General features: G+C 42.7%; 4 protein-coding genes across 8 annotated transcripts; all 4 read left to right on the top strand.

Moving 5' to 3' along the window:
- Nucleotides 1-15983: 15983 nt before the first annotated feature.
- Nucleotides 15984-17388, top strand: LOC135555857 (3-mercaptopyruvate sulfurtransferase-like). The gene is made up of 2 exons (XM_064988631.1): nt 15984-16614; nt 16829-17388. Exons 1-2 carry the CDS (start codon nt 16026-16028, stop codon nt 17128-17130), a joined length of 891 nt encoding a protein of 296 aa, XP_064844703.1. The 5' UTR covers nt 15984-16025; the 3' UTR covers nt 17131-17388.
- An 11604-nt stretch (nt 17389-28992) lies between these two features.
- Nucleotides 28993-33586, top strand: LOC135555856 (SUMO-conjugating enzyme UBC9-like). The gene is made up of 7 exons (XM_064988630.1): nt 28993-29099; nt 30862-30947; nt 31048-31131; nt 31356-31428; nt 32153-32262; nt 32516-32595; nt 32791-33586. The coding sequence occupies exons 2-7, from the start codon at nt 30882-30884 to the stop codon at nt 32852-32854; spliced, it is 477 nt and encodes a 158-aa protein (XP_064844702.1). The 5' UTR covers nt 28993-29099; nt 30862-30881; the 3' UTR covers nt 32855-33586.
- A 543-nt stretch (nt 33587-34129) lies between these two features.
- LOC135555059 (ciliary microtubule inner protein 4) lies at nt 34130-36001 on the top strand. The gene is made up of 5 exons (XM_064987428.1): nt 34130-34196; nt 34711-34766; nt 34905-35037; nt 35208-35318; nt 35597-36001. Exons 2-5 carry the CDS (start codon nt 34719-34721, stop codon nt 35674-35676), a joined length of 372 nt encoding a protein of 123 aa, XP_064843500.1. The 5' UTR covers nt 34130-34196; nt 34711-34718; the 3' UTR covers nt 35677-36001.
- A 10774-nt stretch (nt 36002-46775) lies between these two features.
- On the top strand, nt 46776-52263 carry il2rb (interleukin 2 receptor, beta). 5 transcript variants are annotated; one of them, XM_064988626.1, is made up of 10 exons: nt 46776-47009; nt 48101-48182; nt 48341-48458; nt 48582-48666; nt 48912-49005; nt 49305-49441; nt 49741-49918; nt 50113-50257; nt 50531-50603; nt 51215-52263. In XM_064988626.1, exons 2-10 carry the CDS (start codon nt 48113-48115, stop codon nt 51908-51910), a joined length of 1596 nt encoding a protein of 531 aa, XP_064844698.1. In that variant the 5' UTR covers nt 46776-47009; nt 48101-48112; the 3' UTR covers nt 51911-52263. The 5 variants fall into 5 exon arrangements, with proteins under 5 accessions (XP_064844698.1, XP_064844699.1, XP_064844697.1 ...); XM_064988627.1 differs by having other exon boundaries at nt 46776-47023; XM_064988625.1 differs by having other exon boundaries at nt 46776-47023; nt 48097-48182.
- The last annotated feature ends 11537 nt before the right edge of the window (nt 52264-63800 follow it).

Here is a 63800-nt window from a genome sequence, read left to right as displayed (position 1 = left end):
AGAGAGAGAGAGAAGGAGAGAATTAAAGAACACACACTTAGATTCACACAGGACACCGAATTGGACAGGAGAAGTACTCCTGATATAACAAACTGACCCCAGCCCCCCGACACATAAACTACTGCAGCATAAATACTGGAGGCTGAGACAGGAGGGGTCAGGAGACACTATGGCCCCATCCGAGGACACCCCCGGACAGGGCCAAACAGGAAGGATATAACCCCAACCACTTTGCCAAAGCACAGCCCCCACACCACAAGAGGGATATCTTCAACCACAAACTTACCATCCTGAGACAAAGCTGAGTATAGCCCACAAATATCTCCACCATGGCACAACCCAAGGGGGGGGCGCCAACCCAGACAGGATGACCACATCAGTGAATCAACCCACTCAGGTGACACACCCCTTCCAGGGACGGCATGAGAGAGCCCCAGTAAGCCAGTGACTCAGCCCCTGTAATAGGGTTTGAGGCAGAGAATCCCAGTGGAAAGAGGACCGGCCAGGCAGAGACAGCATGGGCAGTTCGTTGCTCCAGAGCCTTTCCGTTCACCTTCCCACTCCTGGGCCAGACTACACTCAATCATATGACCCACTGAAGAGATGAGTCTTCAGTAAAGACTTAAAGGTTGAGACCGAGTTTGCGTCTCTGACATGGGTAGGCAGACCATTCCATAAAAATGGAGCTCTATAGGAGAAAGCCCTGCCTCCAGCTGTTTGCTTAGAAATTCTAGGGACAATTAGGAGGCCTGCGTCTTGTGACCGTAGCGTACGTGTAGGTATGTACGGCAGGACCAAATCAGAGAGATAGGTAGGAGCAAGCCCATGTAATGCTTTGTAGGTTAGCAGTAAAATCTTGAAATCAGCCCTTGCTTTGACAGGAAGCCAGTGTAGGGAGGCTAGCACTGGAGTAATATGATCAAATTTTTGGGTTCTCGTCAGGATTCTAGCAGCCGTATTTAGCACTAACTGAAGTTTATTTAGTGCTTTATCCGGGTAGCCGGAAAGTAGAGCATTGCAGTAGTCTAACCTAGAAGTGACAAAAGCATGGATTAATTTTTCTGCATCATTTTTGGACAGAAAGTTTCTGATTTTTGCAATATTACGTAGATGGAAAAAAACTGTGCTTGAAATGGTCTTGATATGTTCTTCAAAAGAGAGATCAGGGTCCAGAGAAACGCCGAGATCCTTCACAGTTTTATTTGAGATGACTGTACAACCATTAAGATTAATTGTCAGATTCAACAGAAGATCTCTTTGTTTCTTGGGACCTAGAACAAGCATCTCTGTTTTGTCTGAGTTTAAAAGTAGAAAGTTTGCAGCCATCCACTTCCTTATGTCTGAAACACATGCGTTTCATTGAAATGTACAGCTGTGTGTCATCTGCATAGCAGTGACAGTTAACATTATGTTTTCGAATAACATCCCCAAGAGGTAAAATATATAGTGAAAACAATAGTGGTCCTAAAACGGAACCTTGAGGAACACCGAAATTTACAGTTGATTTGTCAGAGGACAAACCATTCACAGAGACAAACCGATATCTTTCCGACAGATAAGATCTAAACCAGGCCAGAACTTGTCCGTGTAGACCAATTTGGGTTTCCAATCTCTTCAAAAGAATGTGGTGATCGATGGTATCAAAAGCAGCACTAAGGTCTAGGAGCACGAGGACAGATGCAGAGCCTCGGTCCGATGCCATTAAAATGTCATTTACCACCTTCACAAGTGCCGTCTCTGTGCTATGATGGGGTCTAAAACCAGACGGAAGCATTTTGTATACATTGTTTGTCTTCAGGAAGGCAGTGAGTTGCTGCGCAACAGCCTTTTCTAAACATTTTGAGAGGAATGAAAGATTCGATATAGGCCGATAGTTTTTTATATTTTCTGGGTCAAGGTTTGGCTTTTTCAAGAGAGGCTTTATTACTGCCACTTTTAGTGAGTTTGGTACACATCCGGTGGATAGAGAGCCGTTTATTATGTTCAACATAGTAGGGCCAAGCACAGGAAGCAGCTCTTTCAGTAGTTTAGTTGGAATAGGGTCCAGTATGCAGCTTGAAGGTTTAGAGGCCATGATTATTTTCATCATTGTGTCAAGAGATATAGTACTAAAAACACTTGAGCGTCTCTCTTGATCCTAGGTCCTGGCAGAGTTGTGCAGACTCAGGACAACTGAGCTTTGAAGGAATACGCAGATTTAAGGAGGAGTCTGTAATTTGCTTTCTAATAATCATAATTTTTTCCTCAAAGAAGTTCATGAATTTATCACTGCTAAAGTGAAAGTCATCCTCTCTTGGGGAATGCTGCTTTTTAGTTAGTTTTGCGACAGTATCAAAAAGGAATTCCGGATTGTTCTTATTTTCCTCAATTAAGTTAGAAAAATAGGATGATCGAGCAGCAGTAAGGGCTCTTCGGTACTGCACGGTACTGTCTTTCCAAGCTTGTCGGAAGACTTCCAGTTTGGTGTGGCGCCATTTCCGTTCCAATTTTCTGGAAGCTTGCTTCAGAACTCGGGTATTTTCTGTGTACCAGGGAGCTAGTTTCTTATGAGAAATGTTTTTAGTTTTTAGGGGTGCAACTGCATCTAGGGTATTGCGCAAGGTTAAATTGAGTTCCTCAGTTAGGTGGTTAACTGATTTTTGTCCTCTGGCGTCATTGGATAGACAGAGGGAATCTGGAAGAACATCAAGGAATCTTTGTGTTGTCTGTGAATTTATAGCACGACTTTTGATGTTCCTTGGTTGGGGTCTGAGCAGATTATTTGTTGCAATTGCAAACGTAATAAAATGGTGGTCCGATAGTCCAGGATTATGAGGAAAAACATTAAGATCCACAACATTTATTCCATGGGACAAAACTAGGTCCAGCGTATGACTGTGACAGTGAGTGGGTCCAGAGACATGTTGGACAAAACCCACTGAGTCGATGATGGCTCCGAAAGCCTTTTGGAGTGGGTCTGTGGACTTTTCCATGTGAATATTAAAGTCACCAAAGATTAGAATATTATCTGCTATGACTACAAGGTCCGATAGGAATTCAGGGAACTCAGTGAGGAACGCTGTATATGGCCCAGGAGGCCGGTAAACAGTAGATATAAAAAGTGATTGAGTAGGCTGCATAGATTTCATGACTAGAAGCTCAAAAGATGAAAACGTCATTATTTTTTTTGTAAATTGAAATTTGCTATCGTAAATGTTAGCAACACCCCCGCCTTTGCGGGATGCACGGGGGATATGGTCACTAGTGTAGCCAGGAGGTGAGACCTCATTTAACACAGTAAATTCATCAGGCTTAAGCCATGTTTCAGTCAGGCCAATCACATCAAGATTATGATCAGTGATTAGTTCATTGACTATAATTGCCTTTGAAGTAAGGGATCTAACATTAAGTAGCCCTATTTTGAGATGTGAGGTGTCATGATCTCTTTCAATAATGACAGGAATGGAGGTAGTCTTTATCCTAGTGAGATTGCTAAGGCGAACACCGCCATGTTTAGTTTTGCCCAACCTAGGTCGAGGCACAGACACGGTCTCAATGGCGATAGCTGAGCTGACTACACTGACTGTGCTAGTGGCAGACTCCACTATGCTGGCAGGCTGGCTAACAGCCTGCTGCCTGGCCTACACCCTATTTCATTGTGGAGCTAGAGGAGTTAGAGCCCTGTCTATGTTGGTAGATAAGATGAGAACACCCCTCCAGCTTGGATGGAGTCCGTCACTCCTCAGCAGGTCAGGCTTGGTCCTGTTTGTGGGTGAGTCCCAGAAAGAGGGCCAATTATCTACAAATTCTATCTTTTGGGAGGGGCAGAAAACAGTGTTCAACCAGCGATTGAGTTGTGACACTCTGCTGTAGAGCTCATCACTCCCCCTAACTGGGAGGGGGCCAGAGACAATTACTCGATGCCGACATCTTTCTAGCTGATTTACACGTAGAAGCTATGTTGCGCTTGGTGATCTCTGACTGTTTCATCCTAACATCGTTGGTGCCGACGTGGATAACAATATCTCTATACTCTCTACACTCACCAGTTTTAGCTTCAGCCAGCACCATCTTCAGATTAGCCTTAACGTTGGTAGCCCTGCCCCCCGGTAAACGGTGTATGAGCGCTGGATGATTCATTTTAAGTCTAATACTGCGGGTAATGGAGTCGCCAATGACTAGAGTTTTCAATTTGTCAGAGCTAATGGTGGGAAGCTTCGGCGTCTCAGACCCCGTAACGGGAGGAGTAAAGACCAGAGAAGACTCGGCCTCTGACTCCGGCTCGCTGCTTAATGGGGAAAACCGGTTGAAAGTTTCTGTCGGCTGAATGAGCGACACCGGTTGAGCTGTCCTACAGCATTTCCTTCCAGAAACCGTGAGAAAGTTGTCCGGCTGCGGGGACTGTGCCAGGGGATTTATACTACTATCTGCACTTACTGGTGGCACAGACGCTGTTTCATCCTTTCCTACACTGAAATTACCCTTGCCTAACGATTGCGTCTGAAGCTGGGCTTGTAGCACAGCTATCCTCGCCGTAAGGCGAGTACAGCGACTGCAATTAGAAGGCATCATGTTAATGTTACTACTTAGCTTCGGCTGTTGGAGGTCCTGACGAATCGTGTCCAGATAAAGCGTCCGGAGTGAAAAAGTTGGGGGGGGGGGATATATATATATATATATAAACAGTAATTAAAAAGTAAAAACCGTAAAGTTGTCAGGTAGCAAAATAGGTTGGCAACAAAACGCACAGCACAGCAACTCGAAAACAAGTCTGCAAGTTGTGACCGGAAATGACTTTTGAAAGACTGTGTGCAGGTTTGTGGACTTTATGAACCTAAACACTGAGATAACATTTAAGTTAATTGATAATCAAAGGGTCAGTCGAGGTAAAGGCCTCGAAATTCAGCAAATCACTAAATTCCTCAAGTTGTCAAATAAACAGAAGTTTATCAAATAGCCTAGAATTTAACAAATAGAGGCAGGCCAGGGATCAGGTTTGTCATTAATCTCAATTGCCCAGACGCTGAGCTACGCACAAGACAAGCATTGAGCATGTAATCAGAGCCCCGTGACAAAGCACACATTCCCACAGCTGAGGCCATCTCCCACAGGGCAGGCAGCACAACATCGCCTCTGTGCAGAGTTTGACCCAGGCAGGATTCAGATGGGCACACGGAAACACACAGAGAGAACTGGGTACAGTGTTACCTCTCTCTCACAAGGTCACATCGGATGATGTCATGATCCTTCTCCATGGCACATATCCATTGCTGAACACATTCCAGGTCTAACTACATACTGTACAGTTGAACCATAGTTGTAATATGGTATCAATAAGAGCAAACTGATTTATACAACACCCTTTTGGAGTTTGATTACTTGTTACTGTACTCCCCACTGATAGATTTACACTAGAGAGATTTTACAAAGATTCTTACGTCAAAGATGTGAATAATATTTATTGGTCTGATGTGTGTAATGAGGAACACCCGGACGCTGCACTTGAAACATTTATGAAACTGCTTCTTCCAGTTACTGATAGGCATGCACCCATCAAGAAACGGAATGTTAGAACTGCCAAATCCCCATGGATAGATGACAAATTGAAAAACTGTATGGGTGAGAGGGATGGGCAAAGGGAATTAGTGTTCCGTTCTGATCTTAGTTCTTTTGTTATGTCTTTATTTCAGTATGGTCAGGGCGTGAGTTGGGTGGGTTGTCTATGTTAGAAATAGCAAATCATAGAAAAACTGTGTTTGGCCTGGTATGGTTCTCAATCAGAGGCAGCTGTCAATCGACCCTGATTGAGAACCATATTTAGGTAGCCTGTTTTCTATTTTGTTTGGTGGGTGTTTATTTTCTGTTTTCTGTGCCTATGTGTTCCACACGGAATTGTTTCGGTTTTCGTTTCGGTCTTTCTATCTGTTATTTTATATTTTCGTGTTCAGTGATTTTGTTCATTAAAACATGATGAACACATACCACGGTGCATATTGGGCCGATCTCTCATACTCCTCGTCAGAGGAGGACGAATCCCATTACAAATAGCAAATAAGTCTGACAAGGCAGCAGACTGGCAAACATACAGTAAATTGAGAAATCACGTAACTAAACAAAAATAAACTAGACTATGGAAGAAAGATTAATGATATATAAAAGAATGATAGTAAAAACCTCTGGAGTACTTCAAATTAAATTATAGACAAAAAGCAAACTTTGCTCCATCCGTCATTGAGGCAGATGGCTTGTTCATAACAAAACCCTTTGATATTGCCAACCACTTCAATAACTTTTTTTGTTGACAAGATTAGCAAACTTAGGTATGATGTGCAAACTACAAATGCTGAAAGGAAGGGTACCAAAGAAATGTCTGCAGCATTGAAGGTCACAGTGGCCACCATCATTCTTAAATGGAAGAAGTTTGGAACTACCAAGACTCTTCCTAGAGCTGGCCGCCCAGCAATCGGGGGAGAAGGGCCTTCGTCGGAGAGATGACCAAGAACACAATGGATACTCTGATAGAGTTCTAGAGTTGCTCTGTGAAGATGGGAGAATCTTTATGGTAGAGTGGCCAAGTAGAAGGCACTCCTCAGTAAAAGGAACATGATAGCCCCCTTGGAGTTTGCAAACAAGGCACCTAAAAGGACTCAGACCATGAGAAGCAAGATGCTCTGGTCTTATGAAACTAAGATTTAACTCTTTGGCCTGAATGCCAAGTGTCAGATCTTGAGGAAACCTGGTATCATCCCTACGGTGAAGCATGGTGATGGCAGCATCATGCTGTGGGGATATTCGTCAGCAGCAGGGAATGGGAGACTGGTCAGGTTCGAGGGAAAGATGAACGGAACAAAATACAGAGAGATCCTTGATGAAAAACTTTTCCAGAGCGCTCAGGACCTAAGACTGGGGCAAAGGTTCACCTTCCAACTGGAAAACAACCCTAAGCACACAGCCAAGACAATGTAAGAGTGGCTTCGGGATAAGTCTTTGAATGTCCTTGAGAGGCCCAGCCAGAGCCCAGACTTGAACCCAATTGAACATCTCTTGAAAGACCTGATAATAGCTGTGCTGCAACACTCCCCATCCAACCTGACAGAGCTTAAGAGGTTCAGCAGAGAAGATTGGGAGAAACTCCCAAAATACAGGTGTGCCAAGCTTGTACTGTCATACCCAAAAAGACTCGAGGCTGTAATCGCTGCCAAAGGTGCTTCAACAAATTTCAGAGTAAAGGGTCTGAATGTGATTGTTCCATTTTTATAAATGTGCTAAAATAAAATGTTTTTTTTGCTTTGTCATTATGGGGTAGTGTGTGTAAATTGATGGGGGGGGGGGGGCAAAACAATGTAGATTTTTTTAGAATAAGGCTGTGACGTAACAAAATGTGGAAAAAGCCAACGGGTCTGAATACTTTCAGAATGCACTGTAGGTAAATTGCAGGGAAAATGTCAGTAACATGCATTTCAGTCTCTCTTGGCTCAAAGTTGAAGAGATATTGATTGCATCACTTTTAGTCTTTGTGCAAGGTATTGATGTGTTGAAGGTACCAAACTGTCTGTTCAAGCAGTTGGCACACAGTTCGGTCAGTCATCGGTACAATACAAGACATGCAACCAGAGGTCTCCTCAAAGTCCCCAGGTCCAGAACAGAGGCTGAGAAACACAGTATTAAATAGAGACATGACTACATGGAACTCTCTGTCACCCTAGGTAACTCAAGCTAGCAATAAAACCAGTTGAAAAAATTTTGATAAAAGAACACCTTCCTGCACAAAGGGGACTGTGAAGAGACCGTCCTTATATATATATATATATATATATAAAAAAGACGGTATATCGTAGTATGCCATGTTTCATGTGGACCCCAGGAAGAGTAGCTGATGCTTTTGCAGCGGCTAATGGGGATCCTAATAAATAACAAATTGTATGTATTACAATAGAATGATTTACATTATACATAGGGACTCCCTCTACGGGTGATTTGTTGGACATGCAGGGGTGGAAGTGAAGTTGCCTGCATAAAATGGGTCAGAAATAACACTAGACATGGAAAAATAACATTATGGCAATATTGCAAGAAATTTGCAGATTTTGATAAATAGCTGGAAATCATGATCTATACTTTTTGTGTGGAAAAAGTGGAACAACAGACTTGAAATCAAAATTGTACACGTTTACAGTTCTACAAATGACCTACAGAATGAAGTGCTAATGAAAGCCAATGAAGGCTCATACTGGCATCAGTGCATGCATCAAATTGAATAATAGTTCAGAGAAGGGTTGCCATGTTCCTAGTTTTCCTGTAAAATTAGGCAACTTTGAAAAGGATGTCGCTGGTGAAAATGTATTGGTCACTAGTTGCTGGGTTTTGGCCACCATGGCAATTTATTAAAAATATATATTTTACTGTGACCTGCTGCTGCTGACTATCAGGCAGTGAGGGAGCCTATTTCTGAATGAGTGAGTGTGGTGGGGAAAGAGCAGCAAGAGTGCACGTTGTGTAGGCTATTTAGATTATTATTATGGAGACACCTACTTCCAACCTCTTTTCCATAAAACATTAACGTGCTAAAACTGATGTGCATCAACAAATAATGATGACAACGCACAGGAAAACTACTTTAGGTGCTCTAGAGCACATTAGATAAATTCGCTCGGAGGTGGTTTAAACTGCATTCTTATGTCGACTTTGCTTATTGAAAACCATATCAATTGAAGGATTTTATGCCAGCTCAGCTCTTGGGTCTCGAGCGCTAAGTGGACATTTGAAATGGAAGTTATGGAACTGGGAAAAGTCCACAATGAAAGTGACAATGACACACTGCATCTATTAGTCATCAATTAGCCTATTCATTTACATGCCTATGTATGCTACTGTAGCCGACCATTTTATACATAAGTTAAATAGAAATATAATTACAATATCACTGGAATCACTGCAAATGTAGCCTATCTTGAGTTGGCAAACTGATTTAATCAATAGCCTATAACTTCAGTTTATTGTTGTTGTAGACTTGTGTTATTAGATCTTGTTCCAAGATGGCATAGGACGTGTGTTTTGTCAAATCAAATTTTATTTGTCACATACACATGGTTAACAGATGTTAATGCGAGTGTAGCGAAATGCTTGTGCTTCTAGTTCCGACAATGCAGTAATAACCAACAAGTAATCTAACTAACAATTCCAAAACTACTGTCTTTTACACACAAGTGTAAGGGGATAAAGAATACGTACATAAAGCTATATGAATGAGTGATGGTACAGAGCAGCATAGGCAAGATACAGTAGATGGTATCGAGTACAGTATATACATATGAGATGAGTATGTAAACAAAGTGGCATAGTTAAAGTGGCTAGTGATACATGTATTACATAAAGATGCAGTGGATGATATAGAGTACAGTATATACGTATACATATGAGATGAATAATGTAGGGTATGTAAACATTAAACATTATCTTGCCCCCGTTCCGTGTATATATCGTTTTCTAAGTATATATTTTAATCTCAATTTCCATCTACGGACTGAATATACTCTCCTGCAACCAGTTTCACCCAATGAGGTAAGGATCTGCTATTTTTATACTTTAACGGAACCGGAACCCCCTTCAGCAGCTTGCCAGCTAACTAGCTACTAGCTAGTAGTCAGTTAGACACTGCTAGCGGTACTCACCATTAACTCGGACATCAACCAGCCTCAACCCGGTCAATTCCTGCCAGTCTGCACAGCGCGATATCAACCCAGAGCATATTGGACTGTTTTTTTCTCCACCACAACTCCGGATTCCTACCACAAGCTCTGAACCTTTACACCAGATCATCACAGCTAGCTAGCTGCTATCCAAGTGGCTACTCCTGGCTAACGTCTCTGTCCCAAAGCAAGCACCAGTTAGCCTGGAGCTAGCCTCGAGCTAGGCCCGTCTCCCAGCTAGCCAAAGATGTCCACCAAACAATTACTTGGCTACAATACCTATTTTGCCAATTGGCCTGGACCCTTTCCTGCCGACACAGAGCCCCGCCAATCCATCACGACTGGTCTGCCGACGTAACCGTCCGAAGTGGTCTCAACAGGCTCTTCTGTTGCAACGTCGCCGGATTCCCATCTGCTAGCTGCTGTCTGAATCGCTGTGTCTCCAGCTCGCCTAGCATAGCAGCGACTACGAAATTGTCTCCCTGACTCATCTTTTGCTACTCATTGGACCCTATGATCACTTGGCTACACATGCCTCTCCCGAATGTTAATATGCCTTGTATATTGCCGTTTTGGTTAGTGTTTATTGTCTTATTTCACTGTAGAGCCCCTAGCCCTGCCCAAAATGCCTTAGATAGCCCTTTTGTTCCACCTTATGTGTACATTATGCCTTGAATCTATTCTTCTGTGGCCAGTAATCTGCTCCTTTAATTCTCTGTTCCAAATGCACTAGACGACCAGTTCTTATAGCCTTTAGCCGTACCTTTATCCTACTCCTCCTCTGTTCCTCTGGTGATGTAGAGGTTAACCCAGGCCCTACAGACCCCAGTACCACTCCCATTCCCCAGGCACTCTCATTTGTTGACTTCTGTAACAGTAAAAGCCTTGGTTTCATGCATGTTAACATTAGAAGCCTCCTCAATAAGTTTGTTTTATTCACTGCTTTAGGACACTCCAACCCTGATGTCCTAGCCATGTCTGAATCATGGCTTAGGAAGGCCACCAAAAATCCTGAAATTTCCATCCCTAACTATAACATCTTCCGACAAGATAGAACTGCCAAATGGGGCAGAGTTGTAATCTACTGCAGAGATAGCCTGCAGAGTTCTGTCATTACTATCCAGGTTGGTGCCCAAACAATTTGAGCTTCTACTTTTAAAAATCCACCTTTTCAGAAACAAGTCTCTCATAATTGCCGCTTGTTATAGAACGCCTTCAGCCTCCAGCTGTGTCCTGGACACCATATGTGAATTGATTGCCACCCCCAACTATCTTTAGAGTTCCTAATGTTAGGTGACCTAACTTGGGATATGCTTAACACCCTGGCCGTCCTACAATCTAAGATAGATGCTCTCAATCGCACACAAATTATTAAGGAACCTACCAGGTACAACCCTAAATCCGTAACCATGGGCACCCTCTTAGATATCATCCTGACCAACTTGCCCTCTAAATACACATCTGCTGTCTTCAACCAGGATACAGCAATCCCTGCCTCATTGCCTGCGTGCGGAATGGGTCCGCGGTCAAACGACCACCCCTCATCATTGTCAAACGCTCCCTAAAACACTTCAGCTAGCAGGCCTTTCTAATCGACCTGGTCCGGGTTTCCTGGAAGGATATTTACCTCATCTCGTCAGTAGAGGATGCCTGGTTGCTCTTTAAAAGTGCTTTCCTCGCCATCTTAAATAAGCATGCCCTATTCAAAAAATGTAGAACTAAGAAGAGATATAGCCTTTGGTTCACCGAAGACTCGACTGCCCTTAACCAGCACAAAAACATCCCGTGGCGTTCTGCATTAGCATCGAATAGCCCCCGCGATATGCCACTTTTCAGGGAAGTCAGGAACCATATACTCAGTCAGTTAGGAAAGCTAAGGCTAGCTTTTTCAAACAGAAATTTGCATCCTGTGGCACTAATTCCAAAAAGTTTTGGGACACTAATGTCCATGTAGAACAAGAGAACCTTCTCCCAGCTGCCCAATGCACTGAGGCTAGGAAACACTGTCACCACTGATAAATCTACGATAATTGATAATATCAATAAGCATTTTTCTACGGGCTGGCCTTGCTTTCCACCTGGCTACCCCTACCCCGGCCAACAGCTCAGCACCCCCTGCAGAAACTTGCCAAAGACCCCCTCCTGCTTTTCCTTCACCCAAATCCAGACAGCTGATGTTATGAAAGGGCTGAAATATCTGGATCCCTACAAATCAGCTGGGCTAGATAATCTGGACCCTCTCTTCCTAAAATTATCCGCCGAAACTGTTGCAACCCCTATTACTAGCCTGTTCCACCTCTCATATCGTCCGAGATCCCCAAAGATTGGAAAGCTGCCGTGGTCATCCCCCTTTTCAAAAGGGGGAGACACTCAAGACCCAAACTGTTATAGACCTATATCCATCCTGCCTTGCCTTCTAAAATCTTTGAAAGCCAAGTTACCAAACAGATCGCCGACCATTTTGAATCCCACCGTACCTTCTCCACTATGCAATCTGGTTTCCGAGCTAGTCATAGGTGCACCTCAGCCATGCTCAAGGTCCTGAACGATATCATAACCACCATCGATATAAGACAGTACTGTGCAGCCGTCTTCATCGACCTGGCCAAGGCTTTCAACTCTGTCAATCACCGCATTCTTATCGGCAGACTCAACAGCCATGGTTTCTCAAATGACTGCCTCACCTGGTTTACCAACTACTTCTCAGACAGAGTTCATTGTGTCAAATTGGAGGGTCTGTTGTCCGGACCTCTGGCAGTCTCTATGGGGGTGCCACAGGGTTCAATTCCCAGGCCGACTCTTTTCTCTCTCATATATATATATTTATATATCTCAATAATGTCGCTCTTGATGCTGGGGATTCTCTGATCCACCTCTACGCAGACGACACCATTCTGTATACATCTGGCACTTCTTTGGACACTGTTAACAAACCTCCAGACGAGCTTCAATGGCATTCAACACTCCTTCCGTGGCCTCCAACTGCTCTTAAATGCAAGCAAAACTAAATGTATGCTCTTCAACCGATTGCTGCCCACACACGCCCGTCCCACTAGCATCACTACTCTGGACGGTTCTGACTTAGTATATGTGGACAACTACAAATACCTAGGTGTCTGGTTAGACTGTAAACTCTCTTTCCAGACTCACATTAAGCATCTCCAATCCAAAATGAAATCTAGAATCGGCTTCCTATTTTGCAACAAAGCATCCTTCACTCATGCTGCCAAACATACCCTCGTAAAACTAACTATCCTACTGATCCTTGACTTCGGCGATGTCATTTATAAATTAGCCTCCAACACTCTTCTCAATAAACTGGATGTAGTCTATCACAGTGCTGTGACCACTGCGACCTGTATGCTCTCTTTGGCTGGCCCTCACTACTTATATGTTGCCAAACCCACTGGCTCCAAGTCATCTATAAGTCTTTGCTAGGTAAAGCCCCGCCTTATCTCAGCTCACTGGTCACCTTAGCAACACCCACCCGTAGCACATGCTCCAGCAGGTATATTTCACTGGTCATCCCCAAAGCCAACACTTACTTTGGCCGCCTTCCAGTTCTCTGCTACCAATGACTGGAAAGAACTGATTTTTTTTTATCACTGAAGCTGGTGTATTATATCTCCCTCACAAACTTTAAGCATCAGCTATCAGAGCAGCTTACCGATCACTGTACCTATACACAGCCAATCTGTAAATAGCACACCTCATCCCCATATTGTTATTTATCATCTTGCTCTTTTTCACCCCAGTATCTCTACTTGTGCGTCATCATCTGCACATCTATCACAAAAGTGTTAATGCTAAATTGTAGTTATTTCGCCTCTACGGCCTATTTATTGCCTTGCCTCCCTACTCTTCTACATTTGCACACACTGTACATAGATTTTTCTATTGTGTTATTGATTGTACGTTTGTTTATGTGTAACTCTGTGTTGTTGTTTTTGACGCACTGCTTTGCTTTATCTTGGCCAGGTCGCAGTTGTAAATGAGAACTTGTTCTCAACTGGCCTACCTGGTTAAATAAAGGTGAAATACAAAAAAAATGTTTAATTATTAATGTCCATGTTTAGTTCATGAAATTGGAAGTTATCAATTGTGATCATGGTCACATTTCTACCGCAATTGCCGATCAGCTGTTAGAATGCATTAGATTAGGCTACAGATTTTAAATAATAACAACAAAAAAATGGCTGTTGACAAGCATAGGCCTATTCAGTTCATATCCATATTATTAATATTTGATTCAGTTATTGAAATTACGATCCCATCCTCAGTAGCCTATAATTGGGCAACAGAAGCATTTCTCACCTTGAAATCACCTCACTATTCATGTTGAGTAAATTACTGTCAACTTGAATTAAGCAAGCTGCTAAATTGTTCATTTTACATCTTGCCTCTTTCATTTTATATCTGGCACATACAGCAGTCAAAACTTTGGACACACTTACTCATTCCAGGGGTTTTCCGAGTGGCGTGCCGTGGGCCTGGGCCTTCAGTGAGGTCCTACACAGTCACACCCGAATTAATCCACCTCTTATTACCATCATTATGATGCCATGGCTCTAGACACTATACATATACACACTATACACTATACATACTATAGACAGAAACGCAGTATAACCAGGCGTTGCGTCACCTTGAAATTGACATTTTTATTCAGAGAATTGCAGGGGAAGAGTACAATACCTTTTCATTGTGCAGCTCCCGTTGCCCTGCGCACTTGTTCGTTGAGCTGTAGATCCACTCGGGTGTCCCCAAAAGTTTTCAAAAGCAGCATTGCTTGTAAATGCCCAGCCTTACTTCGGTGTCTCGTTGCTGCCTTGGTTAGACAACTCAAGTTTGCTAAGCCAGTGTGGCTCCAAACACCAAATCGATCACTTGCAAATAATAGGCATTCCCAGCAGTACAGTTTGCAGTGCTTCTCGGAGCCTGTGAGCCATTGATAGCGCTCGTAGTTGGAACTTTGAAAGTGGCGAACGAACCCCTTTCCCGCCCGTGACTGGCTTTGTAGCGTCGGCGTCGGGCGACCTCTCCTGACAATGTCTAAGTTTTCTTGAAAGGTTTGTCTTGAGAATGGCGTTATAATTATATCCTCGACCAAATCGATATCTTCTCCTCCTTCCGCCATTGTGGGTTGAAAAAACAGCTTAGTAGTATTTAAATTAATTTGTTTATCAAATTCAGTTTCCTAGTTCTGAGGTTCTGCATAGACCTGCCCAAATAGGACATGCCTCTCAATATTGGTAATCCAATCAAAAGACGTGCACGCACTACACCTGCTAGCTGGCTCCTGTGTAACACTGGAGCCAGCCAGCAGGCGTACAATAGCCAACTCTAAAGCTGATTGGTTGACACAAAATTTTCATTTCCATTCACTTTAAGCTACAAGTGCCCACACTGTTGATTCTGAAGGCCTGAGGGCAGATTTTAGACCCCTGGCAACACATGATGGCTGAATATGATTGGATAAAATATCTAACATAAAGACCAGCCCTCGAAATCTCAACCTGAGGCTGGAAGCAGTGCAACCAAAAGGAAAGCTATGAAATGAGGAGTATAACTCTTACTCTGGGGAATAATTTAATACATATTTGTGGGAAAATATATTTAAAAAATATATATTCTGATGATGTTTAGGCCAGCAGAGAAGGCCTTGCTGGCCCTGACGGCCCACCACTGGGTTTTCCTTATTTTAAAAAATCTTTTCTACATTGTAGAATAATAGTGAAGACGTGTGCAAAGCTGTCATCAAGGCAAAGGGTGGCTACTTTGAAAAATCTCAATATAAAATATATTTTGATTTGTTTCACACTTTTTTGGTTACTCCATGATTCCATATGTGTTATTTTATAGTTTTGACGTCTTCACTTTTATTCTACAACCTAGAAAATAGTAAAATCTAGAAAAACCCTTGAATGAGTAGGTGTGTCCAAACTTTACAGTGGTAATGTATATGAAAATATACAAAGTTAGCATCGATAGCAAAACTTTTTACTGGTACTGTAATAATGGCACAATTGTCAGAAAGGTGTAAAAAGGCGAAATATATTTTCTCTTGCGACATATTCCAATTCTTTATTAGTCACATTATTTTGCAAGTATTATTATTTTGATGGAAAACCGAATTTTGCCTCTGAAGTTTTTAGAAGTTAAATCGATATTCCTTCTTCGCTCGATAACGTTGTGTGGGGAAATGAGTTTATTGGCTAAATGTGTCAACTCCCTTCTTCCTGGGACTACTTTTCAGGCCTTATGAGCGGGTTTTGAGACGTCAATAACAGGTTTTGAGTCGTCATTAGCCCGTATTTAATAGGACCTGGCAACCCTGAGTCCAAGATAAGGATAATAATGGCGGCGCAAACCCGGGCGCTTGTTTCAGCCAAATGGCTTGCAGATGCGATAAAAAGCAACCTTATTGGACCGAATCTTCGAATTCTGGATACGTCCTGGTATCTAGCGAAATTAAAACGCGATGCAAATGCGGAATTTAACCAACAGCACATACCTGGAACTTCGTTCTTTGATATTGACAAATGCTCTGACAAAACTTCCTCGATGGACCATATGCTCCCAACTGCAAACAACTTTGCAGAGTATGTGGGGGGTTTAGGTATAGGAAACGATACACATGTAGTAGTGTACGATACCAGTGATTTTGGGTCATACAGCGCACCCCGAGTGTGGTGGATGTTCCGATTATTTGGGCACAATTCTGTATCGGTCCTGGACGGGGGTATGAAGAATTGGCTGGCCGAAGGGCATCCGGTCACCGCAGAATACACCAAGCCAGAACGTGCGGACTTCAAGGCGACCGCCAATCATTCTTGGGTCAAGTCGTATGAAGATGTGCTGAAAAACATCGAGACGAAACAGGTGCAAGTGATTGACGCAAGATCCGCCGGCAGGTTCCGGGGAACCGAACCAGAACCAAGAGATGGTCAGTGGGAACATATGCTAAGATTTATTTTGGCCGTCTAGAATTGATTACATTTGATGTTATTATACATTTTTGCTAATATGATTTTTTTTAAATGTTAGGACATAATTTTGCCCAAATATTTAAAAAAAATAAAAAAAATCTCACCTTCCCTCTTTCTCTATCCCCCTCTCTTTATTGCTCTCCTTATAATTGTTTTTCCTCTCACACACAGACATTGAACCTGGCCACATTCCTGGTACTATCAACATGCCTTTTGCCAAGTTCATGGATGCCTCAGGCAAGGAGTTGGAGCTTGAAGTGCTGACAAAAATGTTCCAGGAGTCAGGGGTGGACTTGGATAAATCTTTCTGGGTAACCTGTGGGTCAGGGGTCACTGCATGCCACGTGGTTCTGGCTGCTCACCTGCTGGGACATTCAGGGTCAGTGTCTGTGTATGACGGGTCATGGTCTGAATGGTTCAAAAGGGCTGCCCCGGAGCATGTCATCTCTGAGGGCAAGGGGAAGCAAGTGTGATGTGGAGAGACGAATAGAGATGAGCATTAAGGAAAATACTGTTGAATGAGTTGCTGATTAAAAGCATGAAGGGGACACTATGAATCAGAAAGGAAGCTACAGATTGCACAAAATATGGAGGTTTTTACTGATTTTGACTGAAGATTTTTGCTGAGTTGGATGAATGTGTCATTGCGAAAGAGGTTACCGTTCAAGAGTCCATGAATACAGTATGCCTATGTTTATATTCAAGATGTCCAATAAAGGTGTTACAAACTATGCTATTTTAATCTATTAATAAAGATTAGAAGGATGGAATGTTTGAGGTATTCGGGTTAGAATTGGACTATTGTTGGTTGTATGCTCCTACTTAGGGGATTGCAGCCTGGCAACATTGTCTTGTAGATGTTGCCACTGCTAGACATTTTGTAAGGGACTTCTAAAATAATGAAACTTGCTCTTAATGCACCATGAAAATGTAATTTTCATGTAGTGGTAGTTGCCTTGGTGTGACCTTGTTAAGAGATGTAGACCCATGAAATGTCAAGGGGTTTTTCTAAGTGCAGTTCGGTTTTAGTATTAACAGAAGTTTCTGTCAGTTTGATTGCAGGATGTCACTTTGTTTAATTTGTACAATAAAAATATGCCATCTACTGTACAAATTAATCTGTATTGTATTTTTTTCAAAGTATAACCACTTTTACCATATATACAGTAGTCCTTTGTACAACTTTTACTTATTCAGGGTCAATTTTTAACGTTGGTTAGACAAGAAGTAAATGTGAAGACTTCAATGTCCAACGTGTCTACTTTTTTTACATAGATTGTCATCAATCTAGTATGTGTAGGTCTATATTTTTTTAATGGTAACAGCGTTTCAGGTTATACCACATTTTTCTATTCTTTAACTTATTTTGGTTAGGCATTTGATGTGAGATTTCATGTGTAATTGTCAGGGGCATGTTGTGACTTCTAATTCTTATTGTCCTCAGTTTGGGCTGGATCTTTGAACACTTTGTCTTTATGTGAATGTGACATCACTAAACCCTCACATCAGAAGAAAAAACAGACAACTGCCAAATTAATTCAAAACACAGTTGCTGCACTGTTTAAAATTAAGTGAATCAAAAATTAAATATAGGGTACATACACACACTACCGTTCAGAAGTTTGGGGTCACTTAGAAATGTCCTTGTTTTTTAAAAAGCACATTTGTTTTGTCCATTAAAATAACATCAATTTGATCAGAAGTACAGTGTAGACATTAATGTTGTAAATTACTATTGTAGTTGGACACGGCTGATTTTTAATGGAATATTTAAACTCAGCAAAAAAATAAACGTCCTCTCACTGTCAACTGCGTTTATTTTCAGCAAACTTAACATGTGTAAATATTTGTATGAACATAAGATCCAACAACTGAGACATAAACTGAACAAGTTCCACAGACGTGACTAACAGAAATGGAATAATGTGTCCCTGAACAAGGAGGGGGGGGTTGGGGGGAGTCAAAATCCAAAGTAACAGTCAGTATCTGGTGTGGCCACTAGCTGCATTAAGTACTGCAGTGCATCTCCTCCTCATGGACTGCACCAGATTTGCCAGTTCTTGCTGTGAGATGTTACCCCACTCTTCCACCAAAGAACCTGCAAGTTCCAGGACATTTCTGGGGGAATGACACTAGCCCTCACCCTCCAATCCAACAGGTCCCAGACGTGCTCAATGGGTTTGAGATCCGGGCTCTTCACTTGCCATGGCAGAACACTGACATTCCTGTCTTGCAGGAAAACACGCACAGAACGAGCAGTATGGCTGGTGGCAATGTCATGCTTGAGGGTCATGTCAGGATGAGCCTGCAGGAAGGGTAACACATGAGGGAGGAGGATGTCTTCCCACAGCATTGAGATTGCCTGCAATGACAACAAGCTCAGTCTGATGATCCTGTGACACACTGCCCCAGACCATGAAGGACCTTCCAAATCAATCCCGCTCCAGACTACAGGCCTCGTGTAACGCTCATTCCTTCGACGATAAACGCGAATCCGACCATCACCCCTAGTGAGACAAAACCGTAACTCGTCAGTGAAGAGCACTTTTTGCCAGTCCTGTCTGGTCCAGCGATGGTGGTTTTGTGCCCATAGGCGACATTGTTGTCCGTGATGTCTGGTGAGGACCTGCCTTACAATAGGCCTACAAGCCCTCAGTCCAGCCTCTCTCAGGCTATTGCGGACAGTCTGAGCACTGATGGAGGGATTGTGCGTTCCTGATGTAACTCGGGCAGTGGTTGTTGCCATCCTGTACCTATCCAGCAGGTGTGATGTTCGGATGTACTGAACCACCGGGGCCTCTCTCTCCTCTTTCTATTCTGGTTAGAGCCAGTTTGTGCTGTTCTGTAAAAGGGAGTCGTACACAGCGTTGTACGAGATCTTCAGTTTCTTGGCAATTTCTGGCATGGAATAACCTTCATTTATCAGAACAAGAATAGACTGACAAGTTTCAGAAGAAAGTCTTTGTTTCTGGCCATGAACTCAAGGCACACTTAACCAGCATAGCGACCACACCATAGTATTCTGCGGCGATACGCCATCCCATCTAGTTGGCACTTAGTGGGACTATCATTCGTTTTTCAATGGGACAATGACCCAACACACCTCCAGGCTGTGTAAGGGCTATTTGATCAAGAAGGAGAGTGATGGAGTGCTGTATCAGATGACCTGGCCTCCACAATCACCCGACCTCAACCCAATTGAGATGGTTTGGGATGAGTTGAACCACAGAGTGAAGTAAAAGCAACCAACAAGTGCTCAGCATATATGGGAACTCCTTCAAGACTGTTGGAAAAGCATTCCAGGTGAAGCTGGTTGAGAGAATGCCAAGAGTGTGCAAAGCTGTCGTCAAGGAAAGGGTGGCTACTTTGAAGAATCTAAAATATTAAATATATTTTGATTTGTTTAACACTTTTTTGGTTACTACATGATTCCATATGTGTTATTTCATAGTTTGTCTTTACCATTATTCTACAATGTAGAAAATAGTAAAAATCCTTGAATGAGTAGGTGTGTTCAAACTTTTGACTGGTACTGTACAAAGAAATGAAACAAAGTTCAGTTAGTTTGCAGTCTTTCCAGCTTCAGTTTGAAGAGATTGTGTTAGCTGTGTTGTTGGCTAGCTCCTCCGCTCTGAACAACAGTGTCCTGACGAGTGAGCACATTTTCAAGGAAGGGAAAAGTATGTTGCCAGCCAGTATGGCAATGGAACATTGAGAACAAATGACTGGGTCTCATCCATAGATACAGAACAAAAAGACTGAACAACTAGGTTGCGTCTCTAGCAACCGAGCCGATAGAACGAACGACCAAATCCTAAATTTGTGTCCGCACTACATCTCGTGGAAGGATGAAATAGTCTGAATAAATTCATCAAAAGAAATGTTTTAATGAAAATATGTCAATTATTATTTGAATATGTTGGTAACCCATTGTATTAAAGTGATAATGCCCTCGAAACCAGTGTTTGTAGGATATATTGCCATGGTTTGGCCGCCCTCGACTTTGTCTCGGGCCTAACAACACCCGTCCCAATATCTTCTCCAAACACCGGCTTCTCGGCCAGTATCACTTAAATAATGCAGAATACCCTATAAGCAAATCAGAAACCAGTAGTAAAAAATGCCATGGTATAAGTTGTTCTATTTCGCTTGAGGGACTATGGTAGTCATTCAGTGGGATATCCTTCCACCTGGCGGCAGAATGAGTAGAGATATGCTGCATGACCAAATGACTTGTTTCCATTAAGCCACAATGTTAGGCGATTAGGCCTGGCTCAAGGTCTGTGTTTCAATTCATCCCAAAGGTGTTCGATACGGTTGAGGTCAGGGCTCTGTGCAGGCCAGTCAAGTTCTTCCACACCGATCTCGACAAACCATTTCTGTATGGACCTCGCTTTGTGCACGGGGGTACTGTCATGGTGAAACAGGAAAGGGCCATCTCCAAACTGTTGGAGCACAGAATCATCTAGAATATCATTGTATGCTGTAGCATTAACATTTTCCTACAATGGTACTTAGGGTCCCACACCATGAAAAACTTCCCCAGACCATTATTGCTCCTCCACCAAACGTTACAGTTGTTACTATACATTTGCGCAGGTAGCGTTCTCATGTGATCCTCCAAACCCAGATTCGTCCGTCGGACTGCCCGATGGTGAAGCATCATTCTTCACTCCAAGAACACATTTCCACTGCTCCAGAGTCCAATGGCGGCGAGCTTGACATCACTCCTGTCGACACTTGGCATTGTGCATGGTGATCGTAGTCTTGTGTGTGGCTGCTCGGCCATGGAAACCTTATTTCATGAAGCTCTCGATGAACAGTTCTTCTGCTGACGTTGCTTCCAGAGGCAGTTTGCAACCGAGGAAAGACAATTTTTACACGCTATGCACTTCAGCATTCTGTGAGCTTGTGGCTGAGTCGTTGTTGCTCCTAAACATTTCCACTTGACAATAACAGCAGCTCTAGCAGGGAAGAAATTTTACGAACTGACTTTTTGGAAATGTAGCATCCTATGACGGTGCCACGTTGAAAGTCACTGAGCTCTTCAGTAAGGCCATTCTACTGCCAATTTTTGTCTATGGAGATTGCATGGCTGTGTGGTCAATTTTATACACCTGGCAGCATGGGTGTGGCTGAAATAGCCAAATCCACTCATTTGTAGTGGTGTCCACATACTTTTGTATAAACAGTGCATTCAGAAAGTATTCAGACCACTTCAATTTTCCCACATTCTGTAACGTTACAGCCTTATTCTAAAATTGATTCAATTGTTTTTTTGTGGTTTTTTTGTCATCTATCTACACACAATACCCCATAATGACAAAGCTCTGGAGCTCTGTCAGAGTGACCATCGGGTTCTTGGTCACCTCCCTGACCAAGGCCCTTCCCCCCCGATTGCTCAGTTTGGCCGGGCGGCCAGCTTTAGGAAGAGTCTTCCATTTAAGAATGATGACGGTCGCTGTGATCTTCAATACCCCAGGCATTTCTTCGGTACCCTTCCTTTCAGCATTTGTTGTTTGCATATCATACCTAGGTTTGTGTTATACAGATTATCTGGTCTATAAAACATATCTGTATTTCTGCTTCTGTCTAGACAGGGAGAAGATTATCCATGCCATACTACTGCGATACATGCAATGGTGGCTTGGCTTCAGATGATGCCCATTCTACCTGTATGATGTGCCTAGGTTTAGAGCATGCAATTCAGGCTGTGGATTCCCCTTTCAGCTGCATGTATTGTGCTACACTCGGCTCATGCCTTTGTGAAGCACGATTAGCTATAATGAATGAGACAAATGCTAGAGGCTCCGGAAGCGGCTTCAAGCATACACAACCCTCATCAGCGGTGGGCCCGCCGACCAAGCAGTCCAAGAAGGACACCGGACCTACTTTGGATGAGTTGGAGGCCCAGGCAGCCGCTCTGTTCTCTCAGCTCCACTGTCTCAGCCCCGACAGGCTCTGTTAAAGACTTAAGACAGCATCAGGATCCTATCTCCATCCTTGCTGGTAATGACCTCGATGAAGAGACCTCTGAGGCCGGTTCTGGGTCAACGAACCACGGATCAGAGAGGGCTGAGAGTGAAGCGCCCTGTTCATCAGCTGATATGCAGGAGCTCCTCTCTAGGGTTCTGAATGCTCTGGATTTCAATCCAGACCTACCTAAACAGCAGCCCGGGCAGAGTGTACATTCTTCAGTGCCCCAAGTTCTCCTATGAACTGCATCATGAACTCAAGGTTCCATGTCTCAAGCCAGTGCAAGCCTTGTATCTTCATGGCTTTTCCCAAGGAGTTGGGACTGGACCAGTACCCCATCATGGACCCCATTGTTACAGCCATGGTCCTCCCAGACAAGGAATCACTGGTAGGTCTCCCCGCTGTCCTCCGGGACCTCATCGGGCTGCTGACAACCACATAAAGGACACCTTCCTGACCTTGGCCATGGTGCCTCATCTCATGAATGCGACCACTCTGCTGCAGGCATACCTGCACGGCCTGATAGCTCGTCTGTCCACTGACGGTGACCCTGAGCTGTCGGCTGAAATGACTCAGGTGTCCACACTCCTCTCCCTCTAAAATGCTGAGATGCTCACGTGCCCTGTCTATGGTTATCTCGTCACGCAAACCACTTTGGCTCTCACAGACAAATATGTAGGCCTCCATGAAGAAACCCTTTATGGAGCTCCCAATCTCCCCAGGCCAAGTTTTTGGGCCAAACAGCGAAGCTGCAGTCTTTCATGAGTCACACTGCCCCACGTTACCCTACCCAGAGACCATTGCAGTCATACCTCAGTTCTCCCCTTCCTTGAAAGGCTGATTGAGCCCTCCCCCAAACCAGCCATGCCCTGATCATCCACGTCAACAGGCTCCAGATCAGAGTGGTGCCACCACCAGCACAGGCAGCGGCATAACAAGCACCGTCCCTCTGCTCTGAAGAAGGATGGGCCCCCTCAGTCATCCTGATCTTCCACATCCATCGGGCAACGTGGGATGAGCGTGTGGAGTTCCCCTGGGTGTCTGCTACAATACTACAGGGGTACAAACTCCAGTTCCGATGCCGGCCACCACAGATTAGAGGGTTTTGGTCAACTACAACAACCTACCCCATGAAAAGAGAAGCTCTCCAACTGGAGATTGAATTATTCTCAAACAGGGAGGCAATCAGTCAACTTGAATCGTCAGAATAGCACAGTGGGTTCTATGGAGTATATTTCCTATAGCCCCCAAGATGGATGGCAGCTTTCACCCCATCCTGGACTTGAGAACTCTCAACCGGTGCTTGAAACCCCCCCCCCCTTCAAGATGCTATCTGTGGCCAGTGTTTCACCACTGTTGCGCTAAAAGATGCCTACTTCCATGTACCAATCCACCCGGCTCACAGGAAGTTCCTACGCTTTGCATTCAACGGGATAGCATAACAAGTGTTAACTCTCGGCCTCTCCTTGGCACCAAGAACATATACAAAACGCATGGATGGCGCTCTAGAACCCCTAACATCACAAGGGATGATAGTATTAAATTACCTAGATGATTGGCTAATCTGCACTCAGTCACGAGAACAGGCAGCAGCAGACACAAGATTTCTCCTGAAAAACATCTCGAAGATTGGCCTCAGGTTGAACATGCAAAAAAGCCACCTGGTCCTCACACAAAGTGTAATGTTCTTGGGCATGTGGATGACTCTTCTCTCATGAGGGCTCACCTAACCGAAGAGCGAGTCCAGAAAATTTTAGTTCACCTCAATCATTTGGTCCAAGACCAGAAAGTGACTGTTCTTCAGTGTCAGAGACTCTCTTCAGCCTCTATTTTGACCCTATTGGGCATTCTAAACTTGAGACCCATGCAGAGGTGGTTCAATGCTCAGGGTTTGCATCCCAAGGACCACAGGTATTGTCGCCTGACTGTGTCCAAGGAATGCACAAGAGCACGGGCAAGATGACGATCCCTGAAATTCCTTTCAGGTGGGATACGCCTGGGTTCAAACAGAACCCTCCTTGACAGGTTGGGGAGCAGTATTGAGGGGGGGGGGGGGGCAGCAAGACATGGCGCCCCAGCTGGTCCAAACTCCACATCAACATGCTGGAGTTGAGCAGTCCGGATAGCACTACTCAAATTTCTCCCACAAAGGTGGGACAAACATGTACAGGTACAGACAGACAGCACCACAGTGGTAGCATACATAAACCACCAAGGGGGTCTGGGTTCCATCCACCTCCTCGAGATGGCACATACAATTCTGCTGTGGTCGCACAAGAATCTGGTGTCACTAAAAGCTGTACACCTCCCAGGGATCCTGAACACTGTGGTGGACATGCTGTCCAGAGAAGGCCATCCGGAAGGGGAGAAGCGACTACATCCCTCAATATGAGTCGCATGTGAGGATTCTTTAGGGAAGTGGAGGTGGATCTCTATGCCTAATAGAGGAACACACAGTGCCCCCTCTGGTTCTCAATATCCAACACCCCCGAGCCACTTGGCCTAGATGCCCTGGCCCACAAGTGGCTGAGGAAGAGGCTATATGCCTTCCCCCCTGATTCTGCTGATTCCAGCGACTCTGGACAGAATCAGGGAAGCGGGCCACCAGGTCCTTCTACTTTCCCTGAGATGGCCGAGATGCCACTGGTTAAGCACCATACTGTCACTCTTAGCGGGGACATCATGGGAACTACCTCGGAGGCCGGACCTACTGTCACAGGTGGAGGGCACATTGTGTCATCCAAATCCCTCCTGCCTGCAGCTGTGGGTCTGGCCGCTAAACAGCGAAAATGGTCTGGTTTAGATCTTGAGCCATCTGTTGTTAACATCTTACAGACTGCCAGGGCCCCGTCTGCCACGTCAACCTATGGCACAAGGTGGCGCATGTTCTGCCAGTGGTGTGTGGAGCAGGGGGTTGCTCCAAAATCTTGCAGCATAAAAACTGTGATCCAGTTCTTGAGGTCTTTGGTCAAGGCTGGCAGGGATGCATCCACACGCAGCAGCTATTTCAGCATGCCACGATGAAGAGCAGAATGGTACACTTGGCAGCCATCCGCTTATGGCAAGGTTTCTCATCAAATCAAATTTTATTGGTCACATACACATGGTTAGCAGATGTTATTGTGAGTGTAGTGCTCGTGCTTTGTGAGTGTAGTGCTCGTGCTTCTAGTTCCAACAGGGCTGTTTAACAGTCTGATGACCTTGAGATATAAGCTATTTTTAAGTCTCTCTGTCCCAGCTTTGATGGACCTGTACTGACCTCACCTTCTGGATGGTAACAGGGTAAACAGGCAGTGGCTCGGGTGGTTGTTGTCCCTGATGATATTTTTGGTCTTCCTGTGACATCGGGTGCTGTAGGTGTCCTGGAGGGCAGGTAGTTTGCCGCCGGTGATGCGTTGTGCAGACCGCACCAATCTCTGGAGTGCCTTGCAGTTGAGGGCGGTGCAGTTGCCGTACCAGGTGGTAATACAGGCCGACAGGATGCTCTCGATTGTGCATCTGTAAAAGTTTCAGGGTTTTAGGTGACAGGTCAAATTTCTTCAGCCTCCTGAGGTTGAAGAGGCGCTGTTGCGCCTTCTTCACCATACCGTCTGTGTGGGTGGACCATTTCACTTTGTCTGTGATGTATATGCCGAGGAACTTAAAACGTTCCACCTTCTCCACTACTGTCCCGTTAAGGTTGATAGGGGGGGGGGCACACTCCGAGTGCCCTCAAGCCCACTACTGTTGTTTCATCAGCAGTCATAGGTGAACAGGGAGTACAGGAGGGGGCTGAGCACGCACCCTTGTGGGGCCTCAGTGTTGAGGATTAGCAAAGTGGAGATGTTTTTTCCTACCTTCACCACCTTGAGATCCAGGGCCTCAAGCTTAATGATGAGCTTGAACGGTACTATGGTGTTGAATGTTGAGCTGTAGTCAATCAACACCATTCTTACATAGGTATTCCTCTTGTCCAGATGGGATAATGCAGTGTGATGGAGATTGCGTCGTCTGTGGACTGTTGGGGCGGTATGGAAACTGAAGTGGGTCTAGGGTGGCAGGTAAGGTGGAGGTGATATGATCCTTGACTAGTCTCTCAAAGCACTTCATGATGACAGAAGTGAGTGCTACGGGGCGATAGTCATTTAGATCAGTTATATTTGCCTTTTTGGGTACAGGAACAATGGTGGCCATCTTGAATCATGTGGGGATAGCAGACTGGGATAGGGAGTGATTGAATATGTCCTCAAACACACCAACCAGCTGGTCTGCGCATACTCTGAGGACATGTCTATGGATGCCGTCTGGGCCAACAGCCTTGTGAGGGTTAACACGTTTAAATGTCTTACTCGCGTTGGCCACGGAGAAGGAGAGGTGGGGCCCGCAGTCCTTGGTAGCGGTCCGCGTCTGTGGCAATGTATTATCCTCAAAGCGGGCAAAGAAGGTGTTTAGTTTGTCTGCATGCAAGACACCGATGTCCGTGACGTGGCTGGTTTTCTTTTTGTAGTCCGTAATTGCCTGTAGACCCTGCCACATACGTCTCGTGTCTGAGCCGTTGAATTGCGATTCCACTTTGTCCCTATACCGACATTTCTCTTGTTTGATTGCCTTGTGGAGGGAATAACTATACTGTTTATATTTGGCCATAATCCCAGTCATCTTTCCATGGTTAAATGTGTTGTTTCGTGCTTTCAGTTTTGTGTGAATGCCACCACGGATTATGATTAGGGTAAGTTTTAATAGTCACAGTGGGTACAACATCTCAATTGCACTTCCTTATAAACTCACTCATCGAGTCAGTGTATAAATCGATGTGATTTTCTGAGGCTGCCCGGAACATTTCCCAGTCTGCGTGATCAAAACAATCTTGAAGCGTGGATTCCGATTGGTCAGACCAGCGCTGAATGGTTCTTGTCACGGGTACATCCTGTTTGAGTTTCTGCCTATAGGACGGTAGGAGCAAAATGTAGTTGTAGTCAGATTTGCCAAAAGGAGGGCGGGAGAGAGCCTTGTATGCATCGCGGAAGTTAGAGTAGCAGTGGTCCAGTGTATTGCCCGATCAAGTCCTGCAATCAATATGCTGATAGAATTTTGGTAGCCTTGCTCTCAAATTTGCTTTGTTAACATCCCCAGCTACAATAAATGCAGCCTCAGGATAAATGGTTTCCAGTTTACATAGAGTCGAATTAAGTTCCTTGAGGGCCATCGTGGTATCTGCATGAAGGGGGATATATACACAGTTGTGAAAATAACAAACGAGAATTCTCTTGGGAGATAATATGGTCAGCATTTGATTGTAAGGAATTCTATGTCAGGTGAACAGAAGGACTTGAGTTCCCGTATGTTGTTATGATTACACCATGAGCTGCTAATCATGAAGCATACATCCCTGCCCTTCTTCCCAGAGAGATGTTTATTTCTGTCGGCGCAACACATGAAGAAACCCGGTGGCTGTACCGACTCCAACAACATATCCCAAGAGAGCCATGTTTCTGTGATGTCTCTCTGGAGGGCAACGCTTTCCCTAATTTCTTTCACCTTTTTGTCTAGAGACTGGACATTGGTGAGTAATATACTCGGAAGCGGTGGGTGGTGTGCACGTCTTCAAAGTCTGACCAGGAGGCCGCTCTGCCTTCCACTTCTTCCGGCAACGTTGTTTTGGATCAGCATCTGGGATTTGATCAAATGTCCTGGGTGGTGGTCCGAACAAAGGATCCGCTTCTGGCAAGTCGTATTCCTGGTCGTATTGTTGGTAAGTTGATGCCACTCTTATATCCGATAGTTCTTGCTGGCCATATGTAATAACACTTAAGATTTTCTGGAATAACCATGTAAGAAATAATACATACAAAAAAAAATATATATTGCATAGTTTCCTAAGGACTCGAAGCGAGGCGACCATTTCTGTCGGTGCCATATTGCATGATCAACAAAGGGAAGGAAGGCGGAGGGATGTTGAATCGGGTGTGAAGCAGCCTCACCGTTGCTTCCTCCTTCTCCTCAGACTGACCATAAGATGCAGACCATCAGTCCAGAAGGGGAAAAAAAGCTAATTGTTATGCTCACTTAAATGTTCTGAAAATAACAACATTGGCAGGGCAATTCAAGCATAGCCAATATGCAGGGACAATGAATTTGGCATATAGCCTACTGCACAAACCTCATTGCTAAATAACTGTTATTAACTGGTTAATGTTGCATTGGCAAACGTTTAAATAATGTTTTATTTTAAAAAATCTGAGCTGTAGATCGCGGCTTTCAAAAGGTTGGTGACCACTGATAAAAAGCTTCGATATATAATATAACTAAAAGAAAATTGTACAACACCAGATGAAGCCACACCAAAGATGGCCGAAAAGAAAGTCCATCAAAGGTGCCCTGCAAAGTGCCTGTGGGTTATGTCGAGATAAACAAATTGAGGTCCTCTATCTTTAGCGAGCTAACTAGCTGAATGCTATCGTTCAGGTATTCACATATGCGGTAACAGGTAAGGAAATCTCTCAATCTATCGATTTATGTCAGGGGAAATAACTTGGTCAAATTATTAGCACGAAAGTATCGTCATTAGTAAGCAGCTTTAGCTAGTTTTGATAGTAAAAAAAAATAGGCGACGCAGCTCATTGTTTTTAGCCACCCCCTAGCTAATTTTAGCTAGCTAACGTTAGCAAGTACCAACAAGCGAACGCCATTTAGACAGTATCACTTGAATTGTAAGGTAAGTAACTAACAATTTACCTGTAAACGAACTTCATTTTTATTAGCAAACTAGGCTTACAGGTGGGTGGATGTAAGTTGGTTGGCTAGTTTGATGATTTGTTGCTAATTAGACTGCTAGCAGGGTAGCTAGCTACTGACAATATCAATAACCAGGGCCATATGTAAGGGATACTCAACCAGGGGCTATGCGTCCTATGGAAAATAATGAACAAATCAAATTGTATTTGTCACATGCGCCGAATACAACAGGTGTAGACCTTACAGTGAAATGCTTAGTTACACGCCATTAACCAACAATACTTTAAGAAGTTAAGTAAAACAGAAAATAAAAGTAACATAATTAAAATGCAGCAGTAAAATAACAACAGCGAGGCTACATACAGAGGGTATCGGTACAGAGTCAAAGTGGGAATGTGTGTTGCGCGGCGTGGAAGTATCCTTCCACGGAGTTTCATTATTTTCCAGAGAACGCATAGAGCTTCTAGTTGATTTATCCCTTTTATACCATGGCTATAAATGGACACATTCGCAGGTAGAAATGTGTTCAACACCACTGAAGTAGTTAGCAAGTTTACTTCATAGCTACAGTAGTTGCCTTGGTAACCAAACAAACATATTTGCTAGTTTAGCTAACCTAACCATTAACCTAATGGTATATAGGTATGACAGTATAATAGCAATAATATGCTATATGCTAAGTATATGGCCAATGCAGCATCCACTTAATTTATATCTTAAATTAATAAGGGACATTTTGTATAGCTAATGAAGATTAGCTTTCAAGTTAACTTCATGTCATAAGAATCATGAGTTTTCATGAGTAATATGGCAAGTCATTTTACACTTATATTTTAGTCATTTTCAGATGCTCTTATCCAGAGCGATCTACACAAGCAATTTGTGTTAAGTGTCTTGCCCAAGGGCACATTGACAGTTTTTTCCACCTAGTCTGCTCAGGGATTTGAACCAGCAACCTTTCGGTTACTGTTCCAAGGCTCTTAACCACAAGGCTACCTGCCGGGCACATTCTAAATGTAATCTGTGTGTTACTAGTTTCCTGTCCAAAATTGTGATCAGTAAAGTATCTTTTGGATTACCCAGACTCAGTAATGTAATCGGATTACGTTCGCCTTAAAGACATTAGAAGAAGACAAAAATAATCCATCAAACACATTTGGTGTGTCATAGTGGTCTCTGACTTGTGGTCAGACACGTTCAGGTGGAACAAACTAAAACTGAATTGAATGTCATTGAGAAAACCAAGGAGTTATAATATAATATATTTTTTCATCTAGTTTTTCAAATGTATCTGTAATCAGATTACTATATGTTTTGCTTGTATTGTAACTGATTGTAACCAGTGAGGTTTTTTGTAATAGTTTTACATGTAACTGATTACATGTTATCAATTACTCCTTAACCCAACTATAGTATATCTGGACATTTCTAATAAAAATGTTAGTTAGCAAAACCACTAGAGAACAAGGATGTGTCTATCCATGTTAATTGAGTGTTTTTATGTCTCCCCACAGGACTGTGTTAATGAGTAGAAATGTCTGGTATCGCTCTTAGTAGACTGTCACAGGAGCGCAAAGCATGGAGGAAAGACCACCCATTTGTGAGGAGCTACCATACAAACAATGAAAATAAACTTGTTATGATGATTTGCAGAAGGCAAGCTTGTTCCTCAAAACATATTTCCTCCCTCTCTCTCTCAGGGTTTTGTTGCTGTGCCTACCAAAAATCCTGATGGCACTATGAACCTTATGAACTGGGAATGCGCCATTCCAGGGAAGAAGGGGGTATGTCAACTGTCACATTTTGTAGTTTTTATTCTAACAAGATCCAACAATCCCTAGCAGTCTGTCAGAATGAGTAAACAGATATCAGTCTTTCTTATCGTACATCAAAAAATGGCCAACACTGATGTGTTCTCAGTTAAAGGTGTTTTTTTATAGTGTGTAGGCACTCCCTCGTGAGCTGGAACAATTCATGGATGTAATGACTGTATTCTTCAATTCTCTAGACACTGTGGGAGGGAGGCCAATACAAACTCAGAATGCTGTTCAAAGATGACTATCCTTCCTCGCCGCCAAAATGTGAGTAACCCTGCACATGATTACCTCAATAGGAAGGTGTTGATGTCACTGTCTGATATATTTGCATTTGTTGGTTGATAGATAAGATTATTACATAGGGAAGTGCAGCAGGGAAGTGACAAATGGGAAAAAAATATTCTCAACATCTAAACAGCCGTTTAGGGGTTGGGGGGCTTCTGTTATAATTATTTGTGAATTCAGATGGTCGACATCGTGCTCCCTGCGCGGGGGGGGGGGGGTTGTATCATGCTGCTCTTGCTTTCAGGAGAGTGACGCGTGTAGCTTGTTGTTGTTGATCAATAGATCTAGAGCCTCTGTATTAGGAGATATTTAGGCTAATCAGTGGGAGATGGAATTAAAATTACAGAACTAAAGGTTAAATGAGAAGTACCGGCTACAACACCAAGAGCCAACAGCCACCAATTGTGCAAGTTCTCCCACTTAAAAAGATGAGAGGCCTGTAATTTTTATCATAGGTACACTTCAACTATGACAGACAAAATTAGAAAAAAAATCCAGAAAATCACATTGTAGGATTTTTTATGAATTTATTTGCAAATTATGGTGGAAAATAAGTATTTGGTCAATAACAAAAGTTTCGTCAATACTTTGTTATATACCCTTTGTTGGCAATGACAGAGGCCCTAGTCATTTTTGATATTGATGATAAGGAAGTCAACATAAATACTTTTGAATAGAAATCATCTATTCTATATCCTCTCAGGCAAGTTTGAGCCGCCCATTTTCCACCCCAATGTCTACCCATCTGGCACGGTGTGTCTTTCCATCCTGGAGGAGGAAAAGGACTGGAGGCCAGCCATCACCATCAAACAGGCACACACACACACACACACACACACACACACACACACACACACACACACACACACATAAAGAATGGGAGAGGCATCAGTGATTTCACCGGTTTGGAGGAATGTATGACATTGGCTCAACAGGCATCAAATTACTGTATATTTTATGTGGATCAATGCATGGTATTCCCTGGTCGAGTGATTGTCTTCTCATCTACATTGTTTTGTATTTTAATCCATTCTAAAAGCTGACTTCATCTGTTTTGTATTCTCAGATCCTGTTGGGTATCCAAGAGCTACTCAATGAACCCAACATCCAAGACCCAGCACAAGCAGAAGCCTACACAATTTACTGGTGAGTTTCGGTTGAGATACTTTTCTCTTTTTGAACGTTGTACTGTATAATTGATTCAGGCAAAGGGGCTCTTAGTGTGCTTTATAAGACACTTGCAAACATACACAATCCCACTTCGTTAAACTGAAAAGTATAGCCTTGTTGAGAGATACTCAATTTTACAATGGACTAATCCCCCTTTGTTTCCACTTTTAGTCAGAACAGAATGGACTATGAGAAGAGGGTGAGGGCGCAGGCCAAGAAGTTTGCCCCCACATAAAGCTCAGCCTGTGAAGCCTGATACAACACCTGGGTACTGAACAGCAAGCAGCACTTAGAGGACCAATCCAATGATCAATCTACAATTTGATATGTTCTTCTTCACATGAGAAAAATGTAATGTAGCCTACATGAGAGCCATTTTAAAACAAAACAAAAAATTATTATTTTTGTCCAAATTTCTTTTTGCCTAGTTCACTTCTAAAGCATGCTTAAATCACATGCCTAAAACACTTTCATATAATTTAATAAGACGCCATTTGCATTTGTGATTTGTAAATCAGGAAGCTACTTTGCCTGATATTTAGTCTTATCAAATATCACTTATTTAATAACAAATAATTTCGAATTGTAGTGTCTGATGCATCATTTTGAAACAATCTGTACTCAAATAAATTACCCCCCAAAATGCAGACAGAAAATCACCCAAACATAAGTGAGCCTTATTTTTTGAAATGTCTGATCACATTGAATTTAATTGTAGATTTTTATTGGGATGTCTCTTTAATAAGATGGATGTCAGAGCTGAGAGTGTGCTGCATAGAGAGCTGAAGAGGTTTACCTCCAAAGACTTGAGTGTATGTACATAATATAAATATGTAGGTCCATATGGATCTTATGTTTTTTTCTATTGTTTTAGCAAGTTGATATTTGTGTGTGGTATTAAAAAGTAATGAACACATTTTAAATGTAAGAATTGTGAAATAAAGTTAATTGAATGGGAAATACAAAACTCTTTGTCCTTTCATTTTTTCTTTGATAGTTGAAATTTTTATTGTCTGTGTGTGGTAAATGTACAGAATATTAGTATTTAGTAGGTAGACTTTATTTGAACTGTTATGAGGGATTAAGGTATAAACTTTATTTCCCTGTGGTGGTGTTATATTGAATAACTGAATGACCTTTAGCTCTGAATATGGAGTTCAAATGTCAGGTAAAGCGCTCTACTGTATCCGAGCGTCTTTTAGTATAATTGTGACATCATTATCCAGATAACGTGTTACTCTTCACGCTGATTGGACGATGAGTGGTGTTCAGAAAACTCAAATTTATTGAGGTAAGGTTAGCTGTAGGATCGCAAAAATACACCGTGACTGAGGCTCTGAATCGTAGCACAGATATAAGTATATTTAGGCTAACTTTAATAAAATAATGTAAAATGTAATTTTCACTTTCGGGAATTATATCCCATGCACCTGGCACGTGATAATTAAACGCACCAACGATTGTTCTCGTAGACCACCTGTCCAAGCAACAATGTATTCATGTCAGGAAAATAAGGTTGTCACATTTTTCCGGTTTGATTCAGTTTGAGCTTTGGTTTAGGCTATGTCCTAATGAGGGTAAGATTTTATTAATACAATTTAATTTGAACGCTAATGCGGACACACTGTAACATAAGGCCTAGTCCTTCAGCGCTACTGGATTGTATAAATTATCGATTTTGAAAGTAGACGCACCTGTCAACTGTGCAGAAGTAATCTTATCCGCGGGAGGGCAGCACAATATAATTCTGTTGGGTTTAAATGAACATTTTCAGTGGCAAATAGTCCCTTTGAAAGCCAATACTCTGTCAAACAGTTACTATAAATCGAGAAACGTACATTTTTAAATCTCTATTAGCAGATGTTGATTTATGACTCGTGACTCATGGTTTCCCAAATGTTTGTGCATCAGATTTATTATAAAGGATCTTATAATGCTGCATCTTTTGGTGGAACACTGGACAGTGAATGTTGACATGGGAAACCTACAGGACTGTACCAACAACAAGAACATTTGTGGTCAGGCAGTGCATTCTTTAGTTCAGTTCTCTGCTTACATTACCTAGAATCCTCTTCACCTCTTGTTTGTTAGTCAAGGCAATGACCTCCACCGGCCAGCCGGAGACAACAGTTGGAGACATGCCGCAGGTCAGTAGCGTAGGAGAGGGATGGAATAATTCAGTTTAAATACCAAAACTTGGTATTCCACAACAACCTATGTACACTACAGAGCTCTCAACTATGTTTTTGCAACTGTGTGTGTCTGCATGTGTTTGTGTGTTGAAGGTGAGAGTTTTTGCATGCCCCAAGGTTCCTACTCTCTTTCTGCCTCACTATACTGACACAGAGTCAGCCTTCGTCCCTCCTCACTGCTCCTACCACAGCCTGGGACACTGTCTGCGCACCAACATCTTTCCAGGTCAGTGTTGCACCAGGTCACTGTTGGGCATCCCTGATTCAGTATGATACCAAAGTGAATTATCTGTGACAGAATTATCTGTGACATATACAGTCAAGGATTACTGTTCCTCTGTCTAATGCTCATGTTCTTTTCTTTTCCTGTCCATGTTTCTATTCTATTCTTCCCAGGAGCTCCTCTGGTGTGGAAGTCCCTGGTAAAAGACTCATACATCGTTCACCCCTTGCCTGCCCCTCCTACAGACCCCCAGTGTTGGTACGGCCGCAGGACTGATGACATGGGTGGGTGACCTGCTGCTAATGCCACTTATTGCTATATAAACTATTACTACCACTACTGCTACCGCTCCTAGTAGTACTAGGAATACAAATAGTGCTACATTATTCATAAAATGCTTTGAAAATAAGTTAGATAATAGCTAGATAAAAAGCTAATAAGCTAAAAATAAACACCACTTATTTGATTACTACTACCAATGATATGACGACCTATCCTTGTTACATCCACTTTAACCCAAACTCCCTTTTCATTCTCCTTCCTTTTATTTGTTCTTTCATAGTGAAATGGACAGAAAGAAACATTGTGAATCAGAAGTTGAACAAGACTCTAAAGGCAATGGAGAACAAAGGGTCTAAATGAGGCCATGATGCAGTGGCCATTTCACACCCTCACCGCAGCACCCATGCACCTTCCACATAATTTACACCTCTTTTTACACATATATCTACATGCAAGCCCTTACAAACCTTTTCTGGTACACTAGGTCACCTACGCATGCACACACTTGCACATGCACACACACACAACCATTGCCACAAACTCAAAACGTAAAAAAAACCAACCCATGCTAAAACAACAATTTGTATGTTGACACAAGTTCATGATCTCTCTTTTGCCGCAATAAAAGCAGAACAGCATCCTTCACCTTCACCTGATGTTCTGTGTATTGTAGGGCTCATTTACTTCTGAAGGGATGTATTCATAGCTGTCATTAAAAAATCTACTCATAGTACAGAAATCCACTGGAAGTGATTATATGGTTAAACCAGTAATCTAATCCAGTTTCTATCGATATTCAGATGAAACGGTAAAATGTAAATTCAGTTTTACCAACAGAAGAAGATGACATAAACCACAACTAGGTGGTTACCACATCAACCAATGTTATTTTTACGTTGGAAAGTTGTAGTAGCTGCTTTGAAGTATTTTTCAAGTACTTTTTGAAGTAATATTGAAGAAAATGTTTACTTAATCTGTGCACAAGTCTCAAATGTACATGTAAGTAGCTGTAATCCCCCTGACCTTATTATCAATGAAGTTGCTGAAATGACAAGAATAAGAACTGATGGAATGAATGAAACAGAAAAGAATGAAAATGCTCAAAGGATGACAACGGTTGGAGGGGATTTTTGTCTTGGATGTCTTTTTACCATGAAGAAGTAGCAGACTAATGCAAAGTGGCAGCATCACTGACGTGGTTTCAATGTAAAACCACAGAAACTGTTTTTTTGTCACAACCTCTCTATCTTTGTTGCCGTGTTCGGTCTAGAGGCTATAGAGACTATCCATACTGGGGCTTTAGAGGATAAAAGGTGTTTTTTGAAGTTATACTGATTCACTTAACTCACCCAACAATAAGACAAACTGTCATACTGTGCCGAGAGGAAGGAATACTGAGATGTTAATAATTCATCTCAAAAGATCATGTTCCCCTTTCTCCTGCTGACATTTAGTGGGGGGGTTGGTGCGTCATGTTACTCTTACATATTTCTTGACTGTGGTGTCAAATTAGGGAAATTCCAAATTCATGGCCATTAATATGGAATTGGTCCCCCCTTTGCTGCTATAACAGCCACTCTTCTGCGAAGGATTTTCACTAGATGTTGGAACATTGCTGCAGGGACTTTCTTCCATTCAGCCTCAAGAGCATTCGTGAGGTAGGGCACTGATGTTGGGTAATTAGGCTTGGCTCGCAGTCGGTGTTCCAATTCCTCCCAAAGTTGTTCGATGGGTTTGAGGTCAGGGCTCTGTGCAGGCCTGTCAAGTTCTTCCACACCAACCTCGACAAACCATTTCTGTATGGTCCTCGCTTTGTGCACGATGGGCATTGTCATGCTGAAACAGGAAAGGGCCTTCCCCCAACTGTTGCCACAAAGTTGTAAATCACATAATTCTCTAGAATGTCATTGTATGCTGTAGCATTAAGATTTCCTTTCACTGGAACTAAGGGGCTTATCCCAAACTATGAAAAACAGCCCCAGATCATTAGTCCTCATCCACCAAACTTTACAGTTGGTGCTATGCATTGGAGTAGGTAGCATTCTCCTTGCACCGCCAAACCTAGATTTGTCCAAAGGATTGCCAGATGGTGAAGTGTGATTCATTACTCCAGAGATTGTGTTTCCACTGCTCCAGAGTCCAATACCTGCAAGCTTTACACCACTCCAGCCGACGCTTGGAATTGAGCATGGTGATCTTAGGCTTCTATGCGGCGCTTGGTTATGTAAACCCATTTCATGAAGCTCCCGAAGAACAGTTATTGTGCTGATGTTGCTTCCAGAGGCAGTTTGGAACTCGGTAGTGAGTGGTAACCGAGGACAAACTATATTTACGTGCTACGCACTTCAGCACACGGCGATCCCATTCTATGAGCTTATGTGGCCTACCACTTCGTGGCTGAGCCGTTGTTGCTCCTAGATGTTTCCACTTCACAATAACTGCACTTACAGTTGACCGGAACAGCATTAGCAGGGCAGACATTTTACAAACTGACTTGTTGAAAAGGTGGCATCCTGTGACGGTGCCACATTGAAAGTCATTGAGCTCTTCAGTTAGGCCATTTTACTGCTAATGTTTGTTTATTTTTCTTGTATATTTTTTGTTTCACCTTTACTTAACCAGGTAGGCCAGTTGAGAACAAGCTCTCATTTACAAACCAAAGTTTGTCACGTGCGCCGAATACAACAGGTGTGTAGACCTTACAGTGAAATGCTTACTTACAGGCTCTAATCAATAGTTCAAAAAAGGTATTAGGTGAACCATAGGTATGTAAAGAAATAAAAACAACAGTAAAAAGACAGTGAAAAACAGTAGCGAGTCTACACACAGATACCGGTTAGTCAGGCTGATTGAGATAGTATGTACATATGGTTAAAGTGACTATGCATATATGATGAACAGATGCAGATATTCCGGGTAGCCATTTGATTTCCTGTTCAGCAGTCTTATGGCGTGGGGGTAAAAACTGTTGAGAAGCCTTTTTGTCCTAGACTTGGCACTCCGGTACCGCTTACCATGCAGTGGTAGAGAGAACAGTCTATGACTGGTGTGGCTGGGGTCTTTGACAATTTTCTAGGGCCTTCCTCTGACTCTGCCTCGTGTAGAGGTCCTGGATGGCAGGCAGCTTTGCTCCGGTGATGTACTGTACTGTATGCACTACCCTCTGTTGTGCCTTGCGGTCGGGGACCGAGCAATTGCCGTAGTGATGCAACCAGTCAGAATGCTCTCGATGTTGCAGTTGTAGAACCTTTTGAGGATCTTAGTACCCATGCAAAATCTTTTTAGTTTCCTGAGGGGGAATAGGCTTTGTCGTGTCCTCTCCACAACGGTCTTGGTGTGTTTGGACCATTCTAGTTTGTTGGTGATGCGGACACCAAGGAACTTGAAGCTCTCAACCTGCTCCACTACAGCCCCGTCGATGAGAATAGGGGTGTGCTCAGTCCTCCTTTTCCTGTAAACCACAATCATCTCCTTAGTCTTGGTTACGTTGAGGTTGTTATTCTGGCACCACCCGGCCAGGTCTCTGACCTACTCCCTATAGGCTGTCTCATTGTTGTGGGTGATCAGGCCTACCACTGTTGTGTCGTCTGCAAACTTAATGATGGTGTTGGAGTCGTGCCTGGCCTTGCAGTCGTGGGTGAACAGGGAATACAGGAGGGAACTGAGCACGCACCCCTGGGGAGCTCCAGTCGTGAGGATCAGCGTGGCAGATTTGTTGCTACCTACCCTCACCACCTGGGGGCGGCCCGTCAGGAAGTGCAGGATCCAGTTTCAGAGGGAGGTGTTTAGTCCCAGGATCCTTAGCTTAGTGATGAGCTTTGAGGGTACTATGGTGCAACTGCGACCTGGCCAAGATAAAGCAAAGCAGTGTGACACAAAGAACAAAGTTACACGTGATATAGAAACGTACAGTCAATAACACAATAGAAAAATCTATATACAGTGTGTGCAAATGTAGTAAGATTATGGAGGTAAGGCAATAAATAGACCATAGTGACAAAATAATTACAATTTAGCATTAACACTGCAGTGATAGATGTGCAGAAGATGAACGTGCAAGTAGAGATACTGGGGTGCAAATGAGCAAAAAATAACAATATGGGGATGAGGTAGTTGGGTGGGCTATTTACAGATGCGCTGTGTACAGGTGCAATCAGTAAGCTGCCCTGACAGGTGATGCTTAAAGTTAGTGAGGAAGATATACTCCAGCTTCAGTGATTTATGAAATTAGTTTCAGTCATTGGCAGCAGAGAACTGGAAGGAAGTGCATCCAAAGGAGGAGTTGGCTTTGGGAATGACCAGTGAAATATACCTGCTGGAGCACGTGCTAGAGGAGGTTGCTGCTATGGTGATCAGTGAGCTGAGATGAGGCGGGGCTTTACCAAGCAAAGACTTATAGTTGACCTGGAGCCAGTGGGTTTGGCGACGAATATGAAGCGTGGGCCAGCCAACAAGAGCATACAGGTTGCAGTGGTGGGTAGTATATCAGGCTTTGGTGACAAAACGGATGGCACTGTGATAGACTGCATCCAATTTGCTGAGTAGAGTGTTGAAGGCTATTTTGTAAATGACATCACCGAAGCCAAGGATCGGTAGGATAGTCAGTTTTATGAGGGTGTGTTTGGCAGCATGAGTGAAGGATGCTCTGTTATGAAATAGGAAGCCGATTCTAGATTTAATTTTTGGATTGGAGAGGCTTAATGCGAGTCTGGAAGGAGAGTTTACAGTTTAACCAGACGCCTAGGTATTTGTAGTTGTCCACATATTCTAAGTCAAAACCGTCCAGAGTACTGATGCTAGATGGGTGCGGGCAGCGATCGGTTGAAGAGAATGCATTTAGTTTTACTTGCGTTTAAGAGTAGTTTCAGGCCACAGAAGGCGTGTTGTATGGCATTGAGGCTCGTCTGGAGGTTTGTTAACACATTGTCCAAAGAAGGGCCAGAGGTATACAGAATGGTGTCATCTGCGTAGAGGTGGATCATAGAATCACCAGCAGCAAGAGCGACATCATTGATATATACAGTGCCTTGCGAAAGTATTCGGCCCCCTTGAACTTTGCGACCTTTTGCCACATTTCAGGCTTCAAACATAAAGATATAAAACTGTATTTTTTTGTGAAGAATCAACAACAAGTGGGACACAATCATGAAGTGGAACGACATTTATTGGATATTTCTAACTTTTTTAACAAATCAAAAACTGAAAAATTGGGCGTGCAAAATTTTGTAGCGCCACCTTTTGCTGCGATTACAGCTGTAAGTCGCTTGGGGTATGTCTCTATCAGTTTTGCACATCGAGAGACTGACATTTTTTCCCATTCCTCCTTGCAAAACAGCTCGAGCTCAGTGAGATTGGATGGAGAGCATTTGCGAACAGCAGTTTTCAGTTCTTTCCACAGATTCTTGATTGGATTCAAGTCTGGACTTTGACTTGGCCATTCTAACACCTGGATATGTTTATTTTTGAACCATTCCATTGTAGATTTTGCTTTATGTTTTGGATCATTGTCTTGTTGGAAGACAAATCTCCATCCCAGTCTCAGGTCTTTTGCAGACTCCATCAGGTTTTCTTCCAGAATGGTCCTGTATTTGGCTCCATCCATCTTCCCATCAATTTTAACCATCTTCCCTGTCCCTGCTGAAGAAAAGCAGGCCCAAACCATGATGCTGCCACCACCATGTTTGACAGTGGAGATGGTGTGTTCAGGGTGATGAGCTGTGTTGCTTTTACGCCAAACATAACGTTTTGCATTGTTGCCAAAAAGTTCAATTTTGGTTTCATCTGACCAGAGCACCTTCTTCCACATGTTTGGTGTGTCTCCCAGGTGGCTTGTGGCAAACTTTAAACTGCACTTTTTATGGATATCTTTAAGAAATGGCTTTCTTCTTGCCACTCTTCCATAAAGGCCAGATTTGTGCAATATACGACTGATTGTTGTCCTATGGACAGAGTCTCCCACCTCAGCTGTAGATCTCTGCAGTTCATCCAGAGTGATCATGGGCCTCTTGGCTGCATCTCTGATCAGTCTTCTCCTTGTATGATCTGAAAGTTTAGAGGGACGCTCAGGTCTTGGTAGATTTGCAGTGGTCTGATACTCCTTCCATTTCAATATTATCGCTTGCACAGTGCTCCTTGGGATGTTTAAAGCTTGGGAAATCTTTTTGTATCCAAATCCGGCTTTAAACTTCTTCACAACAGTATCTCGGACCTGCCTGGTGTGTTCCTTGTTCTTCATGATGCTCTCTGCGCTTTTAACGGACCTCTGAGACTATCACAGTGCAGGTGCATTTATACGGAGACTTGATTACACACAGGTGGATTGTATTTATCATCATTAGTCATTTAGGTCAACATTGGATCATTCAGAGATCCTCACTGAACTTCTGGAGAGAGTTTGCTGCACTGAAAGTAAAGGGGCTGAATAATTTTGCACGCCCAATTTTTCCATTTTTGATTTGTTAAAAAAGTTTGAAATATCCAATAAATGTCGTTCCACTTCATGATTGTGTCCCACTTGTTGTTGATTCTTCACAAAAAAATACAGTTTTATATCTTTATGTTTGAAGCCTGAAATGTGGCAAAAGGTCGCAAAGTTCAAGGGGGCCGAATACTTTCGCAAGGCACTGTATATACAGAGAAAATAGTCGGCCCGAGAATTGAACCCTGTGGTACCCCCATAGAGACTGCCAGAGATCCGGACAACAGGCCCTCCGATTTGACACACTGAACACTATCTGAGAAGTAGTTGGTGAACCAGGCGAGGCAGTCATTTGAGAAACCAAGGCTGTTTAGTCTGCCGATACGAATGTGGTGATTGACAGAGTCGAAAGCCTTGGCCGGGTCGATGAAGACTGCTGCACAGTATTGTCTTTTATCGATGGCGGTTAAGATATCATTTAGGACCTTAAGCGTGGCTGAGGTGCACCCATGACCAGCTCAGAAATCAGATTGCATAGAGGAGAAGGTACGGTGTGATTCGAAATGGTTGGTGATCTGTTTGTTAACTTGGCTTTCAAAGACTTTAGAAAGGCAGGGTAGGATAGATATACACTGCTCAAAAAAGAAAGGGATCACTAAAATAACACATCCTAGATCTGAATGAATGAAATATTCTTATTAAATACTTTTTTCTTTACATAGTTGAATGTGCTGACAAAATCACACAAACAATATCAATGGAAATCAAATTTATCAACCCATGGAGGTCTGGATTTGGAGTCACTCAAAATTAAAGTGGAAAACCACACCACAGGCTGATCCAACTTTGATGTAATGCCCTTAAAACAAGTCAAAATTAGGCTCAGTAGTGTGTGTGGCCTCCACGTGCCTGTATGACCTCCCTACAACGCCTGGGCATGCTCCTGTTGAGGTGGCGGATGGTCTCCTGAGCGATCTCCTCCCAGACCTGGACTAAAGCATCCGCCAACTCCTGGACAGTCTGTGGTGCAACGTGGCGTTGGTGGATGGAGCGAGACATGATTCAGGTCTGGGGAACGGGCAGGCCAGTCCATAGCATCAATGCCTTCCTCTTGCAGGAACTGCTGACACACTCCAGCCACATGAGGTCTAGCATTGTCTTGCATTAGCAGGAACCCATGGCCAACCGCACCAGCATATGGTCTCACAAGGGGTCTGAGGATCTCATCTCGGTACCTAATGGCAGTCAGGCTACCTCTGGCGAGCACATGGAGGGCTGTGCGGCCCCCCAAAGAAATGCCACCCCAAACCATGACTGACCCACCGCCAAACCGGTCATGCTGGAGGATGTTGCAGGCAGCAGAACATTCTCCACGGCGCCTCCAGACTCTGTCACGTCTGTCACGTGCTCAGTGTGAACCTGCTTTCATCTGTGAAGAGCACAGTGCGCCAGTGGCAAATTTGCCAATCTTGGTGTTCTCTGGCAAATGCCAAACGTCCTGCACAGTGTTGGGCTGTAAGCACAACCCCCAGCTGTGGATGTCGGGCCCTCATACCACCCTCATGGAGTCTGTTTCTGACCGTTTGAGCAGACACATGCACATTTGGGGCCTGCTGGAGGTCATTTTGCAGGGCTCTGGCAATGCTCCTCCTTGCACAAAGACAGAGGTAGCTGTCCTGCTGCTGGGTTGTTGCCTTCCTACGGCCTCCTCCACATCTCCTGATGTACTGGCCTGTCTCCTGGTAGCGCCTCCATGCTCTGGACACTACGCTGACAGACACAGCAAACCTTCTTGCCACAGCTCGCATTGCTGTGCCATCCTGGATGAGCTGCACTACCTGAGCCACTTGTGTGGGTTGTAGACTCCGTCTCATGCTACTACTATAGTGAAAGCACCGCCAGCATTCAGAAGTGACCAAAACATCAGCCGGGAAGCATAGGAACTGAGAAGTGTTTTGTGGTTATCACCTGCAGAACCACTCCTTTATTGGGGGTGTCTTGCTAATTGCCGATAATTTCCACCTGTTGTCTATTCCATTTGCACAACAGTATGTGAAATTTGTCAATCAGTGTTGCTTCCTAAGTGGACAGTTTGATTTCACAGAAGTGTGATTGACTTGGAGTGACATTGTGTTGTTTAAGTGTTCCCTTTCTTTTTTTGAGCAGTGTATATCTGCAACAGTTTGGGTCTAGAGTGTCTCCCCCTTTGAAGATGGAGATTGCATAGCTGTGTGCTTGATTTTATACACCTGTCAGCAATGGGTGTGGCTGAAATAGCCGAATCCACTAATTTGAAGGGGTGTCCACATACACTATATATACACAAGTATCTTATTTTCAATAAGTGTGGGTGTCACAAGCACTTTCATTATGTGGCTTTGAATTAAAAGTCTTAGCCCAGCCGTAACTTTTCACTCTATTCTAAAAATAGAAAACCAATTAGGCTACCAAGTATATAATATTTCTAAAATGAAATGTTTGAACACCAAATGAGACTCATTGTGGAGTTTAGGATATGATTTCAATCTGATTAGAATGATAGAATCTGGGCCCCACTTATAGTAATTACCAAACACTTTCTACTAAGCTAACATATGGAATTGTTTTAAGATGGTCATACCAATGATCATTTAGCTATTTGATTTAGAATGTTATGGCCCTTTGGGTATCTTTTTATTGAATTTCTTATTATTTCATGAAACATTGAATTTGTCCTTACTGCTAATAGCCCATTGATAATGCAATTAACAGATGGACAAATGGACAACATAGCACATGGACAAATACATAGTTGAAAAATACATCAAAAGTAAGTGTGTTTGTCCTATATCTGAGAGATATAAGAAAGATCAGGAAATGATTACATATATTTTTTGCCCATATTTAACCTTTTTTTGGGGGTGCTTTTTTTAACAGGTATCGGGCTATCTTCTGACGAGTCTTATGGGCACCCTAGAGCAAAACGGAGAACACTACCGTGTTCATGAGGTAATAATAGTTTGCATGTGGTGCTTCATTGTATCTGGTGGACAACAGTCTGAAAAATAACATGTTGCACCTTAACACCCGACTTTTCGAGCAAGACCTCAAAAAGGCCTATAGTTAGCAAACTTCAGAACTGTTGTGATATGATTAGTACACTTTCTCTTTACAAAACGTTATTCTCACCTCCTCCCATCGTACACCACAGTCGTCCCCCCCCCCCCCCGTGGTCTACAGATGGAGATTGTTTTTCTTATAGCCTCTGTACACAAATTACACATAACATTGAGGCCTGGCTCCAACTTCCTGCCACAAAGCGGACTCTGACCTTTCAACAAGCGTTGTGTGTGTCACCTACACCACCCCCGCCTCTCTTCTGCAAGCCTCCCTTTACCTATGCTGCAGAGTGGAAAGTACTCAGCCAGAACCCATATATCTGGGGGTGTCAAAAGTGCCATCATGGCCAAACCAATGCATTCACTCACGTTCTGTGAACAAACAGGCAGTTATTGCGACATAAGCCTGAACTTCACTTTGCTTATTGAATACTTTGTTTCTCACCGTTCACATAAAGAGTGTTTCTACAATGCCCTCCTGTACCAAAAGATAAAGCATGAGTTAAGATATGCAGATAGACTTCACAGGACCTGCTCATCTCAGTGTGCTAAGCATCTACGACAGCATGCATTTTGTAATGTTGTAACAAGTAGGTTTCCATCGGTTTCTATGATAAAAGGATCATTTTCATTTTCAATACAAATTCATTCCACTACATTGATTGATACAAAGCATTTAATGTAACTGTGTGACATAAAATAGCTATCTACCTTTTGCTTATGTTGTTTTGTATGTCACATAACATAGTAAGTATGTGATAGAAATCCAACAATGGAGGAAATGGGTATCGTGCTGCATGACACCACAGACAAAGAAATACTCTCATCTATGAGGACTAAGCGGGTCTGTCTATGGCTACAAAATGAGATGTCCGATGACCTTTGCATTGTCATACCAACTCAGTTCATCTTTCTATTGCCATTTCTACTTCTGCATTTTATTGACTTTCACAAGGATCTTTTGACTCCACTATCCATTTACTACTAGCTTGAAACCTTTTTGTGACCTGACTTGCTTTCATGAGGGATCTACAGTATATTGGAAAACATTTGTATATTTTAACACACGTCTAATTGTAGTGTATTCACCTTACGCCTTGATCACACCGACAGTGTCAGTGCGCAAATTGGGACACAGCCTCATCTGGATGTGTGCAACAAAAGTTCACCTTCTGCTACAATTTCTGTCGAGCTGTCGAAGCATACAGTTTGAGCATAAGTTCCAGTTCGAATACAATCCAACGTATATACCACACAGAACGCACTGCAACTGCCTCTCCAATGCAATGTTACAAGGCAAATGTAGCGTTCCATTGGAAATGAATGTACTTCTGTTGTACCAAAATGCATTGACGCTGTCGGTGTGATCGTGGTGTTACTCTGCCAATCTGGTGCTGCAATTTGTGAAACCACCTGACATTTCAGTGTGAACCTGAGTCTCTGTTCTAGCCTACTTTACTGGTGCTCGACTGAAACAGGATGTGGTGTATTCACTATTTTTACCTTAACACATAAAGGGTCTCAGGGGCCTAATGGCTTTGCTCGTAGAGTATGTGTTGTCGAGAAGTGTTTCTCAATCCTGGTCCTAGGAAGGGCTACCACATTTTTGTTTTGGACCAAGCACTAATGCACTTAATTGAACTAATCAACTCATCATCAAGCCTTTAATTTGAGTCAGGTGTGTGGGGGCTAGGGCTAAAACAAAAATGGGCACCCCTTTGGGTCCCCAGGACCAAGGTTGATAAACACTGTTGTAGAGAATGGTAATTATACGTTTTTTTTTTGTTTTTGTTTTTTAAATCTTCAGGGTTTTGTGTGGCTTCCTGCAAGACATAGGCAAATGTCAGCCTTAGCGAGAGGTTGTGGTTACGTGTGTCACCATTAAATGTCATTGGGCACTTCAATCGAGAGGGAAAGAAAGAGAGAGAGAGAGAGAGAGAGAGAGAGAGAGAGAGAGAGAGAGAGAGAGCGAGCGCGATAGCAGTAGGGAGCAGGAGAGAATGATAGAGACAGAGTGAGAGAGCGCTAGAGGCACAGAGAGAGACGGTCGCTAAGTGACCTACCTGAGACTAAGGACACAGAGGAGAGAGCATCTGCAAAAGTCAAATAGTAAAAACAGAGCAAAGAAAGTAGAACAGAATGAGGACTGTGCTGACACTTCGACCCTGACTAAGAGGGTAAGTCTGACGAGGTAGAGTACCAATTTGTTTGCATGTGCATGAGCACTTTTTGTAAGATTCAACTTAGATTTACATTTTATTTAAAAAAAACAAAAAAAACATTGAGTATCCCTGTATCATTCTTGTTATCATCTAGGTGTCAGCCGCATCATTGTAATGTAGTAATTTAAAACTAATCCTTAGGGCGGCAGGTAGCCTAGCGGTTAGAGTGTTGAGCCACCATGAAGGTCGCTAGTTTGAATACCCAAGCCAACAAGGTGAAACATCTGTTGATGTGTCATTGAGAAAGGCACTTAACACCAATTTGCTTGGTATTACTATGGCTGACCCTGTAAAACAACACATTTCACTGATCATTTCTGGCGTGTGACAATACATCAATAGTGTGTGTGTATTATATATATATATATATATATATATATATATATATATATATATATATATATATATATATATATATATATATATATATATATATATATATATATATATATATATATATATACACGTTTGTTCTTTACATCTAGGCCAACCTGGTGAATCTAACAAGCACTCAAGAGGATAGTGTTTAGACTGTCTAGTTTTTTAGCAGTCTATTGGTGCAAACAAACTTGAACATCAGCCTTTTCAGGGGAGACAAGGGTACAAAAGGTTTTCTCATTGAGAGTTTAACATTAGGTCATGCAGTATTCGGCAGTCTCTGGATGAATGTGTATTCTGTACAGATATCGATTCAAGAGGAGTTTTCCGCTGCTGCCTTTAAGTGCCTACTTAAACTCTTCATGTACTGCTGTCAAAGGGGATGACAGTTGGTAATAATGGTATTGGGCCTGTGACGGAAAGATTTTAATGTTGAATACAATCAAGTCAGGACTTCCCTTACCAGTGTCATGTATTTGCTGCTGTTCTATGCAACTGATAGGATTTGTACTGTCTAAATGTTTCTGGTGTTCCAATGCTCTGCTATAACAGCCTCTTCATCTTTTAGTTTTTATCATCTTTGTTTTACATTTAAGCAGTGGTGGTAATGGCCAACACTCTGTAAGTGACAGTTTCTTAATCTATGCCGTCTTTTGTTTTCCAGTTAGACAGTGGCGGTAATGATGTGGTCCATGCTTCACCTGCTGTTCCTGCTCTCTGTCCCACCAGGCTTCACTCACAACCTCCAAGGTAACTAGTGACTACATGTTAATCTCAGCCTACTCATTCAGATAAGATCTGTGAAAAACAAACAGTACTTACACCATGTGGAGAAACACAATTTATTGATTGCATAGAACGCACAGCAATAATATTTTTGGTTTGCCTTTGCTGTCTTTCCCTCCAAGGACTGTTTTGTGTGAATGACTACATCAACAACATCACATGTGTGTGGAACAGCTCGGCAGTAGATCCAGACGTGGCCTGTCAGCTCCTCGGTACAAAAGAGAACTTTAACAATCTTTTGTAAGGAATATTTTTATTTTGTCTTTATTATTACTGCAATACAGAAAATGACGGCATTGTGTTTTGAGGTATAAATGCATCCCTGTGTAATATTTTACTTTTAATTTATTTTGTTTTGTATAGCAATAGTAGTTGCGATCTCAAACCCTTGGATAGGCCGGTGCAAGGTCATTCTCTCAGAGGCTGCAGTATTGTCTTTGAGGGCCATGTAAGTTTTTCCTGATATCAGAATGATATGTAATTCTCCATATGTTATTGTACATATCAATTTCATTGTTTTCTATCAATCTGTCTATTCCTATTTTATTTTTCAAAATTAACTAAATATATAATGTGAAGTATATTTTCAATAACTGCTTGTGAAAATTCGAATTTTCACACACATGTAGAACAGATGCAAGGAGTTGTTACTTTAATAAACATGCCATCTGCTTTCTGACTGTTTCTCTACAGTATTTCAGTTCAGCCGAGCACCTCCCCATCATTAAGGTGGAGTGTGACGGGTCTGAGGCGGCAAAGCTCATAAGATACAAACCTATCAACCACAGTGAGTGTCCACTTTTTCAGTGTCCTCTTTCGTCTAGTGTACCTGCGAGAGTAGCCTCTCACTAAATAGCCGTTCTTCTTCACTGGTTCATTTGGGAGTTTGATTCTTGCATGGGTACATATTCAATACTGAATCTATGTGCCACTATCAATGTAAACGTTGCTTTGGAAAGCATCTGCTAAATGACAGGTCTCAGACAAGATTACCCATCACCTGACTATAGTTCACCAAACCGCCTCCTCTATATTTCCACTTCATGGTATTAGATGACTGTGACATCTCCCTCTGTTTCCTTACAGTTAAGATGCATCCTCCTGGTAGTCCGGTCATCATCAATGGGACTAATGCCACCTGGAGTGCTGGTAGTCCGCTATCTATGAAGATCTATGAATATGAGTTCAAGGTCAAGGTGAAGAGGGAAGACCAGCTATGGGGGGTGAGTGAGAAAGACAAACCATTTGGTGGGTGGGTGTGAAAGTGTGTGGTATTGGCTGAACACGCAGTATACTGATGAATGAGTTATAGTGAATCTAATTAGTGGGTAGTCATGAATAATACTGGCGCCTGAGTATTTAGCTGTGATTGTTGGCGGAATCTTCGCTTCCATAGACATCAAAGCATGTACATTTGAGTTAAACACACTCATCTCAAATCTGGATTTCAGCCTAAATAGTTTGAGAGTCTTGTAGCTTTGTAGTGATTATGTTTATTTTTGTTTACCTTTCTCTTTGTCAGGAGGCCTGGAGTTTGACCAGACTAAATCATGAACCGTGGATAGAGCTGGATGTGGAGGAGAGTGGGATTCATCACATCAGGGTGAGAGTCAAGCCGACCCAACCCCCCTCTAGCCACTGGAGTGAGTGGAGCACCACTGCCTCCTGGACATCAGAGGACGAGGTCTCACCAACCTTTGGTACGTTTGATGCCTTGCCACAAACTAAAACTTTACATCTACTGTATGTTCAGTCATGCAGAAGACTCTATCTTATCCAGAGAAACTGACAGTCGGTGCATGGTGAAGTTCATGCAGCCCATATAGGAATAAAACTAATTTGCTGGTCTCAAATTCTGTTAACGACCCATGTTAATTGCATTAAATGAATCCAGATGCATTTCTGAGACCTACATTCCAACCGTGCTCCCGTTCTCTGGTGTCCCCAGACCTGACTTTGTGGCTGGTGTTGAGTGGTGCGTTTTTCACGCTCATTGTTGTCATGTTGCTGGTCTTCTACAAAACTCATACAAACAATAGGTGAGTAATGCGTAAAGGTGGATTATATGCGTATATGTATGTATTGTTGGGTCAGATCAGGAGTGAGACCTACAACCTTTGGCTCAGTGAGTTAATTTGGTCTTGTGCCGTGTTGATGACTGGGGCTTGATTTTTATCATTGGTTACATTATCCAATACGAAGCAGATTTTGCGTTCAGGACCTTAGGTCTGTTTGGGTATGTAGTGTCAAGTTAATTCTGGGACAGACCCAAAATGCCTTATTAAAATCCATGTTGTTTTGGTGCACTATAGGAAACACCAGTATGTGCCTGATCCCGCCAAGTACTTCCAGCCACTTAACTCTGTCCACGGTGGAAACTTTCAGGTACCTGGAAAATACTCCAACTTCGTGCTAAACTTGAAACCTCTTGAACCAATAAAATTCTGTGTATGTGGCGTTATTCACTGGCGTGAATGTTTTCTTGATATGAAAACCTAGTGGACGGCCTAATATAATATTCTGGAACCTGGTTGAGTGGATATATCCGCATTTATGTCCTTATTTAACTTGACTTACTACTTACTTACATTTGATGCTTACAGTTTGGAACAGCCTCTTTAGTTGCCAGTAAAAGGATGGTGCCCAGCCACAGTAAAAACCAAAGGGAAACATTAGTCATGAGCACAGGCCCCTGTGTGGTTTCTGTTGCTTTGAATTCCTTGCATTAAGTTAGATGCAGACATACACACTCTCTACTACATGCACACAATAACACACCAATAAACTCACACATGCCCTCATTTTAGACGTACGAACAACCACACACTGATCTTGCAGCAACTTTCAAAACTTGACACTTGCCAGTGTAGATGCATTAACATATTTATCCTTTGTCATTTTGCCTAAGTATAAGCATAACTTTCAATTTCACCAAAATCTGTGACACTGTACAGAGAGGCGGATACTGACGTGTGTCTCTGGCCCTCCCCATGCAGAAATGGCTGAGCCCCTTGTTTGCTCCAGAGTCCTTCATCACTGCCCAGCCCTGCGAGGACATCTCCCCCGCGGAGGTGTCTGGAACAGAAGTCTGGGACGTCACCAATTCCACCACCGCGGCCTTTCTCCTACACTCTGACCCCAACACTCCCTCTGATGGCTGGAACAGTAGCGGCCAGTCCTCCTGCTTCTCCAACATCGGCTACTTCTACCCCAAATACCCCAGCAGCATCTTCATCGAGTCTTGCCCCGTCTACTTCACCTACCAGGGGGACCACAGCTCTCTCTCCGCCACATCCTCCTCCTATGAGCGCCTGGAGCGTCTCGGTCGGCTGCAGAGCCAGCCCCTGAGCCCAGACTCTGGTTTCGGCATGGAGAGCGTAGAGGGGGAGGACCAGCTGGAAGAGGAAGGAAAGAAGGATAAGGAGAGGAATGTGGTTCCAGTTGCCCCTCTTGTCTTACCAGTCTCCCTGCCTGCTCGGATCCCCCCAGGCCCTCACCATCCCCTGAGTCTCCCCCAAATCCCCCTTCAAAATCCTGAGTCAAATTCTGCCATGGCGTCTAGCAGCAGTTACAATGCCTGGCCAGTAGAGGCTGCTCTAGGCAGATCCTCCTCAATGACAGTGGAACAAAGTTGTATTGGCTATTTGACCATTGAAGAGCTGCAGAATACCTACAGCAACAAGTCTATTTGAACAATCCATTTTTCACTCAATTTGCATTTTAGTTTAGCTGTTGAACGGATTATTTGTGCAAACTATGACAAGGCTGATAATGCAGGTACAAACCAATAATTTTTAACATGGAAAATATTGTAGAGTTCTAAATATGTAGCTTATTTGTATTTTATATACATTTTGTATATCACTTGTACTACTATTGAGGCAGCTGGTTTGCCAAAGCATTGTTACTTTATCTCAGATAGTTAGTGCTGCTAGTTGTTTTTGTCTTTAAATGTGTTCACTGACAGCTTGTTTGTATGAAGTCCTGAATAAAACCTCTGACAGAAGAGAAGTGGGTCAGCCTTAAACTTCCTGTGTATGTGGCCTTAGTGGGAAAGTGGTCCTGCTGTGTGTGTTTGCGTGTGTGTGCATCAGTGGCGGTCAGTTCCGTTTCAGATGAGGGAGGACCTTTTTTTTATGAGCATGGCCATATTTCTATTACAGCATATTGGATGACTGTCATTCATATTCATTTCACCCAGTTCAATGTAACATCGATAGGTTTATGCTACTACGTGATACTCAACATTTCTCTATACCCATCATGAGGTTGTTACAGCCAATGTAGGTGCACACAGGTTGAGAGAAAAATTAAAGTTAAGACAGACAGACAGTGACAGACAGTGACACATTCAATACTGTCTTGCACACTCTTGCCTGCATCTAGCGGATATAGGGTGTAGTCATTGAGAGTTTCTAATGTACAAATTTGGGTATTTTTATCTCTGTTTCGTTCAATTTTTTAAAACAGAATCGGTGGGTGGAATGAATACACCCTTGATCACGTGTAAACACAGTTCACTTTCATAGCAGCCACGTTGTATTCCTTATTGCATATATGCACTCTCCTACTCTCACCTTTTCCCTTCGCTTTTGGACTTCAGTGTACAACACATCAGCTGCATGTGACCATGTGAAAAAACCTTTCCAAGACGGACAATATCATACCCGCCACACACAGCCTACATCATTGTCACCATATTAGCTAAAGTAACGTCAGTCAACATAGCTAATAGAACCTTCTAATGTGTTAGTAAACCTGCTACAGTCATGCAGTAAAGTTAGTGTTCAGTCAGTAAGCAGTTTAGAACGTGCCCCGGTGGCAATACATTTGTAAAACTTAAAGCTTACCTTGAATTGGAAGTGTTCCAATATTGTGTTGAATAGTCATATCTAGCATCTTGTTTGAGTGCTAAACTAGCTAGCTGCATTTGCTAGCTAAGTAAGTGAAACTGGAAAAACACTCTTTCTCCTCCATTTTGGAAGAAATTAAATTGTTCAAAACTGTTCAACTATTGTCTTTCTCTGAGTCAACTACATTGTATGCACTGCAGTGCTACCTTCCTGTAGCTTATGCTTTCAGTACTAAACTTCTGATTCTTTGATTGGGTGGACAACATCTTAGTTCATGCTGCAAGAGCTCTGATAGGTTGGAGGACATCCTCCAGAAGTTGACATAATTACTGTGAAGGCTATGGAAGGGGTTGAGGACCATGAGCCTCCTATGTTTTGTATTGAAGTCAATGTAACGATACCATATCACCTCCACCCTACCTGACACCCTAGACCCAATCCAATTTGCTTACCGCCCAAATAGGTCCACAGACGATGCAATCTCAACCACACTGCACACTGCCCTAACCCATCTGGACAAGAGGAATGCCTATGTGTGAATGCTGTTCATCGACGACAGCTCAGCATTTAACACCATAGTACCCTCCAAACTCGTCATCAAGCTCGAGACCCTGGGTCTTGACCCCGCCCTGTGCAATTGGGTACTGGACTCCCTAACGGGCCGCCCCCAGGTGGTGAGGTTAGGTAACAACATCTCCACCCTGCTGATCCTCAACACTGGGGCCCCACAAGGGTGTGTTCTGTGCCCTCTCCTGTACTCCCTGTTCACCCACGACTGCGTGGCCATGCACGCCTCCAACTCAATCATCAAGTTTGCGGACAACACAACAGTGGTAGGCTTGATTACCAACAACGACGAGACTGCCTACAGGGAGGAGGTGAGGGCCCTCGGAGTGTGTTGTCAGGAAAATAACCTCACACTCAATGTCAACAAAAACGAAGGAGATGATTGTGGACTTCAGGAAACAGCAGAGGGAACACCCCCCTATCCACATCGATGGAACAGTAGTGGAGAGGGTAGTAAGTTTTAAGTTCCTCGGCGTACACATCACAGACAAACTGAATTGGTCCACCCACACAGACAGCATCCTTCAACCTCAGGAGGCTGAAGAAATTTGGCTTGTCACCAAAAGCACTCACAAACTTCTACAGATGCACAATCGAGAGCATCCTGTCGGGCTGTATCACCGCCTGGTACGGCAACTGCTCCGCCCACAACCATAAGGCTCTCCAGAGGGTAGTGAGGTCTGCACAACGCATCACCGGGGGCAAACTACCTGCCCTCCAGGACACCTACACCACCCGATGTCACAGGAAGGTCATAAAGATCATCAAGGACAACAACCACCCGAGCCACTGCCTGTTCACCCCGCTATCGTCCAGAAGACGAGGTCAGTACAGGTGCATCAAAGCTGGGACCGAGAGACTGAAAAACAGCTTCTATCTCAAGGCCATCAGACTGTTAAACAGCCACCACTAACATTGAGTGGCTGCTGCCAACACACTGACTCAACTCCAGCCACTTTAATAATGGGAATTGATGGGAATTGATGTAAAATATATCACTAGCCACTTTAAACAATGCTACTTAATATAATGTTTACATACCCTACATTATTTATCTCATATGTATACGTATATACTGTACTCTATATCATCTACTGCATCTTTATGTAATACATGTATCACTAGCCACTTTAAACTATGCCACTTTGTTTACATACTCATCTCATATGTATATACTGTACTCGATACCATCTACTGCATCTTGCCTATGCCGCTCTGTACCATCACTCATTCATATATCTTTATGTACATATTCTTTATCCCTTTACACTTATGTGTATAAGGTAGTAGTTTTGGAATTGTTAGCTAGATTACTCGTTGGTTATTACTGCATTGTCGGAACTAGAAGCACAAGCATTTCGCTACACTCGCATTAACATCTGCTAACCATGTGTATGTGACAAATAAAATTTGATTTGATTTGATAACTAACAAACTTCCATACTTGACAGTGTTCCGTACACGTGACCATATTTTAGCGCCCCCAAAAATGAATACTTCCAGGTCAAATGTGATATTATTACCATTGTAAAGCACAATTTCTCTGCTTTCCATCAAAACCAATGATGCGAATTTCATGCTGCCCGTCTCTGCATGATTGAAGGAGGCAATGGAGCTCCACCAAGTCTTTTGAAAAATTGTGGTGGGGGAAGCGAAAGCTACTTAGTAGTGAAAGGGGGGAGAGATGTCGTGTGGGGAAACTGCTTTTTTCACTCCAATTTATCACCTCTAAAATGTCTATAGGACAATATAAAGAGTTTATATAATGTGTCATTATTTTTTGAATAGGGTTTTTAGGACGGCGCTAAAATGATCTTCACAAGTAAACTGCGGCTGTCTCGCAACTTTTGAGAGTCATGACGGCTTGCAGAGATGATGCGTAAAATGTATGCATTCAGATGTACAATTGACTAGGTATCCCCCTTTCCCTGTCCCTTTCACTGATACGTCACAATGTATTGTGCAGCGTTAGAAGGGTCAGTTTTTTCAACGTTTCTCAAATACATTTGCTCTATTACCATGTCAATTAAAGCTGTAATAGAAAAGTAGTTTACAACCCCAGATTTTGAAGCCAACACAGTTGCTACAGTCCCATTAGTTTTTATCGTAGCCTCGTTTGAAAGTTGCGATACGCAAAACCTGTACGGAACTGTGTTAGCTATCATTACCCAGAGGAGGATGGAATCTAGTGGTCCTCTGTCTACACCATGGTGCTACCCTACAGAGTGCTGTTGAGGCTATTGTAGACCTTCATTGCAACAGTGGGTTTGAATGAATTATTTGGTGACGTGAATATATTTAGTATAGTTTTATTTAAAAAAATAAGCTTTTGAACTGTTTTACCATTTAAAAAATGAAATTCACTGAGGATGGTCCTTCCCTTCCTCTTCTGAGGAGCCTCCACTGGTGTGGATGTTCAGTTAAACTCAGAAGTTTACATACACCTTAGCAAAATAAATTTAAACTCAGTTTTTCCACAATTCCTGACATTTAATCCTAGCAAAAAATGCACTGTCTTAGGTCAGTTAGGATCACCACTTTATTTTAAGAATGTGAAATGTCAGAATAATAGTTGAGAGAATTATTTATTTCAGCTTTTATTTCTTTCATCACATTCCCAGTGGGTCAGCAGTTTACATACACTCAATTAGTATTTGGTAGCATTTAAATTGTTTAACTTGGGTCAAACGTTTCGGGTAGCCGTCCACAAGCTTTCCACAGTAAGTTGCGAGAATTTCGGCCCATTCCTCCTGACAGAGCTGGTGTAACTGAGTCAGGTTTGTAGGCCTCCTTGCTCGCACACACTTTTTCAGTTCTGCCCACAAATGTTCTATAGGATTGAGGTCAGCGCTTTGTGATGGCCACTCCAATATCTTGACTTTGTTGTCCTTAAGCCATTTTTCCACATTTGGAAGACCCATTTGTGACCAAGCTTTAACTTCCTGACTGATGTCTTGCTTCAATATATTCACATAATTTTCCTTCCTCAAGACTCCATCTATTTTGTGAAGTTCATGAATCCCTCCTGCAGCAAAGCACCCCCACAACATGATGCTGCCACTCCCATGCTTCACGGTTGGGATGGTGTTCTTCGGCTTGCAAGCCCCCCCCTTTTTCCTCCAAACATAACAATGCTCATTATGGACAAACAGTTCTATTTTTGTTTCATCAGACTAGAGGACATTTCTCCAGAAAGTACGATCTATGTCCCCATGTGCAGTAGCAAACCGTAGTCTGGCATTTTTATGGCGGTTTTGGAGCAGTAGCTTCTTCCTTGCTGAGCTGCTTTTCAGGTTATGTCGATATAGGACTTGTTTTACTGTGGATATAGATAATTTTGTACCTGTTTCCTCCAACATCTTCACAAGGTACTTTGCTGTTGTTCTGGGATTGATTTGCACTTTTCGCACCAAATTACGTCTATCTCTAGGAGACATAACGCGTCTCCTTCCTGAGCGGTATGACGGCTGCGTGGTCCCAAGATGTTTATATTTTCTTTATTTATACTTATTTATACTTATACTTATTGTTTGTACAGATGAACGTGGTACCTTCAGGTGTTTGGAAATTGCTCACGAGGATGAACCAGACTTGTGGAGGTCTACAATTATTTATCCTGGGTCTTGGCTGATTTCTTTTGATTTTCCCATGATGTCAAGCAAAGAGGCAGTGAGTTTGAAGGTAGGCCTTGAAATACATCCACAGGTACACCACCAATTGACCCAAAAGATGTCAATTAGCCTACCAGAAGCTTCTAAAGCCATGAGTTCATTTTCTGGAATTGTCCAAGCTGTTTAAAGGCACTGTCAACTTAGTGTATGTAAACTTCTGACCAACTGGAATTGTGATACAGTGAAATAATCTGTCTGTAAAACAATTGTTGGAAAAATGACTTGTGGCATGCATCATGTAGATGTCCTAAACCGACTTGCCAAAACTATAGTTTGTTAACAAGAAATTGATGGAGTGGTTGAAAAACGAGTTTTAACAACTCCAAACTAAGTGTATGTAAACTTTCGACTTCAACTGTATATGTTTGTGTGTGTATGTGTGCATGTTTTTGTGTGCGTGGGCCTGTGAGTTGTGTGGGGGAGGTGTTCTGATTTCAGAGTGTATTTGTGTAACAGATCTAAGGGTGGTTGTGGCTTATGAATGCTGGGGTGTGAAATTAGATCCGTTTGTGCATTTGTGTGTGTAAACATGTCCTGTCAGGTGTGTGTGAGTTTGTGTATTAGTATGTGGTCTGACATTTAACTGTGACACCATGTCCCCACCGCTGACTTTCGCACTCTTGAAAAAGTTGTTTTACTTGTTACAAGTCATTGCCAAATCAAATCAAATGTTATAAGTTACATGCGCCGAATACAACAGGTGTAGACCTTACAGTGAAATACTTACTTATGAGCCCGTAACAGACAGTGTAGTTTAAAAAAATATGGATAAGTATAAGAAATAAAAGTAACAAGTAATTAAAGGTACAAAGTCAATGTGCGTGGGCACCGGTTAGTGGAGGTAGTATGTACATGTAGGTAGAGTTAATTAAAATGACTTTGCATAGATGACAACAGAGAGTGGCAGTGGTGTGGAGAGGAGAAGGGGGCAATGTGAATAGTCTGGGTAGCCATTTTTTGACCATTGTTCAGGAGTCTTATGGCTTGGGAGTAGAACCTGTTTAGAAGCGTCTTGGACCTAGACTTGGCGCTCTGGTACCACTTGCTGAGTGGTAGCAAAGAGAACAGTCTGACCAGGATGGCTGGTGTCATGATGTTGGCCTGTGAGTAAGGTGAGTAAGGTTTATGACCCCCCCATAAATACCTTTCTCTCTTCTCTCACTCTTGACTCTACAGAGGGACTCTTGAATAGCTTTTGTTAAACATAGAGAGTCTGGGAACATCAAACAAGTGGAGGGAAAGGAACCATATTTCGGTAGTAGAACCAGTTGAAAACTTAATTGATTGATACTTAATGATACTGATACTGGTTCATACTTAATGAATATGATGTCCATTCGGTTGTCATCTGAGACATTATGACTGATGACAGGACGACCTAAACTGTATCTGGGAAAGTCTACACATTATAGTTATCATATTCACATGGAATTGTTGTGCAATTCAAATGGTAAATATAAAATTATTTGTGAAAAGATTAAATGTAATTTTAGCTTCCAAATGAGAGATTTGGGTTTTCATAAGTTTAGGGTTCTGCTCAATCAGTGGCCCGCCCCTGTGAAGAGACATGGGTTATAAACTATGAAACACACCCTTCTCTCTCTCCACTATATAAGCCCTTGATTAAAATGTAACCTCCTGTTCCGAGGACGATAGGACGACGGTCCATACGTTGAAAAGGACTAACATGTCAACTACAGAACTAAGCCAACCTCAGTGTGAGCTTTGGTTGTTAATAGTATGAACTTTGAACTCTTATTCACTAAAGAAATTAGACATCCTAGCCGTTAAGTGAGCAACAGCAGCTTAAAACATGGGCTCGGAAAGGACGGACAGAGTATCCCATCTACCATAAAACGACGACACTACAACGTATCCCGTTCACCCACAGAGACACTCTTCAAAGGACTCTGTTGGGCAACATGGCCTTCCATCTACCACCACCATATTGAAGCGCAGCTCAGAGTAAATATTTATTGCATTTTCCTTTTCCAAATGGGTGGTAATTTAGAATGCATAAGATACTGTATTTACGATAGCATGGCTTCTCCCTTTGTTCCTCATGTCTTCACGCTCTTTCACTCAAACCCAACCCACTTTCCTTTGTGTAACCACCTGTCATATCTGTTCCGTCCGATAGGGACGTTTTCCTTTATTTATCCTTTATTTCAGCGGTCCCAACATAGTAATATGTTAATAGCATTTCATGAAAACAATAAAAAGTTTATTATTAATAAAACATAATTCTTCTTATTATTATTATATATGTTTTTACAGAAAAACAGAAAAGAAAAATTCAAGAAAAAATACAAATCAACAAGTGATGCTTTTGTCTCCCCCCTTTTGACAAAAACAGGATAAGACTTTACTGTTTATTGACATGTAAGATGTAGGATAAAACTTTGGTCATGGAAAACAGAGTAAAGCAGAGCAAAGCATTATTATAAACCATCTGGTCCTCTCAGCTATTCCTATCCTGCACCAGGTGGGCACCATGCCACCCAGGGACTCCAAACCTTCACAACAGGGAGAACAAACATACTGGAAAGAAAACGTATCATAAAACAAAAATGTAAAAGATGGAACTGTGGTGGTGTAATATTTATTATACTACCTCACCCACAGCATACCATGGGTCATCCTCAGTCAGTCCCATCCTCCCCTGAAAACTTGATTCAGTATCAGCATCTCCAACTGGAGCATCAAGCAAAGGCATCATGCCTGAAGCCTTCACCACATCTGTAACAGACTTCTTAAAACATGGTATGATGCAAGCAGCACAACACATCAATAATAAAAATACAAGAATTAGGGTCAGAAATCCAGTAACCACCATACCAGTGTACTTACCAAACCAGGCTCCCAACCAAGAGAACAGTCCAGACTCCTCCACCCCCGCCATGGTCCTCATTTCAGAAGATAGTGCATCAAGCCCGCTAAGGGCCTTAGATATACTACCATCTGGACTGGTGTTATTAGGAATATACGTGCAACATTGTTCACCGAACATCTTGCAGACACCCCCCTGACTGGAAAGAAGCATATTTGTCTGGCAACCCTAGATGTGGCCTCAAGCTGTTCAGACATACCAGTGAGTGCATCACGGGAGTAATTCAGAAAACGCTGTTGATTATAGTAGATATAATTAATCCATGCAGTCTGTCTTGCATCCACTATGGCTGGACGCATAATAGGTAGTAAGTGCCAGAGTCCATCGTTCCTACCCAATGCCTGAAATTCATGAGGAACCCCAACAGGCACCCCCAACAGATTAGTGTGTATGTCAACTACATCCTCCGTCCATGGAGCACTACGTCTATGTCTCCCATGGGATGGAATGTTTTCAGGTCCCCTGGATACAGAACCCAACAGCTGTTCAGCAGTAACATTAACAATGGTCAGTGGAATTATCAAACTGGTCAGAGCACACGTACCTTGCCAGTCTCCTCTAAGAATGGGTATCAGTACTCTTTTGGGTCCACAGATCCACCACACATCAGCCAGACCACTAGTTTGGTTTAGGCCTGCAACTGGCCAAGTGGCATTAATGGTTATGTTACTACTGCAATCAGCTTCAGGCAACCTCCCAAAGTCTATGCCATTACATGTACCCGTGATGCAACTGTAGTTGCCCCCATACACTTAGGGGCCCGATGAGGAGATACTGTAGGAAACACAAGGCTCAAAGAGGAACAGAGAGTTGAATTGGGCTGAACCTGGTAAAAACCTCTCAGAATACACAACCATCCCTGTCCTTCTCCTATAGCAAATGGGGATGTAGCCAGAACAGGTCTAGCATGACCACATATAATGCATATAATGCAATATTATTTAACCATGGTTACAAAAACAAAGTACAGGCTTGACATTGAGAAGGCTAGACACAGGAAAACCTGGCTCCGAGTAGAGGAAAGGCTGTGGAACCACTTCACCACAGTAGAACCCGAGTCAGAGCTGCATTTCCTGACAAGCATTTTGCTTGGATTGTCTGGTAGTGGTCTGAGTAAGGAGGAGAAAACTTAAAACTAGCTGTTATTGGCAGAGACGTTCGGAACTCTGTTTGTTAGTGGTCTACTAACCAATTTACTGCAAAGTAATATCACCATGGAAAGCCAAAACTCCCACCCATGCAAACCTGCTGATTAGAAGGCCCTGTGTGTTTTCAGGAAATAACACTAATACATTTTTTTCACACTTTTACAGTGTTAATTATGATACGAAACAGGAAAAACTGAATTTTAAACCGTTTTATTGTAGGGTCAGCTTTTACCACCAGGTGGCAATAGAATAAATCCTCTGCCTTGTAATGTACAGCCAAGGAAACAATAACAGACCTAAAACAATGATTGGCTTACCTTAAAAGGGCATTCTGCAGTTGTTACATAGATTTTTTGACCTTTAGATTAATGATATATACCCATTGCTTCTTGAAGAATATAACTTCTAAATATCTTATGAGCTTAGCTCAACTGTGTCTTACCCCACCAAAACCCCAAATATATGCTTGTTCTTCTCCAATGTTTGTAAACAACGCAATTGTAAAGAAACACTGAATATGCCTCAGAACATGGTTAAAACCATAATTTTGATCTCATGGATTGTCAGTCCTTGCATCCATAGCTTTGTCTATGAATTTTATAGTGGTTACATTTCTCCAGCCCCATTCCTCAGCGATTTACAGTTGAAGTCGGAAGTTTACATACACTTAGGTTATATTGAAGCAACATCTCAAGACATCAGTCAGGAAGTTAAAGCTTGGTCGCAAATGGGTCTTCCAAATGGACAATGACTCCAAGCATACTTCCAAAGTTGTGGAAAAATGGCTTAAGAACAACAAAATCAAGGTATTGGAGTGGCCATCACAAAGCCCTGATCTCAATCCTATAGAAAATGAACTGAACTGAAAAAGAACTGAAAAAGTGTGTACGAGCAAGGAGGCCAACAAACTTGACTCAGTTACACCAGCTCTGTTAGGAGGAATGGGACAAAATTCACCCAACTTATTGTGGGAAGCTTGTGGAAGGCTACCCAAAATGTTTGACCCAAGTTAAACAATTTAAAGGCAATGCTACCAAGTACTAATTGAGTGTATGTAAACTTCAGACCCACAGTGAATGTGATGAAAGAAATAAAAGCTGAAATAAATTATTCTCTCTGCTATTATTCTGACATTTCACATTCTTAAAATAACGTGGTGATCTTAACTGACCTAAGACAGGGAATTTTTACTTGGATTAAATGTAAAAAATTGTGAAAAACTGAGTTTAAATGTATTTGGTTAAGGTGTATGAAACTTCTAACTTCAACTGTACATAAACAGTGTCAGGGTGCACCGTTTTGTTATTGTTTGAACCACATAGTGCCCCTTTAAACTCCAAAGACTAGAATGGGTGGAGCCCTATAGTTTTGTAACCATAACAGTAAGGCTGTTATGACAAGCCAACTTCACAGAGCCTAAATGACATCTTCGAAGAGTACACACTGCTGGTAAATCTACAATGGATTCCCTGACCCTTTCAGCTGCTCACGAAAAGTTTTCATACTCCCGTGTATTATGCTACGACTTCTCTATAACTAAGAAGAATGATAAGACAAGAGGTTGTATCAGGTTATCAAATAACTAGAGATACAAGACTACTGAATGTCTAACTAAATAAGACTCCCACATCAATCTCGAAAGCAGGTCACTTTGAACTTGGCCACCGTACAACTTGTCTTACTACCTTTTTTTTCTGTAGAATTGGTGGCATTTTCCATGTATACCGTATGAACTCAGGAAGAATTCTCCATTGAATCCTCCATTGATATTTACATATTGTCCTCAGACAAAGTCCCAACATTGCACTTGTATAAGACTCTGGTACCTGGGCAACGGAGCGCCTGTTTGGTTTTGTCTCGTGTGAGTCTCTGTCTGTTTGAGGATCGCCTGCCTGCCTGCCTGCCCGCCCACCCGTCCGCCCACCCAAATGGTTGATGAAGCTACTATGAGAGAGAGAGAGAGAGAGAGAGACCAAGGGAGAGAGAGGGAAATGAAAATACTTACATACAGCAATTCTACAAATGCTGAGCTTGTCTTGGAACAGGTCCACCCTGGATTCAGAGGATGTGGGGCCAAGTCGAGTGTGTCTGTCCTCTTTATTTGTGTGGATTAGAACCAGAGCCCGGAGGAAAGGGTCAACGACACTGAAATCGTAACCAAGATACAAACTAGCCTAAAGGAGAGAGAGGAAACATATGGAAGCACTTCTATTTGAGGCAGTATGGATAACCAGTGTCATGACTTTGCCCTGCTGGGTGTGGGTCAAAACACCCCCCCCCCCACCATAAATACCGAAATTCTCTGTCTCTACTCTACAGAATGGACTTTTGGAAAGCCCTTTGTTACCACATGTCACGTTTGTGTAAAGGGATCGGGAGACGGGTGCAGGAATGTGTAATAGGGGTTTTTATTGACTCAAATTACAACGTGCCATGTAAAGTCATGGGGACGA

This window comes from Oncorhynchus masou, chromosome 15 (genome assembly GCF_036934945.1).
Source record: "Oncorhynchus masou masou isolate Uvic2021 chromosome 15, UVic_Omas_1.1, whole genome shotgun sequence".
In the NCBI taxonomy this organism is placed as follows: Eukaryota; Metazoa; Chordata; class Actinopteri; order Salmoniformes; family Salmonidae; genus Oncorhynchus; species Oncorhynchus masou.
This window is presented reverse-complemented; position numbering and strand designations above follow the sequence as displayed.

Coding starts and splice junctions, on each gene's coding strand:
- LOC135555856 (XM_064988630.1), top strand. CDS start 30,882: ATGTCTGGTATCGCTCTTAGTAGACTGTCACAGGAGCGCAAAGCATGG. Junction 32,263..32,515: donor CAGCCATCACCATCAAACAG/GCACACACACAC, acceptor TTGTATTCTCAG/ATCCTGTTGGGTATCCAAGA. Junction 32,596..32,790: donor GAAGCCTACACAATTTACTG/GTGAGTTTCGGT, acceptor TTCCACTTTTAG/TCAGAACAGAATGGACTATG.
- LOC135555857 (XM_064988631.1), top strand. CDS start 16,026: ATGGCGGCGCAAACCCGGGCGCTTGTTTCAGCCAAATGGCTTGCAGAT. Junction 16,615..16,828: donor CGAACCAGAACCAAGAGATG/GTCAGTGGGAAC, acceptor TCTCACACACAG/ACATTGAACCTGGCCACATT.
- il2rb (XM_064988626.1), top strand. CDS start 48,113: ATGATGTGGTCCATGCTTCACCTGCTGTTCCTGCTCTCTGTCCCACCA. Junction 48,183..48,340: donor CTTCACTCACAACCTCCAAG/GTAACTAGTGAC, acceptor TTTCCCTCCAAG/GACTGTTTTGTGTGAATGAC. Junction 48,667..48,911: donor GTATTGTCTTTGAGGGCCAT/GTAAGTTTTTCC, acceptor GTTTCTCTACAG/TATTTCAGTTCAGCCGAGCA.
- LOC135555059 (XM_064987428.1), top strand. CDS start 34,719: ATGACCTCCACCGGCCAGCCGGAGACAACAGTTGGAGACATGCCGCAG. Junction 35,038..35,207: donor GCGCACCAACATCTTTCCAG/GTCAGTGTTGCA, acceptor TATTCTTCCCAG/GAGCTCCTCTGGTGTGGAAG. Junction 35,319..35,596: donor CCGCAGGACTGATGACATGG/GTGGGTGACCTG, acceptor GTTCTTTCATAG/TGAAATGGACAGAAAGAAAC.